Consider the following 72,089-nt stretch of genomic DNA (forward strand, 5'->3'; position numbering starts at 1 on the left):
AATTCCTTCAGTCATCTGCCCTGGCCTCGGGACGAATGCGCATGCAGGCTACTGCAAGGACGGAAGACAGCCGTTGATCCGTAATTAGGTAAGGACACGGTCCGGTCTCGGTCAGGTTTCACCGAAAAGCTAAACCAAGGTTTGAAGTTAGGTCCGGTGTCGGTCTCGGTTAGTGCTCAGTCCAGTCCGGTCTTCGGTGGTTCATGTTGACTAGACAATGTTAAGTTGACTTTGTCTCCTACCTGCATCTAAGTCACCCTTGGTGCTGAAGCAGTGCTGAATAATGAGAGAGTGAGAGGGAGATGGTGAAAGAGCGTGAGAATGAGAGAGGGAGAGAGTGACACTGAGATGGTGTAACGGCAGAGAGAATACCATAGGAAAGAGAGAGAGTGCAAAGGGAGGGAGGGAGCAGGTAAGAAGGAGAGTACAATAGGGAGAGAGGAAGAGACTGAGAGACAGCGAGAGGCAGAATGAGGGGGAGAGCCTGAGAGGGAAGTAAGGGGGAGAGAGGGAGACGGAGCAGGCGAGAGGCAGGGAGTTTAATAGAGAGAGATTGCAAGAGGGAGAACGTGTGTGAGAGAGAGAAAGAGAGAGGGAGAGAGCAGGAGAGAGGGAGAGAGGGAGAGAGCAGGTGAGAGGGTGACAGAGAGAGGGAGAGAGAGGGGGTGACAGTGAGCGTAAGAGAGACTGAGAGGGCTTGAGAGAGGGAGAGAGGAGGAGAGGGAGCGCAGGAGAGAGTTCTAGAGAGAAGGGGAAAGAGGGAGAGAAGGCGAGATAGAGGGCCTTGAGAGAGGAGGAGGGGGAGAGCAGGAGAGAGGGTGAGAGAGAGAAGGTGAGAGGAAGCGAGGGAGAGAGAGAGATGGGGTTGAGAGAGAGGGAGATCGGGGTGAGAGAGTGAAAGAGAGGAGGGAGAGGCCGGGAGAGAGCGTGAGAGAGAGAGGGGGAGAACGAGATAGAGAGAGGAGAGGGAGATCGGGTGAGCAGGTGCGAGAGTGGGGGAGAGAAACGAGATAGACACAGGGAAACAAAGTGAGTGGAAAAGAATGAGAACGAGAGCAAGGGAAAGAGGGACAGAGAAATGGAAAGCAAACTAGAGAGAGAGTAAGACGAGAAGAGAGATAAAGAGAGAGAGAGAGAGAGAGAGAGAGAGAAAGAGAGAAAGAGGAAGAGGAAGAGGGAGGGAGAGAGATGGAGAGGGAGAGAGAGAGAGAGAGAGAAAGAAAGAGAAAGAGGGAGAGAGAGAGTGGAAGAGAGAACGGACGGGAGAGAGCGAGAGAGAACGTGCGGGAGAGACGACGAGAGAACGAGAGAGAGAGATAGACGGAGAGAGGATGCGCAGGCGACGAGAGAACGAGCGCGAGACAGGAAGCAAGGAGAGGGAGGGAGAACAGAGGGAGAGAGGGGGAGAGGGAGAGGGAGTAGGGGAGAGGGAGAGGACGCAAGGAGGGGGAGTTCGGTCTGGTTCGATGTGCGAACCGGACCGGACCAGAAGGTTCGGTCAGCCCTAAAAGGGCTGACCGTTGGTCCGGTTCGGTCCGGTCTGACCCAACTTCGGTCATACCGTGTCCTTCCCTATCCGTGATTAACAACTTAAGATTGTCTAGAATGGATCGAACAGATCGCGATCCGAGCCGTCCGTTCTCCGTGGCACCGCGACAATAGCGTCAAACAGTTTCCGCGATTGTCTCTCGTCGTTGGATCCCGGATCAGTCGCTCCTCGTTTGCTGGCTCGCATGGTATCATTATAATCTCCCTCACTTTCGCTATCTTCACTCGTATTGTTTGATCCTCTTCTTTGAGTCTCTCCACTTCTTCCAGCACTCCCTTTCTCTGACGCTCGCCATGGAACGGCGCGGACGCAAACGCGGCGCAGCATCCAATCCTTCCACACACTTGGTAAGGATCTCGATCATTTTGTTTTGTCTTTTAGATTTTCCGCAACGCTTTGCCGTGCAACGGTAGAAGATTTTACCTCTTTCGCTCCATTTTCTTGTTCATTTTAATCTGCGCGAGTCTCATTCGATTTCTGCAATCCATGGCCGCATCTGCTTCTTCTCCTTCAATCCATGGCCTCATTTTTTAGTTCGTCTACGTCACATCTCGAGAATCATCCTGGCTTCTATCATTCACTCACTTATTCACCCTCTCTGTCTCTCACTCTCGAGATCTCTTTCTCTCTATCATGGCCTTTCTCTCTCTATATATATATATCTCTTTGTCATGGTGTGCGTGTGTGTGTTTCTCACTCTCTTCGGTTTTTCTCTGTTTCCTTCTTTCCGCCTGTGTTGCTCCATTCACTTCGCTTCTTCTTTGTTTCTTCTTTTTGGTCTCTGTTTCTTTCTCGGACTCTCCTCTCTGTTTCTTTCTCTCCGTCTATGTCACGGTGTCTCTCTCTCTCCCTCTCTCTCTCTCTCACTCTCTTTCTCACTCTCTCTCTCTCTCTGTCTCTCTCTCTCTCTCACTCTCTATCTCTCTCTCTCTCTCTCTCCACTCTCTCTCTCTCTTTCTCTCTCTCTCTCTCTCTCTCTCTCTCTCTCTCTCTCTCTCTCTCTCTCTCTCTCTCTCTCTCTCTCTCTCTCTCTCTCTCTCTCTCTCTCTCTCTCTCTCTCTCTCTCTCTCTCTCTCTCTCTCTTTCTCTCTCTCTCTCTCTCTCTCTCTCTTTCTCTCTCTCTCACTCTCTCTCTCTCCCTCTCTCTCTCTCTCTCTCTGTGTTCTTTCTCTGTTTCTTTGTTTCCGTCTGCGTAGCCCCATCTCGCTCGCTTTTTGGTCTTTCTCAGATTCTCTTTCTCTCTTTCTCCCTTTCTCTCCGTCAATCTTTCTCTTTTCTTACTCTCCCGGCCTCGCTCTCCCTCTCCTCCGGTCTCTCCTTTCTCTCTGGGTCTCTTTTTATCCCTCTCGCGGTCAATGTTTCTCTCTTTTTCTCTCTCGCGGTCTGTCTTTCACCCTCACTATCTGTTATTCTTTCTATCGGTCTATTTCTTTCCCTCTCGGTCTCCCTTTCTCCCCCTCTCCGTTAATCTCTCTCTTTCTCTCTCTCGCACTCTCTAACCCTCCGTATATCCTTTATGCTATCTGGGCCTCGCTTGCTCTCTCTCTCAGGATATCTCTCTTTCTCTCTTTTCGTTTTCTGTTTTTATCTCGGTTGACTTAGTCTTCTTCCTGTCTCTCCTTTATCTCTCGGCGTCTTTTTATCCCTGTCGCGGTCAATATTTCTCTCCTTTTCTCTCTCGCGGTCTGTCTTTCATCCTCACTCTCTTTCATTCTTTCTATCGGTCTATTTCTTTCTGTCTCTCGGTCTCCCTTCTCCCCTCTCCGTCAATCTCTCTCTTTCTCTTTCTCGCACTCTCTAACCCTCCGTATATCTTTTTTGCTATCTGGGTCTCGATTGCTCTCTCTCTCAGAATATCTCTCTCTCTCTCTCTTTTCGTTTTCCCTTTTTATCTCGGTTGACTTACTCTTCTTCCGGTCTCTCCTTTCTCTCTCGGTGTCTTTTATCCCTCTCGCGGTCAATGTTTCTCTCTTTTTCTCTCTCGCGGTCTGTCTTTCACCCTCACTCTCTGTTATTCTTTCTATCGGTCAATCTCTTTCTCTCTCTCGGTCTCCCTTTCTTACCTCTCCGTCAATCTCTCTCTTTCTCTTTCTCGCACTCTCTAACCCTCCGTAGATGTTTTTTGCTATCTGGGTCTCGCTTGCTCTCTCTCGCAGGATATCTCTCTTTCTGTCTTTTCGTTTTCTCTTTCTATCTCGGTTGACTTAATCTCGCGGTCGCCGTCTTTCTCTCTCTCTCTCTTTTTCCCCTCTTTCTCTCGGTTTCTTGTTTTCTTTATGTATCTCTCAATCTCGCCTTTCTAGATATCTCTATCTGATTCTGAGCGTGGGGTTTTAGTTTTAGAGTGGTGTAAAACTTTTGATTTTTCTAACGCAAGGTGAGGCGCAAGCTCGAGGTGCCTCTATATCGCGAGGATGGTTCCTTTGTCTCATGCAACGTGTTCCGGAACGACCCGGACACTTTAGAGGTCTATCGGCAGATATTGTCCCCTCAGATCATGGACTTTCTGATGCGGGACCCGGACACTGTGAGGTCTGCAGTGGCCCGGCCACCTTTGAGCTACTCTCCAGAACTAGTGGCCCCAACGCTCGCCTCGGGCGCGTGCCATGAACCAGGCCCGAGCAACGCCTTGAATGGCGACAGCGAGACTCCTTCTCAGATGCCCCCCAATAGAGAGATGGGCTCGATGGAGCTCCCTTCTGTCCAAATCCCTGCGCCGACCATTGAAACCACTCGACTCCATGAGACGGTTGACTTGACACCTGCGCCGCCCCTTGAGGAAGCGGCCTGCGGACCCTGCGCCCAGATAAATGGCCTCGAAAGCATCCCAACTGCACTAGTGACGGGTGCGCACATCACTCACTCGCTCTCTTAGCGTTGATTCTTTCCGTTTCATCGTCATTTGCATCGCAATGGGCATCGTTATACCCAATCGTCTTGTTTTCTATTTTGCCAGACATAGAGACGAAAGACGATTCTATTGATTGGAAGTCGCTCGAGGCGGCGCTAATGGAAGAAGGTGTTTTAATCACCCCCTTGCTCTTCTTCTTTTTCCTCCTCATCTTACACTCGTCTTCTCCTTTTTTGTGCAAGTGCAGACTTGGACGACATCATTCCTCAGAGTTGGGTCCATGACGTCTCGGTCCCTTCTTTGACCGGTGTGTATATGGCCCTCTTAATCTTCTTTCTCTTATCATCATTTTCATCGTCATGGGCACCACCATACTTCTCATCATCTTTTGTATTTTTTTTATATGCAGGACCAGAAGATAGCAATTCTCAGAGTGTGAATATTCACTCGGAAGGAGGGCTTACGGATCTCGATGAATTGTTGGCGTTCTTAGACGACACTCCTTGCCCCAAGCCATTCTCTCCTGGAAGCTCGTAAAACTGTTGGGGCCGAGGCCCTCGGGCCTCTCCAGTATAGTCCCATTTCGTTGTTATTTTTGTGTTGGGTGACACCATGCAGAGGGCATCCATTAGTCAATCTGGCCCTGAAGATGCATGTTTCTTTATTATTCTAGATTCTCCCTAAAACACACGCTCGACCATAGGTTTCGCCATTGATGAAAAGTCAAACTCGCCTTGGCTAGTACACCGCAATAGGTCAGTTCGGCCAAACGCGTTGTTGTGGCGATGGCATTGTCATCAATGCCACCGCCGGCAATCTTAAAAATATATTCATAAGACTACCTTTTATAGATATCTTTTTTTATAAAATGACATTTACAGGTGACGATCCGATATGCCAGAAAGGTGATCTTATGATGATCCGAGTAAATCCAGCCAAAATGCCAAAGTTATATTCTTACCTACATCGCCGAGGATATCGAACCTTAAAAAACTTTATAGAAGTCAGGGACGGGTGCGCATGTTATTGATCTACCTTAGGACTGAGGTACGAGTGCCCACACACAATGTCTCCGATCTAGTTCTGTATCAAGGACTGCCCAGTATTCCTAGTGAATTGGTAGAATCTTCCGTGTCTTAAAAATGAAACAAGACCATTCCACTGAATACCCATAGTTCAAGAGAAAGAGTAATTGATCATATAATCAAAGATTTATTCATCTCTGATTCAGAACGCGGCCAACCTATGTCACTTGGGAAATGGGCAAACATATCGATTTCAGATGCTCAAGAGGTCTCATTTTCGAAATTACTAGATATATATCTTATACTGACTGATATAAATCTTTAACTTTCTTACATCATACACACTATAAAAAATGTGGTGTTTATACTTGACAAGTTGTATCCAACTCTGACCACGGTAAAATAATTCTATCTCGTAACATATAAATTCACTCAATGGGCAAAATATAAACGGTGTCCATTTGACGGGGAATACCGGTAGACCATATCAAAGATAGACATCAAAAGTTACAACTCGGTTGATTTCATGTATAAGCAAGAAAGCCGTTATGATAAATAAAAATCAGGTAGTTTGATGAATGGGTATTGAGATTGACAAAATTTATGATATTACTTCATATGAAAAAACTTAGTTAGTTGGAACAAATCTAAACTTTAGTTTATTTTAATTAGATAAGGTGAGAACGTTGGATTGACTTTATAATTGTACTTATATAGGAATTCAGAATAAATATCAGAACTTTATCACTATATTGGAATGTAGAATTTTTAAAAAATACTGAAACATAGATAACTAAACATAAAAGCTAAAATAAATCTAAAAGTTAGTTTAATTAAATTAGATAGCATGAGAGCGTTGAATTGAGTTTATAATTGCACGTCTATAACAATTTAGAATGAATATGAGAGCTTTGTCATTATGTTGAGATGGAGACTATAAAAAAAGTATTAAAAAATAGATATGTTGCCCATCTAATTTAAATAGACAGGCTTTAAGAAATTAAGAGCGAACATACGAAGATATAATGTGAACCAAGAGAGGCAAATTCAGAAGTACAAGAAAATGAGTGAGTGATATTTCAATGAAACTGGGAAAATTTTGATAAGGTATGAGTTGTCATGTTAAGTCATGATCGACTTAGATATTGGGAAACACGGTTCTGTATGAAACTTAAAACACACATTCGAGTACGCTGCAACAGGTCAGTTCAGCCGAACAAGTTGTCGTGACAATGGTAATGTCACCAATGCCACCGCAGGCAATCTTAATGATATTTATAAAATTACCCTTTAAAAATATCGATTACAAAATGATATTTATCAAATCCTAATAAAGTGATCTTGTAATGATCCGATGTGCATCATCGCTTTAACCAATCGTAATAAAGTGATCTTGTAATGATCCGATTAAATCCAGCTAAAATGACAAAGTTATATTCTTACCTACATCGCCGAGGAGATCCATGTTTAAAAACTTTATAGAAATCAGGGACGGATGCGCATGTTATTGATCTGCCTTATGACTAGGGTACAAGCGCCCACATCCAATATCTCCGATCTAGTTCTCTATTAAGGACTGCACAATATTCCTAGTGAATTGGCCAAATCTTCTCCTTGTCTTAACAGTGAAACAAGGACATTCCACCGAATACTCATTGTTCAAGTGAAAGAGTAATTGATCATATATCAAAGATCAATTTATCTCCGCTTTGGAATGTGATCAACATATGTCTCATGGGAAATGGGAAAGTATACCAATTTGAGATGCTTAAGAGATGTCATTTTCCAAATTAGTTGATATTGCAACCCACTCGTGGGGAGATTTCCTTTTCAGCACCAGTGAGCCCTTTGTTAGGATTAAATTCTTCAAAGTCAAGAGGATGAAAATCAAGACATCATTGCTGATAGTGGAGATTTGCAACTGTTGCATGAGGAAGCTCAAGGTGGTGAGACAAGCCCTTCAGTAATAATACCAAGTCAGCCTAGAGGGAGAAGGATTACTCGGATGAAAGCCATGCACTCAATGCCAAAGTTTGTACTACCTTGTGCTCGAACCTCATTCCAACAAAATAACTTTCACGACGTCGAGGACAGTGGAATAATAACTGAACTTGAACATCAAGAAGAACAAGATACTAACTTTAAGGACTGAGAGAGAATGACAGAAAAGGAAGACATTAGAGAGGAGGACAACACGGATGATATTGAGGGCATATTTAATGAAGATTACATGAATGATCTTGAATATAGAATCAAGGAACTGGTTATATACCTAGGGAGACTGATAAGTTTGAAATGTACGTGTTTATATGTCGTTATTTAAGGGTTTTTTGAACTTAAGTGATAATATTTATTTTATCCCTTAGTGTTTAAGTAGTGGGTCGAACTCTAGGGATGCGATACACAAATTCAGTTTTCCTCAAATTAGGGATTAGCACTCTAGGTTTTAACAGATATGAATTTTTTAGATTTTAACAGATTTTATGATTAGTTAGTAATTATTGATAAGATTACTAACTAATCCCCTACTAGATTGTTTAAGTATCTAATGGATCTTAGATTTTTAGGATGTGAGTGTGACAAAAATCTAGATCAACAGTTCTCATTAAGTATGCTTTACTTATTTGTTTAACCCAAATACTTAATTCAGTTGAATAATTTTTTTTATTTCCTTTATAGTCAATCAGGAATGAATTAGATAAAAAATTTATCCCAATTGTTATTACCAATATTTTATAAGGATTTATCCAATTTCTTATAGACTAGAAAGCCTACGGTAACATTTTCTAGTGTTTTGTGTATTTATTTGATTTATTTCTCACAGGTTTAGAATGTTAGGAGTATTTTTATTATATTTTTATCCTAATTAAGTGGAAATTGTAAAAATGATCTTAAATAACAAACCGTGAATATGATTCACGATTTGCTAATTTTAAGAAGTACGAGATTGAATTTGATGATTTAAGGGACAAATATGATTCAAAATAGGAAATTGATAATCAATCAATTCTAATTGATTTGAAAATGAACCAAATTTTACGAATTAAGATGATAAAAAACAGAATTTGGGAAAAATGAGGAACGTGCATGGGATTCCAAATTGAGAAAAATTAAAAACCAATCCGACAGTAAAATACAGTAAAATTGATCCTAGAGGTACCAGAGATAATCAGAGAACTGATATGGACTGAATCCGTGCAACGAACGGCCAGAATTTCCAATAATTTTGGCTTGAATCAGCTCGAAATTGCGGCAACGGATCTGCAAAATTCTTCAAAAATTTGAGCTCCAAATTACTTCTGGTGTATTCCTGAAACTTCGAGGAGGCTGGGCTTCTTTCCTCGAGCTTTAAAATCAAGAACAGCCGCTTAATTTTTTGATTTACCCCTTTTATCGCCGCAGAATCAGAAGAACTTGTTCTTTTGATTCAGTTACTACTCTCGTCTATATCGCTTTGCACGTAGTGTGCACGACGCCATGAAATTTTGGCCACGTGGCACCACACACTCATTGCCCTTCGCATGCATGGCAGTGCGTGTACCCGCGCTTCGTATGAGCGTGGCTTGTGTGGACCATGGAAATATGCCCTCCTATTGGTCCACACAAGCTTTGTGCGACTTAACTCACTGCGTCGCACGCAGCGAGTTAAGTCGCATTTCATTGGTCGAGCTTAACTCGGTGTGGTGCGATCGTGCCTTCTGATTGGCTTGCTCCCTTCATCTGTGCTCTGTGCCACTCATCAATGCCATTAGCGCTTAAACTGGCCCAATAAGGACCAGTTTTATAAGAAAAATAATTATTTATTAAAAACAAATTGAAATAAATCCTAAACACCATTCATTAATCCGTAGAAAAAAATTTATTGATTCTAAAATAAGTTTTATTATTTAATTTATTTTTATTAACAGAAATAGGTCAATTAAAACGTTTAATTTTTGTTAACATTCATTTTAAAAATGTTTAATATGTATATATTGACCTAATTATTTATCAAACGTGGTTTAACTTGAAATTTAATGAAATTCTTATTTCAACCTAAAATCATGGTAACATGCCTTGAAAATTAATGTTTGTGAGCATTAAAAGCCCAAAAATATGATAAAATTAACACTTTATCAACGACCTCGATGACCAAGAGGAAGTGCATCGATCAGCATTACCGTGTGTCTTCATTTCATGACCAGTGTTCAACGTAGCATTTGAATAAATTATGAAGCGTCAGAGAGGGCTCGAGGATGTCACTAAAAATGTGGAATCTTCATCCAAACGTACACCCAGATGAGAGTAGTGATGACCAACAAATGACTACGAGAACAAGTTAGTAGAGTTCCACCGTCGACAAGAGAGATAGTGGCAATGATTTCGTCACAATCGACCAGCAGCCAGCGGTTTCCACTAGAGATCACCGTTCAATTCATTGTTCAATGGGCCTTCAAATTTTGGCGAGGGGAAAGGATGTCCACATCAGAATCGCAAATCGATACCCTCTCGAAACATATTAATTCAATCAATGGGAAAAACATAAACGGCATCAATTTGACGGGAAAATACCAGTACACCATATCAAAGTTAAGAACATAATATAATAAATCATAATATTCAACTTATGAATAAGTAAATATTTTTATTGAGGTTGCATTTAATTATGGTAGCAACCAAAATTGGAAATATGGATTTTTTAATCGATCAATATGTTTACACCAGCTTAGTATGGAAATATGGACATCAAAAGTTACACATTGGTTGGTTTAATGTATAAACAAGAAAGCTGTTATGATAGATAAAAATCAGGTAATTTGATGAATGGATATTGAAACTGATAAAGTGGAAGATATTACTTGATATTATTGAAACTGATAAACTGATAAAAATCAGGTAATTTGATCAATCAAAAAAAGGTTATGTTATTTTGAACATGACTTGCTCCCCGAGAGTGATCGAACGAGAATGAATAAGAGGCTCGTGGGATTGACGTGATAGGGTAGGGATGGCTGTATTTCTGGGAGTGAACTCCAGAATAATATGAAGTGCATGGATACAAGTTATGCCTTGGAATGAAAGGGAATTCTGTGGAGAAAACTTGGCTGGTTGGAATAAATCTAAAGGTTATTTTATATCAATGAAATAACATGAGAGCGTTAAAATGACTTAATAATTGTACTTATATAATTATTTTAGAATAAATATGAGAAATTTCACATTATATTGAGATGGAGAATTTAAAAAATGAACTCAAAAATAGATCATAGATAGAAAATTTGGAAAAAACCTAAAATATAGTATGATTTCAATAGATCACATGAGAGCATTGAATTCACTTTATAATTGTACTCAGATAATTATTTTAGAATAAATATGAGAAATTTCTCATTATATTGAGATGCAGACATTAAAAATGAACTGAAAAATAGATAAATAAACATAAAAGTTGGAATAAATTTAAAAGTTAGTTTATTTCAATTAGATAGCATGCGAGTGCTGAATTGACTTTATAATTGTACTTATATAATGATTTTAGAATAGATATAAGAACTTTACCATGATATTGAGATGGTGACTTAAAAAAAATCTACTGAAAAATAAATATTAAAGTTGGAATAAATCTAAAAGTTAGTTTATTTTAATTAGAAAGCATGAGAGCGGCGTTGGATTGACTTTATAATCGTACTTATATAATGATTTTAGAATAAATATCAGACCTTTATCATTATATTGAGATGGAGACTTTAAAACATGTACTGAAAAATAGAAAACCAAATATAAAAAGTTGGAATATGTAAAAGTTAGTTTATTAAAATTAGATAGCATGAGAGTGTTGAATGGACTTTATAATTGTACTTATATAAAAATTTAGAATTAATATGAAACTTTATCATTATATTGAGACGGAGACTATAAAAAAGTACTGAAAAATATTTATGTTACCGATCGAATTTAAATAGACAGGCTTTAAGAAGTTAAGAGTGAACATATTAAGATAGAATGTGACCCACGAGAGATCAATTCAGAACAATTTGATAAGGTATGAGTTATCATGTTGAGATATAATTGAGACAATTTTTTAATGTGTGGTTTAAAGTAGAATCGACTCAGATATTGAGAAGCCTGGTTCTAAATACAAAAACCCTATAAAATATCGGCATCCTTATTTTAATGGGACTTAGGCTGACCGAAATGAAGTACAATTACATACTGAAATTTGACAATTACATACTGAAATTTATTAGATTTGAGATATTAAGACTCTTTAATTCATATTCAAGCATCTTATATTTCAATTATAATTATCCTGCTGTCTGAGAATTCCAAAGCTTTCGTTTCTGGTTTCTACCATTATTTGCTGATATTCCTTTTTTTATTCTGTTCCTTATTATCTTTTATCCAAGTCTCGCCAGATTTTCTCTCGTATGCTCCCTCTTTCTCCCTCTATTTCTCACCCACTCTATTCTTTTCTCTCTCACTCTCCCTCATTTTCGTCATCAATCATCCTAGTGACGGATCATCCAAGTGACTAATGAAGGATAACTGAAAGTAATTCCTTCAGTCATACGTCCTTGGATGCGGATGAAGACAGATGTCGGCGTCTGTGAGGACAGAAGACGGCCGCTTATCCGTGTTACAACTCTAGATTGACCAGATTGGATCGATCAGATCACGATCCGAACCGTCTGTTCGAGTGCCCACTTCCAATATCTCTGATCTAGTTCTGTATTAAGGACTGTCCAATATTCCTAGTGAATTTGTCAAATCCTCTCCATGTTTTAAAAGTGAAACAAGACCATTTCGCTGAATACTCATAGTTCAAGAGAAAGAGTAATTGATGTTATAATCAAAGATTTTTTTATCTCTAATTCAGAACGTGGTCAACATATGTCTCTTGGGAAATGGGCAAAAATACCGATTTCAGATGCTTAAGAGATCTCATTTTCAAAATTACTTGATACATTTCTTATTTTCACTGATATTATTCTGTATCTTTCTTACATCATACACACTAAACAAAAATGTGGGGTAAAAATAATCGATTAATGAAAGAACGATATAAAGTGGTGCTCATACTTGACAAGTTGTATCCGACTCTGACCACGGTAAAATAATAACATATTCTAACTAATAACATATTAATTCAGTCAATGGGAAAAATATATCATCATGAATATGGTTGATTATCTTAGGTACACAATATCAAGCACTCAGATGAAGTCTAGGAAGATGTGAGGAGACAACCAAGTGCAACAAAGGTGAGTGAAGTATGAGAAAGGGAACCACTTTCAGTCAAATACCAAAAAATATGAAACTATTTCTAATTTTGATTAGAAAAAATCTCTAAATTTTGATTAAATTATTTTGTTCATACTGGCATTCACTTTTACATTGACCTTCAACCTGATCAGACTGAGACCGGGCTGAACTTTAGGTCTAGGTTTATGTTTTTCTAAAACTGGACTACGACCTGGACCATGTCTTTCCCTCAAGACAAGTATACATATATGTTACAGATTTCTCCCCCCTTTTTGGAAACACTGATAAGATAAATAATTCCAATAAATCAATTAGCTCCCTTAAAAGATGGGGATGCTTCCCCCATGTGATCATCAATATGCAAAATGTTTTCTAAATAAAGAAAGTTTGGAGTCAAAATTTGAGTTTTTGAATCTATTAACCAATTTTTCTGTGTGAAATCAACTCTTTATATCCGAGGGAAAACAAAGTGAACCAATCAGAGTTGATGTGTTACGAAGTACATATTACTCATTCAATCTATATGTAAGATTAACAATTATACATACCAGGTTAATACAATATATGCAGTTTCTACCAAGAATGAACTTGACATAAGATTAATAATTATGCATATTATGTCAATGATTTCTTTTACTGTATCACTTTTCTGAACAGTTACACTCGATGCTCCATAAGTTGTGGATAATGAATGATGTGATAAAATCTGCACCAAACATTCTATAAATTTTGAGAGAGGTTGAGGAGTAAGCATAAATGACATGGTGGTGCCGTTGAGGATGAGCAGAGAGAGATTTTTGCATTGTATCTACAGCTAGAATTTTTCCAACTTCAAAGCCTCATATATGATGATTCAAAAGGCCAAATTAAGCTGAAATTTTTAAGTTTAAGATTTTTATGTGTCTCCTCTACCCATCCATGTGGTTGGATCTATAAGACAAGCCTCAATATTTAAAAAATAAATATCTTTGAACTCGCTGATGTAACACGGTACGGCCGGGATCGACGGCTCGTGTTACGTCACAATTAAGAAGATGAATGCTCGTTTAAAATAACCCTTCAGGAAGTAGAAAGGACGGTCCGAAGGTGGGACGATAATCCAGTAACTCTTCGACAACGACTAAGTCCGGCTCTACTCCGGGTGACCCTCGAGATCTCACGATCGAGCTAGGCGTGAGAGGCGTTTGATCGCCCGCAGGAGTTCCCCCACAACGACGATGATGGGTCGTCAATCGTCAAGAAAGATCCTATCTCACTCAGTGAAAGTGGCGACCTATAGGAGACTTTGACGAGGCTAAGCGGCCAGGGAATGCGATAGGGAAGGACAGTACTGAAAGAGGTAACGATACTGTAATAAAATAGGGGAAGAGGAGCGAAGAGGAACCTGGGTAGGGACTCCACGTCCGGGTGATGCTCCGCTACTTTGGCGAGCTAACGTTCGGCACTTGTGGTAGATACGCGACGAGGCGAAGACGAATCCGGCGCGTGTACAAGAGGTGCGGCCACAAGAGTAACGTCTATCACAGGCAGCAGCTCCAGGCAGGATAGCACAGAGGAGAGGAGGGTGTAGAGGACCCAGGGTGCATTCGTAGTGCAGTCTGAAGAGCCGTTGACCGCACAGCGCGAACGTCCGACGGGCAAGAAAAGAGGAGAGGTCGCACGCCCGCTCGAGCGTTCACGGCGGTGGAAGAACGCGACGGGCTAATGTTCAGATGCCGGTCCGGAGATGTCTGGGCAGAGGGAAGCGGCGGGAGACAACCAGCTCGCCGATCAGGATGAGGAATCAGGAGCCGTAGGCGTCGGAACCTCGGACAGCAGAATCTTCCCGAGAGAAATCGGTGTTCACGGCGGGCAAAGAACGCGACGGCGCTAATTATCAGGTGCCGATCCGGAGAGGTCCGGGCAGAGGGAAGCGGCCGGAGACAACCCGTTCGCCGATCAGGACGAGGAAACAGGAGCCGTAGGCGTCGGAACCTCGGTCAGCAGAGTCTTCCCGAGAAAAATCGGCGACTACGGAAGCTCGGGAATTTCCGCGGGTCGGATGCGGTGGACTGCACGGTCTTCTGACGATGTGGGTGGATCAGGCTGACCACCGAGAGGTTCTTGAGGGACTGAGCGGCCTCCGAAGGAGCCTCCAGAATGACCGTTGGCAGCGCAAGCCTGGTGTGTGGCCCATAGTGTCGATTACCAGAGAAGAGCCGTTACGGGGCAATCTAGGGACCAAGGAAAGGACGACGAAACCAACAGGGAGCACCTTCTGGGAGGGGCTGAACGACCTTGGAGCAGGAACCCAGAGGAAGTTGAGCAGTCTCCCTGTTTGTGGACAGAGGTAGGGGACGACCCCCTTCTAAATTTGACGCAAAATGGCCGTGAGCGGAAATTTAACAAACAAACAAGAAATTTGGTTTTTTTTTCTCAAAGACAATCTCTATCGGCCCTTGGGGATGCCTTCTACTTCTATAGGGGAGAGGGGTGCCAAGAGGCCATAAAGGGGAGGAGGGATCCGTCTCATGACGTGGCCCTCCTCTTACACGTGACAAAAGGATGAAACACAAACGAGGGGGAGGGACGAGGCCTAATGCATGGCCGGGTCCAAATGTTTATCTCAATAACCAAAACAGTAAAATAATAAAAGACTTACGACGAATATTTAAAGTCGGGGTCGTGGGCGTGGGCGCGGGCGGCTCGGAGAGGTCGGACCCATCCCGTGGCGGTGTCGTCGCGATGGTCCCCCGTGACGTCGTCGATGGGCTGGATCAGGTCGGGTCGGTGTCGCCGTAGGTCATCCTCCGTGATCCACGTATCGTCCGATGTCGGGCGCCCCTGCCAGTGCACGAGGAATGTGCGCTCCACTCGATCCCCTACAGCGTTAATTACCTCCTGCAGTATTGTTTTTATCTTTTCCTGCCGTATACGGGTAGGTAGGGGGAGTGGGGTCTGTGTACTCTCGCTCACTTCACTATCAAGTCTCGAGTGGCTGTGAGGTTCTTCAATAGGTGGCAAGGGATGATATCGGACCAAATCACATACGTTGAAAGTAGAACTAATTCCCCAACTAGGAGGAATGCTCACGACATATGCATTGTCGTTGATCCGTTGGGCTACTCGGAAAGGCCCGGCACTACGAGCATGAAGCTTCGTAGCGACCCCTGGAGAGTGTCTCTCAGGCCTCAATCTAACCATCACTAGATCGCCCTCAGAGAAGATACTGGACCTACGTCCCTTGTCGGCGGCAGCCTTGTATTGCTCGTTGAGGGATGAGATGCGTGAATGGATGTGCTCATGCATGGTCCTAAGTTCGTTCGCAAAATCATATGCATCATTAGAGATTTTACTACATGAATCTAAGGGAAGGAGGTCAATGGGCTTCCTAGGAAGTTGATTGTATACTATCTCAAACGGGGCCTTCCTTGTTGTGCGGTTCACCGAGTGGTTGAAAGCGAATTCGGCGCGTGGTAGGATTTGATCCCACGTCCTAAGGTTTTCACCCACTAGTGATCTAAGGAGGTTACCCAAACTGCGGTTGGTAACCTCCGTCTGTCCATCCGTCTGAGGATGGTACGCCGTGGAAAACTTCAATTGGGTCCCCATAAGAACCCATAAAGTATTCCAGAAGTAGCTCGTAAACTTCACGTCTCGATCAGAGACGATGGTCTTCGGTACACCGTGTAACCTAACCACGTGATCGAAGAAGAGCCGAGCAACTCTAGATGCGTTGGATGCTTTCAAACATGGCACGAAGTGTGCCATCTTCGAGAAGTGGTCGACGACAACCATGATGGAATCATGGTTCCTAAGGGTCTTAGGCAGGCCTAAGACAAAATCTACGCTCACGTCTTCCCACGGTCTGTCGGGGACAGGTAGGGGCGTATAGAGGCCCGCGTTCTGCTTCGTCATTTTCGCTCTCGTGCATGTGGAACATTGGGAAATGATCTTCCCCACGTCTCGCTTCAGAGACGGCCAAAAGAACCGGTGCTCCATCTCCTGGATGGTCTTGTTGATGCCGAAGTGTCCGCTCAAGCCGCCAGCGTGCGTCTCCCATACTAGGAAATCTCGGAGTGAAGTCCGGGGTATACATAGCCTCTTGCCGGATCCGAACCTGGTGATCTCAAAAGCGTAGTGGAATATCGAATAAAAAACTAAGAACATAGAAAAACCAAAAAACATCACCTTTATACGGATCAACTCCATGATTTCTTGAGTAATCAAGTGAGTATCTTCAAGTCGTTCAAATGTTTGGCCTCTAGACGCATCCATGCGACCTTCAAAGCACTAGATCTCCTCTTCTTTCCATGAACTTATCTGGAAGACATTAAATTTCCTCTCCATCCAATCCCCACTAGAACCAACATTTGGGGAAGAGGAATACAAGAAAAAGGAGGCATTCAAACTAACTCACATGAGTATTAAATGAGGGTGCTCCCTTCTATTTATACTATCAGGGAAAATCTTCATAAAAGTCCTTGGGAAAATTTCACAAAATTCCTTGTCCTTTGACATAATTAAAAAAATCTCCAAACTTTGAGTATATCCTCCAACAACTGAAAACCTTCATCCTTTTGTATCAGTCAAGTTAATAACTTCAACGGCCTAATAACCTTTAATTGGCTGACTTTATCAATTAGCTATATCACACATATATAAATTATTCAATTGGTTAACTTAATCAATTGGTTAAGTTGTTGGCCTATGGGGTGCAAGATACACCTCATGCCCTAAAAGACACAAAAGATTATGTCAACATTCTCATAAAGCCTTTACCATCATCAACTCTCAAAAATGTATAATCCCTCATCCATATGTGACTCTCAAATGGCTTAGAATATGGTTAATTTTCAAACCCAATTGGTCATTCTAGTTAATTCTTATGCATGAAAGAAATTTCATAGATCATCTTCTCTAATATTTTCCTTTCTATTTAAGTTTATCATTTTCTTTAGTTAATTTTGTCTAAGACATCGGGTGGATGACCCCATCTTGACCACACAATCACCTTCATGGAATTGTTTCTGCATCCAACTTAGGAATGTTTGTGATAGAAATATATGTTTCTAGTAAATCAACCACAATTCCATATGTCGTACCATGTTCATTAATAGAACATATTCATTATTGTGCATGTGTGATGCTCATAATGTAGTTCGTGAATATATGGTAGGACTTAGTGAATTATGGTGAGATCTAAATATGGAGATTACTAGTCTTTAAGCATATGTTCTAGATATTCCTATTTGAAGGATACTCAATAATGACATCAAAATATGATGATAAAGTAACACTATAATGATGAGTGGCCAATATAGTAGCCCTGAGTGTGGAGAGACTAAGGATAGATATCGCGGTGCCCTTTTAGGGAAAAGAATTCATTAAAATGATATGTAAAAATCCCTGAATGGTATTACACCAAAAAATCATTCAGATCAACTCACATCATGATTGTGTAAATGGTCCTTATACCTAAGACACCAAAGACGTCTTATGGACGGACAGTTGCATTTTGACAATGACCTACGGCTCTCTAATCATGAGATTCTACAACTTAGTTTAGGTACATCAAGAAGTTTGCATAAATGATTAAATGATCAAGATGGGATCATCTGCCCGCGGTATAAGAGGATACAACTCAAAGATGACAATGCAATTAAATCATTGGCCAAGGCAAACAAATATCAGAGAAGAGTTCTCAAATGATTTTCGAATGCATCAGTACTAACTCTGCTGATTGGTTAGGGTATGATAGTTGACCATACCCAAAGTCATCTACGCGAGTCAAGTAGATTAGGGACAATACATATATGATAACCAATGATGATCATGATTCATGTGAGATTCGATATACATTCCTTTGTATCTTCTAAAATATAAGGTGTCGCTCGATTCACTAAGGGTTAGAGACTCAAACCTATTCAATGGATTAAATCGATCCAACATTAATTAATTTTTATGATGATATGATTAATTAATTTGGGAGGTCAATAAAGGTTATTGGGAAGCTAGAGTCATTAACTTGACCTATACATGGGTCTAGAAGATCGCACAAAAATGGACCTTCAAACATCAAAAGATTTACTTAAGTTTTAGGGGTTTTATGAAAAATACCCACTTAGTATAAATAGGGGAAGGCCAAAACAAATATCACTTGGACCAAATATTTTCTAGGGCTTTCCCTTCTTTTCTTTTCACCCCACACCTGATGAAGGATGACTAGAGGAGACAGGACAAGATGATGCAGGATGACTAGATGAGACGAGACGTGATGACGATAGGTGATGGATATTGGAACAACTAGGGAATGGGTAGGATAAAACCAGACCATGAATCACACGATCGATTTCGAAGAATTAAATTCGATGAAATAGTGATGGTGCAGCCCCTTTCCTCGTTGAGGGCGGGAGTACTATCTTCGATCACCGCGGTGATGCCAAGCACCAAAACAATAAATTCAAAAGATTGTCCGCTTGAAGATTCAAAAACCTATTCAACTAGTTGCTTGAAAATTCAAAATCCAAATCAAACCTGACGGTGGTGGATAAACTCTTGAGGAACACTAGATGAATAACACGAGACACCAAAGAGTGGAAGAGTACCTCAGCACTAGATAGTGCGTGACGAGGTTGCGGGGAATTCTCGAAGTGTCATTATCGATCCCGAAGAAAGGATGATCCGTCGATGGAGCAAGAGCAAATTCGACGAGATGAGACAAATGCAGTAGGATGCGGGCGGTTGTGCATGCGAGTGGTAGAGGGCACGGGCACGGATGACAATGGGTAGTGAGGCAAACGCGAGGGTGAGGATGGCGGAGCGGGCAGATGTGAGCGGCGGCCGGCACAAGCGGGCAGCTGGTGCGCGGGCGAGAAGCATACGTGGGTGGCGACCTGTCGGGTAGGCGACCGTCGTGCGGCAGTGACTTGCGCTTGTGCGGTCGTGGATCGTGCAGGCAGTGACTTGCGTGGGCGGCCGCCTGCGCGCGCGTAGGCGGCCCACGTCAATTGCTTGTACGGACAGCTTGCTTGCGTGGGCAGTGGTCCACACGGGCGGCTTGCCTGCGCAGACTGGCGGTCGGCGCGGGAGGCTTGCCTGTGCGGTCGGTGGTTTGCACGAGCGGCTTGCATGTGTGGTTGGTGGTCTTCGCGAGCAGCTTGCCTGTGCGAACTGACAACCTGCGTGAACGGCTTGCCTGCGTAGGCGGATTGCCTACAGGGGCGATGGTCTGTGTGGGAGTCTTGCCTGTGTGGACCGACAGCCTGCGCGGGCGGCTTGCCTGCGAGGGTGGTGGTCTGCGTAGGCGGCTTGCCTGTGCAGACCGGTGGCTTGTGCGGGTGGCTTGCGTGCGAGGGCGGTGGTTTGTGCAGGCGGCTTGACTGTGCGGACTGGCGGCCTTCGCAGACGGCTTGCCTGCGCGGGCGGCTTGTCTACGCAAGCGGTGGTCTGCGCGGGCAGCTTGCATGTGTGGACTGGTGGCCTGGCGCAGGCGGCTTGCACGGTGACGGTCTGCATGAGGAAGGGCGGTGGTGGCAATGAAGAAATAAACTTCAAGAAGAAATAAACTTCAATTCTTGAAAATAGATTCACTAGATGTTCTTTTGCAACATAGGCGCATATAGGTCTTGGAGGAAAGAGAAAATACGAAATAAAATAACCGACAAAGACGAGGTGACGTGTCGACTCGTCACATCATGGGTGGTTATGCAGTTGTCATTGGCGATGTGTCATGACGCAGAATATTTCATGTGTTAGTGGAGGAGCATCTGTCATCGGTGCGTTGATATGGTCACCATCATGGCTGTTCTCCAGTTGACGTTGATGACGAGTCAAGATGTGGGAGGTCTCAAATGACGGTGGTGGCACGTCCAAAGATGGTGCGCTGATGTCGTCGCCGTCGCCTCCACTCCTCTCTCGATGCCATCAAGATAATGTAGTGATGACGACATAGGGTGAACAGAGCTTGTGGATTAGTTTACATGTTTGCAAAAGAACAAACCCAATTCTCCCATTCCTAGAGATTGCCTAGAACATTCATTTATTTTCCTTAAATCTGTTGCGGTCCGGACATTACGCCCTACCCCTTGAGGGCCACCTTTATGATGGATATTATGTGACCGTCAAGCCAATCACACCACTATATCTATTTAACTTTACTGAAAAAAATATTATGTCCATTATTATTCTAGTGTGATGTTTATAATCAAGTCTATGAATACATGCAATGACCTAGTGAATTATGATGAGATCATAATATAGTGATCATTAGTCTTTAACATGTATCTTAATATTTATATTTGACAGATAGTCGAGATGGACATCAAATTATCTGGATAAAATTACACTAATTGATCCTGCTTCTGCGATAAGTATAATTGATCTTGTGGGTACTAATGTGGAGACACTAACGACAGATAGTGGGTGCTCTTTAGGAAAAGGGTTCACTATATTGATCTTTATGAATCCTTGAATAGTATTATACCTAAACGTTAATCATGTTGATTCATGTCACGTTAATCATGTTAGTATTATACACTGACTTGAGACACTAACAATATCTCATGAGTGGACTACTATATTTGACTATGACTTAGGAGCCTCTAATCATGGGATTCAAATAAGTTATTGATCGGATGTAGTAAGAAGCTTACATAAATGATTAAGTGGTTAAGATGGGATCATCCAACCTCGATATAAGAGGAGATCGTCTCAAGGAAGACGATGCAGAAAAATCCCAGGCTAGGGTAATGAGGATATTGGAGAAGGTGCTCCCCAATGGTCTCTGTTACACATCAGTACTAATCAAATGACGGATTAGGGCTTGATGACAAAGCATAGCCTAAGTCGTTTGAGAGTCTCGCCTGGATAATAGATTATACATATTCGATAACCAATGATGGTAAAGGTTTCATGAAAAAGTTCAAACACTACTCAGTGTCTTCTATAGCAGGAGGTGTTGCTTGGCACCTCATAGACTAGAAACTTAACCTATTGATTGGGTTAAATTGATCATTAGTTAATTAATCTATATGCTGATATAGTTAATTAATAAGTTTGATCAATAAATGTTATTGGCCCATTAAAGTTATTAACTAGAACGATACATGGGCCAAGAGGGTCGCACGCATAAGGTCATAAGGGCCTTGGTGGATATATTTTACTTTATAGGTCTTTGAGAAAAAACTTAAACAAAATATAAATTGGGAAGGGGCACTCATTTCAAGCACCAAGCCAGCCAAATTTGAGAGCCCCCCCTTTCTCCACTCAACCAAGGAGAGTGTCTTCATGGTGAGAAGAGTTTAAGAAGATAGGTGGAGATCGAAGTGCCAAGCGATCACGTGGATACTTCTAGAGGTGGACATGTGGACAACTTCAGAACAATCTTAGATCAGCAAAGTCAAGGACGGAACCTGTTTCCAACATGATACATTTGATGTATATTTTAAAGACTGATTACGGATCAAGCAACACACTTTCACATCCATGGAATCATGTTTTCCATGGATCAACCAATGCATAAAACCCAACACTTTAATCATGTATGCATTATTTTTCATTCATTGTGTACATGATATCCAATATCTTCAAATGTTATACGATATTGTTCATCCAAACATATCCATAAAACAGCCCGCCACTTACCCCCTACTATCCATTCCAAGTTTAGGGTCAAAATATCCCAAAGCATACAGTCTACTAGATGTAGTTCAACTAGCAAAGAGTCTTGGAACAACTGGAGTCAAAAGCACACACACTGGGACAGTCCACAGAGTAGACATAGTTGTTCTATTCTGTTCGTTTGAAATGAACAAAAAAATCGCATAAAAGAATCGCACAGGGCCTTATTCTTTGTTCTGTTTTTTTAAAACGAACACAATTCGCACAAAACTAAAACAAAATTCGCACAAAGCGAACAAAAGAATCAGACACAGGTGTGTGCGATGTTCTATTCAAATTCGTTTTTGTACTGATCGAAAAACCGAACAGAACGAACAAATCGGACAAATTCACACAAAAATAACAGAATGACCACGTATATCACATACAGAGACGTCGGCGGGTGTGGATATGGGTCCAGATGTCAGACAATATGGTTTCCACAAATGTAATATGGTATCAAACATAGGATACATCATATATCCGATATCAGCATCGGGACGGGCCAATCGTAACGTCACTCGAGCTGCGGATATTGCCCGGTTCGGATGTCGGTATCGGTCCTGATGCCCATGTCAGATATTACTTTCCACAAATGTTATCTGACATCAGATATTAGATAAAGAATATCTCGTCACCGTGCTTACCGATATCCGACACTGATATCCGATTTTGGAATCGGGACGGGCCAACCCTACCATCTCTCAAATTGAGCTCGTTGACCAGCTTGGATGACGTTGACCAAATTGGATGACGTTGACGTCTCTGTAATGTCTCATCATTTTTTTGTTGATAAATAATGCTCTTTTAGGGCTTGTTCTTCGACTCTTCTCTTCTTGCGGTCGCCATGGCGGAGGGCGCGAAGAGCAATCGCCATGCCGGCAGGAAGAGGAAGCCAGAGAAGATCAACGGGCAAGCCATCGAATCCAAGGAGAAATCGAAGAACAATCGGAAGAAGCCGCGAAAGAACGACAATAGAAGGAAAACCGGGCCCCGACTTCCCTCTTCCCTGCGCAAGGATCCCTCTTTTGCAATCCCAGATAGGCGTGGCAGCGACGAAGATTCTGATGTTGAGGAGAATGGAGACGTGTACGAGTACGAGGAGGGCGTCCCCGAGGAGGAGAAAGGCAGAAACCGGCGCTTCGACCCCGTGGACGATGTGGAGTACGAGCTCCCTGAAGACTTTGAGGTTTTAATTGATTATAATTTTGTGGGTATTGAAAGATTCGGCATGTTGTAGCTTTGGAAATTAAAATTCGGTTTGCAGGATGAAGAATTGCCTTCTGACAATGACGAAGAGGATGAAGGCGCCCATCTGAGGATGCTTGAAGGGATCACTGGCATGCCTGCCGATGCCTTCGAAGGTTGTTCTCTTCCTCCTAAATTCAGTATCGTCTCTTGGTATCCGGTATCAAAAGTATTTTTTTTTCAATAACTGATTCCTGAAAATCAGTGAATGATACTGATAACGCCATTAAAGATTGATGTCGGTCATCAATATCCTCATGGATGGTGGGGGTCGATGAAAATGATCAATGGATATTGCTATCGACAATGATCAATGAAAATGAGAGAAAAGCTAACCTGAATTGTAAACAACTGTAGATATAATTGTATCGTTGTCAGATTTTGATACTGATATCCAATTAATTGTATCTATCATAGTTATCTACATCCATTTTCATTGTGGATACCGATATTATGTGCAGATTTCTTATTTAATTAAATCCCTTATCAGTATCAGATAGCGTTATATCCAGACATCGTTAGTACCGAAAACTGTATTCAATACTGTAATCAAGATGGCCTAACCTTATCCTCTGGTGATTCAATTGTTCATTTACTGGGTGAGACAATTCACTTTTCAGGAAATCAAAAGGTGGAACCTGTTTTCGCTGACTCTCACAGCGCGTTTGGCGGTGAAAGGCCGATCAGCATTCAGGATTTGCTTGATCCTCTCCATGGAAAGCCTGGATTCAGTAAGCTGAGAAAGAGGTTGCAGGATCTGGAGAAGAAACCGATGACAGTGCAAGCTCCACTCCCAAAAGTCCAGAGAGAGAAGTTAGAGAGAGAGGTGGCATATGAACACTCGAAGAAGGAGATGACCAAGTGGGAGCCTCTGGTGAAGAAGAACAGGGAGGCCCCTACCATTTATTTCGATGAAGATGTTGACATTGGGTACTCTACTGTGGGGGCCATTGCTTCTGAGTTTAAACCTAGGTCAGAGTTTGAGATGAAAATGGCGGAATTGGTTCAGAACCCAGAGATAGCTGAAGCTCATAGGAAGGATGGTGATAAAATTTTAACTTTAAACAAGGTGAACTAAAGTGTCATTCGTTCATGGGATTATGTGTCTTTTGCATTTGAAAGTTTTCGCTTTTTTTCCCGGAAATGCCCATTATGGTGGTTACTTTGGACAGATATCGATCGAGGATATGAAAAGTGTCCACAATTACAGAGCGAAAATGAAGAGTCTTCTTTTCCGGCATGAGTTGAAGGCTAAGCGAATCAAGAAAATAAAGTCCAAGACTTATCATCGCATGTTGAAGAAGGATAAACTCAAAGGAGGAGCAGCCGAAGGTCTGATGAATCCGGATGTTGCCAAAGAAGAAGCTATGAAGCGAGAATTCAAAAGGGCTGAGGTAATTAAACAGTATTGTTATTAATGTAATTTTACAGTTATATATGATCTCTTGTATCCTTGTTATCAATTGCAGGAACGAATGACCCTCAAGCACAAGAACAGCTCTAAATGGGCCAAGCGCATTCTGAAACGGGGATTGAATGCTCAAGATGACGGCACTAAAGCAGCATTAACTGAACAGCTTCATCAACATTCTCTCTTGACACGCAAAATAGAATCTATGAAGGATGGAAGTAGCAGCGACGACAGCAGTGACGAAGACGACGATGAACTCTCTGACACCTCCTTAACTGGTGGGACCTCCAAGCTTCTTGACAAAGCAAAAGAGAAGACTCTCAAAGTTATGGAGGAAGAGGATGAGATTCCTAAATCAGGGCTTCTTTCTTTGCCATTCATGGTAAATATTTTTAGTTTCTTTTCTTCGTTGAACTTTTTCTCTCATATTCAACTATGCCCTAAGTACGACGACCAGGACACAGATGACTTGGAATATAGAGTTGGCCCCTGAATAGTTTGTATTTTCTCATCCTGGCCATCCGTTCATTTCCTCTTGTGTTTTTTTTTCACTAGACCTTCCTGGCCAGGGTTTTAATCATTTAATTGCAGAGATGTTTTAATTAAAATAATGGCTTTCTAGGGGGCACTTCGTTTCTTATTCTTGATGCCTTAGACTCTGGTGTTAGTACTTGAATGATACTTTTCTGTAAATTGAAATATTTTTGTCATGGACGTCCATTTAGTCACCTCCTAATTTAATACCTGGACCTTCGTAACTGAGGTTTTCAAAGTTTAATTAAAGCGATATTTTAATTGCAATAATAACATCTTAGGTAGTACTTCTGCTTTTTGTTCTTCATGGCACAAGGTTTCAATATGTACCTTTGATTCTGAGTAGCCTTTGAAAATACAATTCTGCAAAATGTGCATTTCCTTGTCCTGTGTATTCACCTATCGATAATTTTCTTTCCACACCTTCCTGTTCAAGGGTTTTTAACGATGTAATCATGAAATATTTAAATTGCGATCAAGAGGTATTTGTAAACTTGTATTTCTCTCTAGTATCCATTTATTCACATTGAGAACTTCCTCATTGAATTAAAAACTATAAAAACTTCCTGACCTGGGACTTTAACTGTTTAATGAAAGAGATGTTTTATAATAACATTTAAGGGGAAAATTTTCGCTCTCAAGCTTTATGGCATGAGGTTTCAACTGATGCCTTAGACTTGGGAGTTAGTCCTTCGATGATTCAGAATTCAAAATTCATTCGTCTTGAAATAATTTTTAATTGGACTTTCCTTTCCTCGATTCTAACCATTTAATCAAAGACTTGTTTTAATTGCAATAATAACAATGGAGAGGCAAACGAATAACGAGCTTCCTTGAATTAAACTTACGCAGGTCAGAGGGCTGAAAAAGAAAAATGAGGCACTCCTGGAGGAAGGACGGGCTGCTTTGGAAGAATATAATTCATCATTAAAGGCTCTTAATGACGACAAAGACACAGAATCTCCAAAAGATTCAGCCCCAAGTGGCAGAAGAGTCTTTGGATCATCAAAAACCCAGTCCCAGAACGAAGACAATGAGATTGACTCCGAGGCTGACTATGAAGCTAAAACAGTCGATAAGCCTCTTGAAGAAAAGCCCAGAGCCATACAACAAGGAGGTGCATTTAAGGTAAGTAGATTAAGAGGAAATATTTCATTTCTTTTTAATCCCATCCTAGAAAAAAATATAAATTCCATTTTATTTGGATGGTTGAATCCCAGCACATCGAAGATATAGCCAAATACGATGCATCAATTTTCGACATCAATTTCTTTGGGAAGGTAATTTTAGTTGCCAACATCATCGATGAATCATGCTTCATTAATTTTTATCCTTTGTCGATGAAAAATGATAATATTTGCCTTTTGGTGAAGGACCAAAACCCAGTTGATGTCACCATAAACCCTTCATCTTCCCAGAAGGATACCAAGGTAAATTATTGATTATTCTCATCTCGCCTAGAACATTGACCCAAATAGATTGACTCTTGGCGTTGACTTAATGCTCTCCCCTCGAAATAGGTTGACTTTCATGACAGTGATGTTGACTCAGAGGAGGAGATGGTCGACGGGTTTCTCTCTGCTGGAGCCAAAACAAGAGGCACTCGATCTACTGTGGACTGTGCCTTTGATTCAAAAGATGTGGAAGGAGAATTCGAGAAAGAGAAATTAGAATTGTTAACCGAGGAGGTTCCTGAACCAGAAAAGCCGGTTCAACTGCCCGGTTGGGGTGACTGGACCGGATTTCAGAAGAAAAAAGGGTTGCCCAAGTGGATGCTGAAGGAACATGATGAGGCGAAGAGAAAGCGAGAAGAAGTCCTCAAGAAGAGGAAAGACGCCCATCTCAAGCATGTCATTATATCAGAGAAAATCGATAAGAAGGTTACTTTTCTCTTCAATCAATTTTACTGGAACTTAATTCTAGATTAATTTTAAAATTTTTATTTGGCAGGCGGAGAGGCTCCACACAAAGGCACTGCCCTTCCCTTTTACATCCAAGGAGGTCTTTGAGAAGAGTATAAGAATGCCCATTGGTCCAGAATTCAACCCGGCCGTCTCTCATAGTGCCCTTAATCGCCCTGCCGTGAGAAATTTATTTTTTATCCTTCAATGAAAAAAAGTTTAAAGAAAAAAACCTGAATGTTTGTTTTCTTCGTTTGGCAGGTGATTAAGAAACCGGGCGTAATCATAAAGCCTATTCAGTACGAGGAAGTGAACGTTGGTGAAAATTCATCACAGCCAAGCGAGCCTTCAAAAACAAAACAGAAGAGAGGCAAGTCGCAGGGGAAGTCCCTACGCAAGGGTAAGAATTCTTAGTTGCATAGTTGAAATTAGTTAAGTTTCTTGGCCTATGTTCTTGGGCACTGCAGTTTTGTATGTATAGGAATTTAGTCACCACTATGTTATCCATTTTTGACTGATAAATTAAAAGCCTGTTCGTCATCATCAATTAAAACGGTTTTTGTAGGGAATGCCAAGTCACTTAGTTCTTAATTTTCCTACAAATCACTTAGTTTGAACAACCATCAACTTGACTTGGCATTTTAATTTTTTAATATTTTTGGGAGGACTTTGAAAAGGAACAATAAACATAAGAATTCATGCAAAAAATAGTCCACTAAAAAGATTATGGGATTGGAAATTTGCAATATATTGGGGTCGTTTGAAAAGAAACAAAAACACGAGAATTCATGCAGAAAAATGGTCCATGAAAGATATTATTTATTGATAGCTGTTCAATAACGTTTGGGACTCGGGAGGAAAAAAATATAGATAAAATTTCTTGCAGAAAATAATCTGTTAAACCTTATAAAAATGATCAGTAATTTATTGGGCACTTTGTAGAAGATTAATAAACCTGAGTATTCAGGCAGAAAATAGTCTATTAAAAATATTAAATCATGCAAGCTTTTCAATAATTTCTGGAGCCTTCAGAGGAGAAAAGTAGGCATTATGGCATGAAACATATGGCATGAAAAATATGCCACATATTTTTTGGGGGTCTTTTTGATGACCAAAAACACAATATTTCATGAAGAAAATGATTTGTTCAAAAACATCTTGGCATGGTAAATACTGAATAAAATTTAGATACCTTTGGGTTATCGTTGAGACAATAGTTTCATGTAAGAAAAAAACTTCATTTAAAAAAATGGCAAAAGAAATATTCTATAAATTCTGGGGACTTCGGAGAACCATAAAGATACCAGTTTATACAGAAAAAACCCATTTAAAAACACTATTACATGAGATATATTCAATCATATCATTTTGTAGTTCTTAGACATAGAAAACGAGGACGTCTGACATTTTTAGAAAATTTTGGATCTTCACAATATATTGAAAAAAGTAAGTTGTTTCCAAGAAGAACTGAAGGGCATGCATCAACTGCTGATGTTAATACCTATTGTACGAGCTGTTGTAAATAGAAGCATCTAGAAGGAGGTCCATATATGTTGAACCATTTGGAAGGATAAAGTTATAGATGTTATGATTCATTATATTAAAGATGACTAGTTAAAGAGGGTCTGTGAGCAGCAGAACCGAAGTTTTTTCTGTTGCAGTCCTCTTGTAACTCTCCCTTGTGCTCACTCCACACAGGTGAAGTTGTTATATATTATATGGCTAAAGTATGACCTGGGGGGGGATAGTAAGGTTGTTTAAATTTTAATCACTTTAATCTAGTTAAAGATGTGATATATTGGGTCTACCAATCTAGGGAATGAGATATATGATAGGGTAGACTCAGTTTTTTACAACCTAGGCTAGTCTTTAATGCTTTTTGGGGGTATCCAGCCAGAGGTGACAATGATCCCTAGCCAATTTTATGTGAATTACCCACGAGAAAAATACTTGGAAATAAGGCATAACTAGAATATCGAGAGAAAAAAAATGTTGGTGAAGCTATGTCATCCTCGTCACCCAAAGTCTTCCACAGAATGACGATGCTTGAGTTTCTTCAACTTGGTCCCAAAACCCTCTTGTTCAGCACCCAAAGCCTTCACCTAGTTGACCCCCAAAGTCTACTAAAGATACACGTAAAGTTTATATATTTATTTATTCAAATGTTCAAAGACATGCATATAATTTCAACCGAATATATTTTAAAAAATATTCAATAAGAAATAATCACTATATTCTGTCCCCAAACCTCTCAAGAAGGTATAATTTCTTGTATCTTCATCAATTTCAGCACCAGAAGATTCCAATAATTCCGAAGATATTTCAATGGCAAATACTTTGAATATTCCATCAATTAGAATAAGATGGTTCAACGGATCTTGGTTTGAACTATTTATTGAATCTCTTCATCTCCTCTTCTATGTTGATGTAAATTTAAGCTTTCTCAGGATTAAATTCACCACTAGTTGAAGATGTGTGAAAGTCAAGATTCTTTTTTTGAAAACTCGTGGTAGTCCTTTTGGATGTTTCCTTAGCTTGCTTGTAACTTCCCCAATACATAATTGTAATAGACTAAAGAATAAAGAGTTAATCAATGCTGAAATTATCTTGATTCTTTGAGTGAATCTCCCATAAATTATCTTGCAATTCGGTTATTGAGTTTACAATGCTATACTTTGTACCACTGTAACTTAATCAATGCTGCATCAAATGGCATAATTTTTGGGCAATACATCTTTTTTATAAATTTTAAAAATAACTAATATTTTCAATATATTAAAAAATATAAGCAGAAATCTAAAAATCATGATCTTCAAAATATGGTCAATAATGATGTAACTCTTGGTCACGATATTGTTCTCCTCATAATTTTTTCAATATTCTATCAATTTTTACAGTTATAGATCCTATGTATTCATATGGTTGTTAAAAATAAACATTATGTACAATAAAAATTCAAAAACAATTTGTAAAAGTATCTACATGATGATATTCAAATCAAGTTTCTAATGGTGCAAATTCTAGGGCACAATCATTTTCTCCTTGTAACGTCATTAAAGCTACATCAAATCATTTGGACCTAGGATGATGTTTGGAAAAAAGAACTTGGATTCAAAAGACATCAAAAACAGGTGTTTGATTTCTGCAGAGGACCAAATCTGATGCTTTCTCTACGTTGTGAAAATTTTCAGAGAGAGAGAGAGAGAGGATATTTTAGAAATTAGGGCTTGGTCTGTCTATATGGATTTCAAAAATAAAAGGGGCATGTACTTTCCACAAACCTAAAAGTTAAATGAAATATAAGAGATAAAAATAAGAAACAATAACAGATTCAATTTTTGAATAGAGAGAATTGTAATTTTGCCATTTACTCCATAAGCCAGAAAAGTGAAAGCCAATAATTTCATTTCCTCCACAAATTTAACATAAAAAAATTCCAAAAAATTAGGTATCAGAAATCTTCTTCTTCAAAATATTCAAAATTTTTATTTTTTATTTACATTTAAGCTTTTATAAAATAATCAATGAAGTCAAATATAAGTATGTAAGGTAGGTAGAGAAGTCCATGTTGGCTATCATATCTTACTATTCAAATGGTGTCTGATTGTGAGAATCTGCTCTAGGCTTAAACATTGATTCGTTTCCTCAACATATTTCTATCAATGTCTTCTTAAACTTTGACAATAAACTTTGGTATATGAATTTTGTGCCTCATTTGAGTGCCTCATGGCATAATTACACCATATTGCAGATGAAGTCATAGCTTCCATTTATCACAATGCATTTAAGCCGGATCCCAATGGTTAAATTACCCATATATTATCAACATTGTAATAGAGGAAGAATATTTTCTCCAACCATTAATATCACCCTGTCTGGGCACTTGAACCAAATATTTATAAGGAGGGTCTCCTGTTTCATCACCTTACAGACAGCTCACAAGTTTCCAGTTTCAGAAATCTCCTTCGAGGGGAAACTATTAAAACTTAAACACCTGTAGAGGCATATTTGGACATGAATGAAAACATAAGATTATGAGGTTGATCAATGAAAACACATAATGAAGTGTCATTATCATAAAATATGCCTCAACTTAGACAATATTGAAGTTTGTCGTGATAAAGACTTATGGCTCAAGTGAAATGAAAAGTTTGGATTGGGCTATTGTTGCATAAATGAGTCCAACATGATAATTCCGAGGAAGGATGTTAAATTTCGAGGTTAGGAGGATAAAGCTAGAACTCAGGCTAACAATAAAATGGAGTTCATGTCAGTGTTCTTACTTTTGGATTATCACATAATTGTAATCAAGAGGGGTGGCAAGAGGAGTTGAAATATCAAGGGGAATACATACACCTTTATAAAGTTACTTTAAAACCCAAGTTTTATGGATGCTTCTTGTTGATGAAAGTTAGTAAATGAAAGAGAAGTACACGGGCTCACATGCTGTCATAAATCAGATTTTCATGAAAAAATATAAAGGTGTAGATCAAGTTTCCTTACACTTCGTCGTTATCTGATAAACTAAAACATTAGGGTTTTGACGATGGTATTTTTTAGTTGAATCCATAAAATATAAACCTTTACTCACTCCATTAAATTTAGCTAATGATGAGCAAGGATTGTCTCCACAGGGAACGGTAATTAAAGATTTATTATTCTTAAAATATTTGTTACTAAGACGAGATGAGATACATATAAAATATGTGATCGAACCACAAGAAAATCTTATACAAGATGGTGATAATTATTAATAATATTAAGATGATTATGGTAAATAATAGATAGTGATAATCATAATTTTAGAAGAACGAGTGAGAATGTGTGTGGAGTGATGGTTACGAGAAACTATATAGGACTTATGTGATGAAAGAGCTAGTCATGTAAAGAGGATGAGGAATGAGATGACGATGTTACAGCAACGAGAAAGTGGTAAGGTGTGATCAGAGCATATTCAGGTGGCGAAATGACTTTAACCTAAGATGATGCCAAGAAGAACCCATGTAAGGTGACTATACTTATCATAGATCCTTATGTTTTGCCAAGATCACATCGATTTGTGAGTGCATGTAAGCTCCCCTCTTATCAATTACCTCTTCTCATACACCCAAGACACCAAGAACAAGCTTGATGGATCTCAAAAACTCACTAGCTTCAATAACCCCACAAGTGTATGAAGCAAGTTTAAGGATGAATTTGGCAATGATCCACGCCTCTATTTATAGATCAGAGGTATTAAATGTTATCCAAAGGCATGACTTTGTGAGAAAAAGTATTTTAGGAGCAAGAGTTTTAAAAGCACTTGTCTCTTCTTCATGGATGGAAAGAGGGGGTGAAGATGAAAGGGCTGTCAAAATTTTAGGTCAATAACCTTTCTAGATCGTTAGATATCAAGCTTGAAGTTGGAGCAATCTTGGCCATCTATTTTCCTCTCTCCTCCCCATAGTCTATGTCTCTTCCTGATTTTAGATTGATATTTAGAATCTTAAACAATCATAATTGGCTCAATCACCTCATCTTGAATGATTGGTTGCTCCACGAGTAAAACGTGTCCCTACACAGAGGAAGAAGATAAAACAATGCTTTTATCATTTAATTAATCATTGTGACATGGCAAATCATTGCCGCATGTCACATCACCACTTTTTTCTTTTCGTATTTTTATATTGAATGACATGCTGGCACATGTCATTCATGTAAAAAAAGGCAAAAGACTGTCAACAATTGCATGACCTAGTGACGCATTTCCGCACAACAATTTAAAACAGTTAGGTTGTACACGTGCACATCATGCATACTGCTGAGCCTTTTAGGTTTTGTTTAATTATTATTTTTCTCAATTTTCAAATCGTATTTATTATGAGTTGATTCCCATCTTTTTTCCATTGGTCCATGTCACCCCTACAAATAAAAAAAAAGAAAAGTGTTAACAATGATTGGGCATTATGGCCTGATGATTTATGATGACATTTTTGTACCTTTTTCCAATGATGATCACCACTAATCATTGTTGAACCTGTTGGTTGGTCACCATTCGATTTAATCGAATGGCGACATGTCGCAGGCCAGAACTTTAAGAAACAAATATGGTAATAAATCCTTAAAATATAAAACCTATGTCAAAAAATATAATAAATATGTATTCAGAGTTGGGAAATGAATATCTAAATGAATATAATGTCATAGTTTTCTAAAGATATATTCCAAAGAAAAATAAATTTCTTTAATAATATGATGTCAAAAAATCCATAAAATAGCATTGAATCTACAAAAACCATAATTTTACTCTTAAAATATATTTAATCGTTTACATCTTTTTACCACAAAGAATAAATTATTTTTAAAGCATAAAAATAAGTAAATTTCTGTGAAATAAGTGAATAATTCACATGTTATCATCATCATCTCAATATCCATCCATCAGTTCATCCGTATTCATCTCTACAAGTCCATCATCTCTATGCGCTTATCCATATCTCACCATTCATCATCATCATGCACTTATCCCCCTCATTTCATGGATTATTATATCCCCTTTCTTATCATTCTCCTCATTTCATCAGATTCTTAATTTGTTAATCTGTTCTTATCACCTAATCACTATATAAAATGCATTTTAACCCTTTTTTTTATAGAAACAAACTTTTATAATTACTAACTAGTCAAATTATTTTGTGATTCAAGGTTTATGAATGATTACTGATTTGCCCAAATAATAATGACAATCAAATATCTTAGATTTGAGGTCATCTATGGGGAGAAAGAGCAGGTACACTTCCAGCTAAACTTTTTCTCAACCTCGGTGCTTGACACTGGAGTTTCACACCCATTAATCAGTCCGAGAGCATGGGTGGCTAATGGCCCCCGAGCAAATTGCAAGTTTGGAGAATGTAGAGGCCCAATGTACCAGAAATAACATGACCATAACCTATCCAAAATATCATCCTTGGGAATGTTTGATCTGGGATAATAAATGGGATATAAGGGCCAAATAATAGATCCAAGCTGGTGCACCAACAAAAGTGAAAAAAACAACTATCATATAGGTTAATGGGCCTATAGAGGGCAAGAGAGATTGTGAAAGTGGGCCCATGCGCTGAAGAATCTGCTAGACCTCAGGCCTAGGGGCTCTTATTGAAATTAAGGAGAAAAAATATTTTATTTAAAAGATAAACACATATCAATAAAGTAGACTTATTTCTTGGTCATCACTCTTTGAATTTTCCCCTTGTTAGTGGCCACAACAGGAAAGAGGATCTCAAAAGGTGGTATTGTGGTTCAAAACTATTGTTGGTTGCAAGATGCTTATCCTATGAAAATATACCTGATATTAAATGAATGAGTAAGGCAGGAGGGTCATTAAAATATATTTTGGTCACATTAAAAATATGTAAATATTAGTTCAATATATTCAGTTAAGTTCTGACCATTTCAATCTTCATACCATCATATTTACATACCTTCTCCTTTGATACTTATTATTTTTATCTTTTAAAGAAGATCAATATCTTCTTGAGCATCTCCACTGCCTTTTTCAATTTTCTCACCAATATCGCTTTATTCTTCTACCTCAATGCTTCCCACTTATCACTTTAAAATTCAGTTTGACACATCCCCCTTGTCTTTGGTTCATCCCCTTACTAAATACTTAGTACTAAGTCTTTAATGTAAAACTATATAAATATATTTTTTCTTTAAAAACTGACATATTTTACCCCAAAAATGGACCCATATATTGATTGAGGACACTCGTGATCCAAAGAATACAGCTACACAACCAAGTTAAGGGCTAGCGGACTGAATTTCAGAGGAAAATATGATTTTCAAAATGGATACTTATGGAGCTTGACTAAGTCATTAAAAATGAAGATACATTCCTAAAAGTAGGATGGATCCCCCCATATCAAGAATTAGGCTTTTTGGAGAAGAGTAAAAAAGATTAGTTACTGCTTAGAGATTTTTTACCTCTTATCGATGCATCTTGAAAATACTCCATAGTGTGCATGGATTGCGGTGAATTGTAAAGTACATCAATTTTTTTATCTGAATGGAAATTTATTCTTGGTAAATTTGATTTGATTATACATAATTAAATCATTCTTGTAAATCAAATTTAATGTAATTTGAAAAGTATTCAATTTTATTTAGCTATTTATCAATGTCACTTGAAACTTTTATTCTCATCACCAATTTTTGTAAGGTTGATTTCAGACAAAAAATAAGTCTCCTAGGTCAAAATAAATAAACAGTATGTCTGATAAATTTTGTTTTTTTTTCATTACATATCTTTGATACTTTATAACATGTGAGACTGATCATTTAAAGTAGTCACTTTCATCTTATTTTGGTTTTATATTAATAAAATTGGATATTTGTCTTGCATGTTATTATGACTTTATGGAAAAATGAGGATTTTCTTTGACAAAAAGGTTAATTGAGTTTTTGAAAAATATTAGGCCAGTTCAGTGAGCTTAAATGAATTAACAAGAGAATTATCAAATAAATAAAAATATAATAAGAATTGATAAAATAGATCAGAATCGTTTATAGAATTTCTTTCATTTATAGCATTGTTTATAGATAAAATAATAATTGGTAAAATAAGTTTTGATAGTTAGTTGCATCTATTTTATTAAATAAGGGGTTTTTAGTTATTTTCATTTTATCTAGCCCTTACTGGCCTTCAATGTACTAATGTGTTTTTGAGTATGTGCAGGCAACACACACAACCTGTGCTGGAAAAATTTCAGGTTTGCTGATTGATGAGTGCAAAGCATTATGTAAATGCTTATATGCTCCATCACTTACCTGTAGCGTGCAAGGCAGATGCACACGGAAGATACGCCAGCCAATCAGAGTGGGTGACTATCTCATCAACTAATCACACCACCTTGGATACACAAGTGTGCAATGTTTCATGCAGGTGCAACAACGTGAACTCGCTTACTTGTTGCTTGCGTAGCAGAAACACACATAGTGATGCCTGGCCAATCAGAGTGTGTGATGCACTCTGTTGACCAAGCAGATCATCATGCACACACACACACATGCGGAACACGTCATACCAAGACCTGTAACAAACTCGCCGTAAAATACCTTGAATTTTCCAACATATTATGGAAAAAAAAGGGAAGAATGGAGGGGGGGTTTGTACTGGATTTTTCCTCGGTGATTCACCGACCTGGCTGACACAATGTGATCTCAAGCCCTGGAGTGGATTCACAACAAGAATTAAAGCAATTTCTGCAGCTAGATCTTTATATTTCTCCCACAAAATCTGATACATTTTGAGTGGAATTTGATCTGATGTATTTCTCCCAAATTTTTATTTAATTGAATTTTCATTTCAAATTTTTGTTTAATTCGGTTGATTAGCTGTATTTTCTTTCCATAACCACTCTTTAACATTTTAGTTTACTTATAGTACAAATATAATATGTAATTGCTCAAATTTAATTGCAATGGGATGAATTATCCCAACATCCATCTATCACATGCCATTCCTTGGTGGGGCTGGATCATCTGGTAGAATGTTCAGGGGGCTGGACGGCTACCATGCTTAGTTCCCAAAGAACTTGCAGCACCCCTTCTTGCTTATTTCTGTCCCATCCTATCCAAGGGGTCCAGGCAATCGAAAGTACCAATGAAAATAGCGACCAAATGGGTGCCATATGAGATATGTAAGGGAATAGGAAGCTTGTGATGGAAAAAAAAAACTTTTGGATGGATGAATAACTTACGATCTGTCCCATCCAGTCTCATCCTTCTCTTTCCAGTTCTTGTGATCCTTTTTCAAACCCAAATCAAAACATTCCTAAATCATTTAGAATGGTAATACTATATCAGATGACTATTCTTGTACATATAAAGTAAATTAATTTAACTGAGACAGCTTATATCACATCATATAATTTATAATAGGGATGGATTTAATCTAATGACTTGATGATGATAGGTTAACAATAAACGTTCGATCCAACTCTTTATAGTCATGAGTCAAGAGCTACACTTTTTAATGATTCATGAGAAAAAGTGAAACAAACACATTCCAAGAGACTTGAAAAATGATATAAGAGTCATATCCCTCTAAGTCAAGGCAATCTGAGTACATTTTGTAAAGCAATATGTAATGAATATTAACTCTTTAGGGCTTTCAATGGTCAAATTTAGATGGCAAATCCTATTTCATATGTTTATTCACTCTCAACTCTTAACAGATATATGCTTATTAACTCTTAGTTTGATGCCCTCTGGGGAACCATTATTGTCGTAATTTCCCTTTGTCTACTTTCTAATTGAAATATTTTATTTATAGCTAACTTATGTTTATCAGGATTGCCTAATGGATCTCTCTCTTTAACCTTATCTGTCTTCCTTTAAGAAAATTTTAGTGTGACAAACATTTGATGGATAGGGGGATCAGAAACCTTTTTTAAGTTGTGCCTGAAGTGAATTTATCACTTATCTACTAATCTATCACGTCATCCCACATTCATTATGTTCCTTTAGTTACACCTGCGTTCATTTATATACATGCTCATGTCTTCCAGATCCTATTCTGGCTCATTGGACATTTCATTCAAGGATAATGAGTTAAGTTTAGGGTTTATTTTATTTGCGAACTGTTAATTTCATGCCAAAAATTCATATTTCCTTAGTATATGAACTCTAAAATCCTAAGGGATATTAGGTGATGAAATCAGTAAAATTCGGAAACAGAATGAGAAGACACATTCTGGGATAGTATATGATTTATAGAATATAATTTAGTTAGACGAAAAGAGGTTTGACCTAGGCATCAGCCATCCACATTAGACAGTCCCATATGTCCAAACGAAAAAAAATAAAATAATATATGTAATGTCATTTGGGAGAAATGTGAGGCTAAGGTAGGTAAAAAACATATCTCCAAATTTGTTTCAAATGTTTCATAGCTTTAAATTTTGAACTAGAATTCTTTATGTACTGCTCATCAATACCAATGTTGTGGCCTCCAACTCATCAAGTGTTAATGCCCCCTCCCACCTGCTTATGCGGAAGCTGCCACCTCTTCCTCCTGTTGATGCTTACACCCACCACCTCCCATTTTTGTAAAAGATTAAGGGAAATATTTTAGGCCCATTTCAGGTCCATTTTCCCTTCTGTCACTCCCTATCGCTTCCTCCCTTTCTATCTCTTTCCTTTGACTTTTTTCATCTTTCTTCCTTATCTTTCTCTCTTTGTTTTTCTCTCTCCTCACATAGTCACCTTCTTGACTTTTCTCTTGCACTTATTCAGTGTTCTCCATCCTCTCTTTCATTCTCCTCACACACCATCTTTGACTATTCTACCATTCTTTTCCTTGCACAACCATCATATTTTACTTCTCTCTCTCTCCATTTGCTCCATGTGCTCAACTATTTAGTGTTCTCACTTTTCTATTAAAATCCTTCCCTTACCCATATGCTCCATGTGCTCATGGAGCACATGCCTATCTTTGCCACTCTCTTAACCCTCCAAGTTTCGTTGTATTTGTTTCCTGTAACTGCATTTTTCCCGTGAAAAAGGCCATCAGCTTGTGTGTAAGAGGATATTCGCTTGAAGATTTTTTTCCGTGGAAGAACAATGATATTCCAGCAATAACGGCAATGAAAGGGGCCATAGCAGGATCATAAATCATTACTTGTCTTCTAGAGGGATCAGACCCTCTTAGTTCCCTCTCGCTTTCTTCAATATCCCATTCATCCTCTATCTTCTTCCCTCATCCTCTTCAATATTTAAATTTTACCATCCTCATCCTCTCTTCCACGTTTCATCCTTCTCTCATCCATCCCACCTCTCATTAGTTCCCATATTTTCAATTCACTTTCATCCTTTTTCTTCCATCTTTTCTCCGCTACATGTGATCCTCTTATCTCATTATTCCAGTTCGTTCACTAGCATCAACCTCCAAACCAAACCCACCAATCACTGCCATTTTATTTTGTATATTACCCCATCTCTTCTAAACTTCTCCATCACTAGTCTATTCTTGTCCCATCATTTCCAACTCCTACACCTCTTTTCCTTTTGTAACATTTAGTGGGATCTGAACGTTAGATGACTACCCTTAGATACAATAAGGATACTATATTTCCAACTATATGTGAAAGGGAATAGGCACTGGTCTTTGTGATTTATTTTGTTCCCTTTCATATTTCTCCTTTGTCTCGTCATAACAGGGATTATCTATAGCAAAAGACAAATTCTAAAGATCCAGAATTTTTAATAGTGTATTGGATAAGATACTTGTGAAGTTTTATCAAGGATTTATGCAGTCCCAACAACTAAGGATCAGGGTTTAACTCAGACATCATATGAGAAGCACTCCATTACTCATACCAATATCATAGTAGATTGTCCACTGTATTGTATTCCAGTCTATTGACTCCAGAAACATACATATCCATACATTTCTATGAGAACATTTTTTGAATCTGATCCAAATGAACAAGGGGCATAGGATTTCGAAAAGTAGAATTATTCATGGGTTCCTACTTTATGAGGTTAAATGGTGCAAGAATACCCAATGAAAGTTAAACTCATAGAAACTTGACTTTTAGAGTCCAATAGTGGACTCTAGTTCAAAGGGGGCCAAAGTCCAAGGCAGTCATTCATTGACTTGAATGGACGTTGGACTTACTCTTGGACAAATCTGTAATTAACATCTTTTAGGATTCATTCAAACTTTTGAATATGGTTATATTTAAATTGACCACCTGTTTTTATCATATTACTTCATCAAAAGTTCATTCAGATCCACTAATTGTGTGACCTCATATTTAAGCCATTATAATTAACCTCTTCCATGTATTGATGAATGGGGCCATTCCTTTTTTCCTATTGTGCAAACACATCCATTTCACAATCAAATTAAGACTCATGAAGCATATTCTTGGGGATGGCCTATCATTGGGTGATCCACTTATTTTTTTATTGGTTTAATGCTTAGGGTATCCTCCATCATGAGGTTCTTGAAAATAAAACCCTCAATGGGCGAAAATTTTCTCCCACAGATCCGGCCAAAGTTTTTTGTGAACCAATTGAGAAATCATTAATAAAAATATATGCATCATTGAAGGATAAGATGGCTTCATCTAGAAGAGAGATAATGAGATAGTGAAGACAGTCGATTTTAGAGACTCTGAGGTTTTCTCATTCAGCAGAAAGGACAAAATAGAAAATGTCTATTTCCCATGGGCAACAAGCCCTAACTTTATACAGAACGATTGGGCCCATCAATCGTGTATGAGGCCCGTTAGAGTGTACAATGGTCAAAAAAGAAAAATGACATATAGATAATTATACTAACTTATAGGGTAAAATAATAAAAGACAAAAACAAAAGGTAGCTTTGTCACAATCATCTATGGTCTAGTGTCCATATCAATAAATATTAGACATGGTAATTCATTATTCATGGAGTATAGAAACAAAACGATCCCTTTATGGACTGAACTTGACCATTCATGCTACCCACTACCACTTTATGGATTATGGACATGTTTTAAAGCTCTGCATGTTTAAGTTCAGTATGTGACTTAATCTAGAGTATTAATATCTCAAAACACAACTCATTCTTATGTAGAAGGGTTTAAATTTTGAGGCACTCTATGTTGTTTTTTTAGAGGGGACATAAATGCACCTCATTAATTCAAATTTTGAATTAGTGGTGGCACTTGGGCAGTCTGGAGATCTGCGCTATTCACTTTTGATGGATTTCAATCAAATTGAATTTTCTTTCCAAATCCCTTGATTCATAATTTGAAAATTTTTCGTTTTCATTATCACAAGCATATGTGGTGATATGGACAATTATGAGTCTGTAACACCCTTTTGTCAATGTGGATGAAAAAAAATTAGTTAAACATGTGATCTTTGTCTTTTAAGGCTGTAACTCATGGGCTAGGAGTCAAAACTGATCCCTCGACATTTTGAAATCATCACAAAAACATGGATGCTCCTAAGGAGACATGTTATAATCAATGACAAAAAGCTACATATGAGAGTGACCTAGAAGATATTTCTTCGATCATGGCTAGTTCTGTAATGGCACCAAAAAAATCCGTTGTGGCACCACACCCTATGTTGTTGCTTTAGATTCTTCTTACATTTACTCATTCTGAAGCTCTATCCTCTAATGGCCCCATTTATGCTCTGACATGGATGAACAGCTTTAGCGTCTTCTTTAATATATAAAGATGTGGTATACTTCGTATGCCTACAAAGGTATAACACTTATCATCGTTTTGTCATGTCTATTTTGTGTCTATCATAATCAATGAGACATATGGCCCTTTCTATTTCCTTTTGTATATACTTCTCCAAGTATCCATAGGGTTGCACACACTTAAGTGTCCATGATGATGTGTCCGGTGATGATCTTATCCAACTACCCATCCTTACATCTCTTAACAATGTCATTAAAATTCCTTATCTTAAACTTAAATTTGTATTTGTTGAATTCATGGTTAAGAATTTGGGTTATGATCTTATTCTTAAGTATGATGCATGTTTTAATTACAATAAGATCCCAGGTCAGACTGATACCCTCGTTAAGGAGCATGTTTTTATTACAATAAGATCCCAGGTCAGACTCTAAACCACTTGATTCACATGGCCCTTCCCTCTTAAACATAAGTTGGATATTTTTTCAAGTTATAACTAACTTTCATGTATTCATTAATAGTCAGTTATATAAAAATTATTTATGTATTCATTAATGCTTGTGCACATGTGAAATCCACATCCGCTACCTTATTACACACACATGTCATTATCCATGAGACGTGTGTCACTTATACACAACAATATAGTGGGTCTGAGGGGTGAAAATTTTATCATGTCTTTGATACATTCCAGAGTCTTCTCCTTCACATAAACATATATAAGTATTTTTTAAGGGAAGCCACTCTTATTACCATTCACCTAATCAATTCCTATCCCTTTAATTCCTAACATCCTGTCTCCTTGAATCATTTCTATCCATATGCCAACCTAAAGACTAACCTCATCCCTGCTCTACTTTAATGTGTTTGCTATACATCCATACATTATCATCATCAAGATAAACTCAATTATAAGGCATTTTAATGTGTCCACATATCGCTATGATCATGCCCTCATCTCATTGGCTAATATAATGAATGCTACAATCCTCATACACATAAGTTATGTGTCAGTAAGGATGTTATTTTTTAAAGAATGACATCGCTTTATCTGCCTCCTCCCCCATCATTCTCCCTGTTGCCTCTTCCTCAGACTACTTTGTGAACTTCAAGTTCCCCTTCTCTATCTCCCATCAATCATTCTTATCCTTCTTTTAATCTCCCTTCTACACACCTGAATTCTCGATTTTCTTAGTTGGAGTTCACATTCCCACAATCTTATGTCTCATGAATGTTTCATTGGTCCATCCTATTAAACATTTTGACTCTGCTTCCATCATCCCTAATCCCACAGTTCCTTGTGATCTTGACCTGCTATGGCACTCGTGGATGCTCTTGACATTCATCTTCCCATTTCCTTACATTAAGAACTTCATAAATGTGTCTTTAAGTGTAATAAATGCGTCTTCAGAAATGAAATTCACTGACCAACTGTGTCTCCATTGAGCCTTGCTTTTACCATTGAGCCTTCTTTAAAAGTTTTGATTTCATTTCTCTCCCAAGACGACAGGTGCAACTTATGCTTACCTGGAGAGGCTTCAAACTAAAAAAAAAACCTTCATAATTGGGATTCTGATCCTTAGCCTGTGCTAAAAAATCTGATGGGATACAATACTTTGATGTATTATGTGATAAATTATGTCTTTATGTGTTTAATTGTTTTTAAGTTGTTACAATTTTTTGTCACTGAAAATAAAATGATAATATTTACGATGATTTCCTATTTACGAGAATATATATCACATTGGTAAATAACATATTTTTCTCACATTTGAATAAATAATATATATATATATGAATTTTACTGTGGGATATTCTAAGATCCAGAAGAGGTGTAGCTATTATGATCGAAAGGAGGATGAATCTGTGATCCTTGATGTTTCGTATTAGAAAAGTATCCAGAAGAGGTTTGCCTTTTACAGCTCAAAAGATACCCTCTATCAAGGATGGACAATATTCCCTCTAGATCACTTGATTACCTTAGATGGTTGTATTTGTGAGCAACAAAGGTAATCTATTTTTTATGATACAAATGTCATAAAATATCCAATCAAGAGGCACATGCACTCTTCATCAAATTAGTGGATGAAATGGACAGTGTCACTTGTCCATCCAAAAGTACCTATCACCCAAGTGCTTCATCTCATTAAACATTTATTTCAAAAGTAGGACTTGAGGATGTTTCTACTGAATTGTTTGAGGATCTTCAGAGTCAGAATTAGGAGGATATGAAATAATTATAATGAGCTCTCATTGGTTTCACTACCCAAACAAGAAATCATGGTTAGTCATAGGTCGATCCTTACGCTCAAGCAAAAGCTAAGTACAGAGATAGATAGAGATAGATATAAATATACTAGTGAATCTCTTCATGTTTGAAAACAAAATTTATATATCATGTGAGTAAAATAAAATATTGGATGGTATCGAGCACATATCTAGTTTATAATTTTGACGAGCTAACCAAAACTATGGGAACCATAGAAATACGATGAGAGAAATAGATATCCAAAAATAATATCAAAAGATACGTACCTGTTGACAACGTGATCTTGGCATGGATAATAAAAGAAAATTTTGAAAAATTGAGAGCCCAGTTAGGTAAACAATTTGAGAAAAAAATGCAGGTAAATTTAAGGATTTTCTCGAATACTTAAACCAGATCTAAAGGAGGAGCCACGGAGTCTCAATTTAAATGCACTTTAAATGTACTAAGGGGGACAGGGATTTTAGGGGCATAATCTCATCCTTAGATGCAGATTTGAATCAGAAGACATGATTATGGAGGGGTAACTCAGTCAATAAAGAAACATATCAAAGGATAGTTGGCTTACTAATCTACATTATCTCACACTAGGTCAGGTACATGATACCTTCTAGGATTAGTTTGTCTATTTATGAGACCCCAGGATCAACCATTAAAAAGCAGTTCAACCCATGCTAAGAATACTTGAATGGGACCATAGGATATGGGATTAGATATCAATATAACACTCATACTGATCTTTAAAAATTTTCAACAGACGTTGGCTATGCAAGGAATATTGTAGTTCCATGTTCCCCAACAGACTACTGCTCATTTGTACGGAGAAAAATCTAATCTCCACGAGTAAAATGTAACATCTCATCTGAAGATATCAAAAGACATAAGCAAAGTTCATAGCTATGGCACATGGGATCTGTGAAGCACAATGGATCAAGTCTATTTTCAATTATCTGCATCAAGACATGAATCAATTTGACGCGCAAAAATGAACCAGTCAAAGAATTTGCCAACAATCCAGTTCATTGCAACATGACATAATGTGTAAGGTGCATAGACACTTGATTCAAGAAAATTTGGAGAGTGACTTGATATATGACATATGCGAAATTAGCAGATTAATGTGCAGTTTTTATATCAAAAGGATTGCATGGCCCTCTGTGTCAAAGACCGCCCTGAAACCTGTAATGAAGAATGTGTTTCCTAGTTGGAGAAGATTGCGTTCTCCCATCAGTTCCTATAATCTGAGCCTGAGTTGTATTATTTACTTCTTGTCACTAAGCGTATCTATAGTTGTAAATAGTGCGCCTAGATCCAACCAGTGTAAAGGTGGATCCCAGAACTACATTTAGAAATTAATTCTCTTACATAATGAATGATTCTCCATTTTCCCTTTGGCTCTTGCATTCACTGTGTATGGCTTAGCCATGACTATGTAAACTTCTACTTCAAGAAATATCTCAACTAATTCTTACTTATGTTAAAGAAATTCAACCGAACTGTCTTTTTGAAAGAATATAACCCAATTTATACGTCTCGAAGAGCACATAGAATGTGAACAATAGTCCCAAAAACAACGAGATGAGAACAGCAACTTATACCAGGGTTGGCATAACTTGGCAGAGAAGGACCTAGCTGCCAAATCTGATTGGGTTTAGATGCCCTGATTCATGATCGTTCATCAGCTATTCAACGCTGCTGTTCAGTATTTAAGTAGCATCAGCAAGCCAACCCAGCTCATTCCCTAGCTCAATGTGGAAAAAAAAATTAAAAAGGGCTGAGGATGAGCATACTTCTTTAGTCTAGTATCGCCTGAGATCTTTGGGTGGCTTGAAGTTGATCGGATGGGTCTCTGGTGTAGCCGTTGGATCTTCCTTCCACATCTTGATAGTCTTGTCCGCTTCACATGTGATCAGCCTAGTCCCAGTCATATCGTATGTGACAGCGTATATCCCAGCCTCACTATCCAAAGACCCTGATACACAAGAAAAGAGATAATCACACTCTCAATGTCTCTCTCTTGTACTCTCTGCATTATCAACGAGTAATATGGAGAGGAATTAAGGCTCATGAACGGATGACAAGCGGAACGGGATGGAATCCAGTCTGTCATCAGTCATCCATCCTGATCTCAGAACTGAAACAGAACAAAACTCCCGTTCTGTTCCATTGAATTAGTGTACTATTTAATTCCATCATCTGTTCTATCCAAACCCTTGGATGGAACACAAGGAAACAACAGGCCGTGTCATGGATGACTGAACAGAAGCCCATTTAGCCTAAAAAAAAAATATACCTGGTTGGACTATGGTCTGTGCCTGCTGGAAATTATGGCCGCTCTTCCAGTCCCAGAACCACATACTCCCGTTGTCGCCTAATAATGAGAAGAGGACAACCGTTGTCATTCATTTTGTATATGGTTTTATATATTTAAATTCGCTCTGTTTTATTTAAACAAGGACAAGTATCAAGACCTGCGGTCACTAGAACTCCATCCTCGTTGACTGCCATGGCGTTGACTATAGTCTTCTGCTGAGACCTGAATACATCAAGATTAGTCGATAGATGAAATAAATTGTGAGAAGCAGGGTTTTAAAAAAGGGAAATCGCTTTCTAAACAGGACATGGGAAATAAAGAATGATCAGCACAAAGTTCACAGGGCATACAGCATATTGTGAAGAAATTCGCCTTTGGGAAGCCTAAACTTCTTAACATTGTCCGCAGACGAAGACGCAAAGGCTTGCCTGGAGAAGAACAATACAGGTAAGAATTTTTATACAGATAATAGTCCCAATCAAAGACTTTGTGGAGAGAGAAATATGCAACGATTTTCAGGGACCTTTGAAGAAGAACAATAGCATGCAGAAAATAGTTCATTAAAACACATTGTGTCAGGAGAAATATTAAAAAAGATTTCTGATGTCTTTTGGGCTTAGTTTTTATTTACTCGTGTGGATGCTGCGCCATTGCACGCACAGATTTTTTGTGGTGGGTAAGGGTGGTCATCGTTTTCCCTGTAATTAAGAGTTAAAGAAATTGTATTTTAGACCAAGGACGAAAAAATTGAAAATTACTAAATTCAGTCGAAGAATCACCAGCAGTAAGATCCCAAAACTTAATTGTCGAGTCATGTGATCCTGTTACCACTTGCGGGTCCTAAAAAAGGCCAAAAAATGACACAATTAATGAACTGAAAATGGACACAATACTTAATTTAATCTCAATAAAAAAAGAAATTATATTTTGAGCCCGAAAGAACCAGAAATTCATTGTGATTTAAATAAGGCCTCCCAAGGAAAACTATCGCTAAAAAGCCTTCAAAAGTGTACAAATAGTTGAGAAATCGCAGAAGGGTTTTGAATGTTGTGGCTTTGGCACAGTGCATACCAAAGGACGTGTAAAAACTGAACAAACGGTGTTGTCGTGGCCTGTTAATGCAAAAATCATCGCCTTTGTACGAATATCCCAGACCTGGAAAACAAATTAACCACATATTAAAGGATCAAATTTGCAGTTCTTCGTTATTTTAAAAAATTCATAATCTTTTAATTTAGATTAAGATGCAATTGAAAAGGCAAAAATCATACCCGGCACACTGAATCTCGCCCACCAGTAAAAAGAAGATCAAGAGTAGGGTGAAGTGCTAAGCAATATACCCCACTAAGATGTCCATGATAAGATCGAATGGCCTGTTTAACGAAATAACATAATTAATACATTTTTTTTTGAAGAAAACTAGCAAATGATTCGGTTACATAACCTTATTTTGCTCCAGATCCCAACATTTAACAAGTTTGTCATCACCGGCAGAGAACAGATAAGTATGCCTTGTGCTCACAGCAAGGCCTTCCAGAATGGAATTAAAACTTTATAAGATCATTCATTGGCGTGAAGTAATAAGGTAAAGAAGTCCGAAATGAGAAGCTTACGTAAAACATAGCAAGAAGAGAGTCTGCAAAGTATAAAAGAAACGAACCGCGTATTTGCTCAATGTGTCCAGTCAGCGTGAGCTTCAATTGAGCAGTCGCTAGATCCCAAATCTTCATGAAACAGAAACAATTTTCTCAGTTATAAACTTACATTCAGTTTATTGATGCATAACCCTTAAAAAGGAGTAAGAATGGTGAAAAACTCCTAAAAAGTTATGACCCATAAAAGTTAAGAAAAGAATAACAGAGTAACTAAAATAGACAAGAGAAAAGGCAGCCAACGGCTCAACAAATTGAACATGCACTAATATTGCAGTTATAGAAATTAGGTGTGAACTGCAAAGCAGTATCAAATAATTGAGACTGGCTGCGTATGGAATTTTTCCCAGTATCAAACAACAATTTTTTCCAAATATCAAATAACACTCAATAACTGGAGAGCGTATCACAAAAATATGGTCACCACTTCATTTATATTACAGTAAACCAAACATAGACTGAGACAAAAACCTTTATAGTGCGATCAGCAGACCCGGTGCAAAACCACGTATTGCTCGGATCAACAGCCACGGACCGCACCCATCCTAAATGCCCACTGATAACCTGAAAAACTAGAAACATCATCAGCATAATTAACAAAATATCATAATCATCCTATCAACACGATCAAGATATGGCATTCCTGGGATATCTCAGGTACGTGAAAGAAAAGAAATAGAGCGAGAAAGAGAGTGAATAATAAATCATGGGCTGAATCATGAAAGAGGTAAAATAAATTATAACGATAATGATAACCTCATTTGAGTACATCAATGCACTAAAATGAAAGGCCATGCTGACTCATATGGAAACAAAAGATCCCTAAAAGTGTGGTTGTTTAGTTGGTTGCTCAGACAGACCGGTGATGCGAGTCCACAGGAAGAGATGGCTACAAGAAGTCTTGACAGAGTGTGCAATGTGCACAGGGGCTGAAGAAGACTGATCCCATCGCTTCTTTGACTGCTCCCCTGCCCAGACAGTATGGGCTTGCGAGCCAACCACAGGGTGGAAGTCTCATCAGCAACGACCTTCTAGGACTCCTGTGGTGGTGGTTGGGAGGGGTGAGGGGGGGGGGATGTCGCATCAGCAACGACCTTCTGGGACTCCTGTGATGGCTTTTGTGGTGTTAATAGGAATGTGCTGCATCGTTATGAGGTTGTTTTCAAGGGACAGGAGACGTCAATGAACAACATTGTACTCCGTGAGTCTAGCCTCTGTTCTGTTTAGAGGTACATGAACGGAGGGTTTGGGACATTCAGATCATGTGTGTATGTATAGATTTTATATATTCATCATATCAGAAGGATAACTGATGTCGGCTGATCTTACTCGTAAAATAAATAAAAAAACAATGCACATGTGCGACAGATGTTTTTCCAAGTTCCCAACAGGAGAGCAAGGCTTTGACATATAATTATCATGCATTAACAGGAAAAACACTCGCTTAAATAAAAGTTACATCATTTATCCCCATTATGCGCACTTGAAAAGTGGGTCCATTGAAGAAGTTAAAGTAAACCATAAAATTCCAGGGAGATTGTAATGGGTCTGGTCTGTTCACTTATCATCCAAACCAGTTATGTTTTCAAAAAAAAAATCATCCAAACCAGTTACAACTGAGTTATGGACCCCTGTGTTCAACACCATCCAATGAAAAGGATGCGTTAAAAAGAGAGCATACTCACACGGTAACGAAAATAATAAAGATTTGTTAGAGTCCTGATGAGATAACCATTCTTGAAATTTTATGGTTATAAATACCCCCTTGTAAGGTCATTAGAGGGACTTTTCATGAATGATTACCCAGTGGTTTCTCGGCACGAGTAGCTGTATCCAGTTTTCGTGAGGGCAAGAACTCCCAATTCGGAGGTTCTTGAGAGTTTGTTCTCCTATCGCTCTCTCTTCTTCTCTCTTACCTCTTCCATCTCTCTTATTCTCCTCTCTATCCCTTGTCCCGTTTCTTGATTTTGTTAGATCTCCATGGGGATCGTAACAGTGGTATCAGAGCTGAAGTTCTTGCGATCTGTGGCGACAGAGTTGGATTCATATGCCAGCATCCAGCGAAGTCTGCAAACTGTACAGCAATTGCTGTTGGAATTGATGCAAATCAATGGCCAGCCTCAACCGATCAAGGAGGAAAATAAGATTACAGCAATCACTGTCGTTTCTGCCATGTCAGCAGTTCCAGCCACCACTGACCCAAGATTCGCCATCGGAAACACGTCATCTGCAGAAGCTGCATCAGGCGACGCTCCAAGATTTGCTGCCACCAACACGTCATCAGCAGAAGACACATCAGGCGAAGCTCCAACAGCCACTCCAAGATCTCCTGCCACAGGCACATCCTCTACAGAAGCTGCATTAGGCGACATTCCAACAGCCGCTCCAAGATTCACCGCCGCCAACGCATCATCTGCAGGAGTCCCATCAGGCAACACCAAAACAGCAGTCGTCAACGCATCATCTGCAGGAGTCGCGTCAGGCATCACCAAAACAGCCATCGCCGCTCCAAGATTTGCCGCCGCCAACTCATCATCTGCAGGAGTCATATCCGGCAACATCAAAACAGCCGTCGCCGCTCCAAGATTCACCGCCGTCAACGCATCATCTGCAGGAGCCGCATCAGGCAACACCAAAACAGCCGTCGTCGCTCCAAGATTTGCCGCCGCCAACGCATCATCTGCAGGAGTCATATCAGGCAACACCAAAACAGCCGTCGCCACTCCAAGAACTGGTGGTACCAACGTTTTCTTTGCCGCTGCCACAACTTCCATAGATGCAGACGCTGCATCAGAGGTCAATCCCAGATCTACCACTGCAGAAGCTACATCCGTGGCTGCTTCAACCACCTTAGCAGTTGTGCCCACCAATGTCACCATGCCTGCTACAAAGGCAATTGTAATTGCCTTGGCAAAAAGCTCCAGCAACTCAGCAAAAATACACAATGGCTGGACCTGCAACCCTAATCCAAAGTCCACCGTGGGCGCCATCGCTAACACCTCCTAAAATGCCACTGGAGACTTCTCCTTCTCCGCCTTCAATGAGATGCAACCACGGCTGCTAACTCTGCTCAACCTTGTACTGCAGAGGCCAAGGCCCAGCCCATTCCCCCATCCACTCTCATTGATGCCATCACAGAGCCGTTGCCCTCACCTGCCCTCCGTGGAAATCAAGTTGCCAAGGCGCCACCACCATCATAACAACCGGCTGCTATTACCGTCATTGCCACCAACACACTTCTAACAATGACTATCTGTCACAAATTAGGCTTCAGGAAACCCATCTGACGGAATAGGCCGCAAAACTGGCCCATGTGCTAAACTTCAGGCCAAAGCAAAGAAAGACCCTCACTTGCCACTCAAAGCTGGGGCCACCTCTTAAGGTTCAACAGTGGAATACCATCCATGACCCAGGGCCACAACCAACCCAACATTTTTCTATCATGATCCAGATGAGATGCTACTGCAGTCAGCTGCCTCTGCACCGCACATCACTCCATCTACAGCTGAAGTCACCATCGCACAGCCCTCTTCTTCCACTATTGCCACCAGTGCTACCTGATGTCATCTACCTTGGCCAATGCCAAATTCATGTCCGACTTGGTCTGCCAAGTCTTTCATCTTTGTTGTGGCCGCCACCATGATACACGATGGCACTACCACTGCACTACCAGGAGGCACTGTCCCTGTGGGAGTCATATCTCTCTATTGCTAGTTGCCACCCAATTGCCATGGTTGCCATCTTCATGCCGCCAGCCAAAGCCAGCAAAGCTTTCTACATCAATACAATGGCTGCAGCTGTCTCCATTGAATGCACCTCCACCAAAAACAACACCATTACCACCTCTGTTTTCAAGGCAGCCATCAACGCAATCTAGGATCCAGCTTGACCCATTCCTACGTTAACTGGCAATCACATAATATATCCAGGGGATCCTTTTAAACAGCTTGAGGACAAGCTGTCGTCGATGCGGGAAGTATTGTTAGAGTCCTGATGAGATAACCGATTCTTGAAATTGTAGGGTTATAAATACCCCCTTGTAAGGTCGTTAGAGGGACTTTTCATGAATGATTAACCTGTGGTTTCTTCGCACGAGTAGTTGTATCCAGCTTTCGTGAGGGCAAGAACTCCCAATTCGGAGGTTCTTGAGAGTTTGTTCTCCTATCGCTCTCTCTTCTTCTCTCTTACCTCTTCCATCTCTCTTATTCTCCTCTCTATCCCTCGTCCTGTTTCTTGATTTTGTTAGATCTCCATGGGGATCGTAACAGGATTTCATTCACGCACTCAGGTAAAAAATATGGATGGAATAATCAGGAAAAAATCAGATTCTATTTAGGCATGACGGATAGAAGCTGTGTCCTCATCTGTTAGTTGTTACCCGTCGCAATTTATAGCGATTGATCACTGGACAAACTTAGTAATACATATATGACTAAGTAAAGACACCAGTGCGGGACAAATGCACCTGTCAGGAGTCGTTGTTCCTCTCCATCACTCAAGTGGGAGATTCTTTTACATGTAACCAGAGCTACGGCATATGATATGATATAAAAGCACGGTTATGGAATCATTCCAATATTTTTTGCATTTTAATCCCAACAATTTCTTTTTATAAATTACAACTCACTAAAAATTGATCGCTGATGAACCAAAAAATAAAGAGAGCTGCTGAGAGGGAAACATCTCAACAGTTCATCCAAGTCTCAGGAAGTTAGTCGAAATTTTAAGGGTTCTGAAGCAAGTAATTAAGTACCCGTCACCAAGAAGCATGAGGCGAGGAACTTGTTAGAAAACACATCCCCAAGTGCACAAAAGCCAGAATGGGTTCCGCTAAACTGTAATGCCTTATTTTTAGTTATATTACAGGTACATGTACTTGTACTGCGTATGTGTCACTCAAAAAGTTTATCCATGGCTTGCAGGCAAACTTCTTGAGCTTGATTTGTGAGATTGTCAAAATCCAAGAAATAATTTAAGAAATGGTGTCCGTAGCATTTAAAATAATGTTAGGGGTTTTCTCCCGATATATAATATAATAATCACCAGATAAATAAGGAGAAACATTCGCTCAGACTAATACCTCTCCAGGTATTTGATGTTAGAAAACAAAATATGTCAAAACACTCCCTGGGAATTTTAAGAAATATTAATAATTTTTCTCCTTTTTTCTCCATTATAAGAGTGATATGGCCAAGAATAAAAACTCTGGACGGAAGAAAATCTCAGCCTAGTCGTATTGGCATAATACCCATAATAGCCTAGTCCATGGAAAATAAATGCTGCTCCTATGATGTTTATTATAACTTATGTCCATAACATGATATGTAATAATTGCAAACATACTCGGTGTAGTGACATGGACAAAGTTTTTTCACAGAAAAATGCATTTTTTTTGTGAGAAAAAACTCAGATAGGAAAAGACGCAATAGGCATACCCTGTAATTCTTCCACGGTGCATGCCATTCTGGCCTAGGCCATCTGCTTGGGACTCTTTCCACCAATGCAGAGGTAGACTGTGGTCTGAAATGTTTTGTTCAAGAGTTAGATGCGATTAAGAATCATGAGATTCAAATTAAAATGATAGCTAAGTTGTCGAGGTGAATAAGAATTGGATTTTAGAGGACCTTTCCCCAGATCCTGGAATGACAGAAGTACCAGTGGATCTCACCATAATCCCCGTATCCCTGTAAAACGGTAGATTGTAATCACCAGTCCGTAATGCATAAACTGTCAGTAAACTAAATTGGAAATGATTTAGCAACCACAGAATTGAGATAAAAGTATCATGCATACATTCCTTTCGGCAGTACAGGAGCGAGAATCAAAGAGTTTTGAGCTCCTCCTTTCTGATTTTCCGCAGAAGTTTGACTCCCTACGAAAATAAATTTATCAACATATGTTTCCTATAAATGAAAATAACTAAATGTATCCCCCTTTCTTAATGATGGAATCATTAAGAAAATAAACGTATCAGCACATGCTTCCCATAATGAAAATAATTGAATGTGATAAAGAAAATGGGTCCGATAAGCCTGTGTTTTCACAGAATTTTATACTGATATGGTCTTTTAAAGTATGTACCAAAGGTGAATTAAGAAGAGAACGCAAGAACCATTCACAAGTGCAGAAAAAGGGGCACACGACACCAAAATGTTATAAATAGAGAGGGAGCAGGAGAAAAAAGCAGAGAAGACTTTTCAAGTAAGTCATTACCCCACTTGGCCGCTGCAGCTGAGGGCTGGACAGCATGCGACACATGAGACCAGAAGGGAAAAGAATACCTGATTCTTCTCACTTCTTATCACTATGTCACTTTGCTACTTTATTCCAGTTCTTGTTCAAAGTCCTTTCAGATCAGATTGCCGCAGAAAGATTACACATGCCACATTTTGTGAACAGCTCCAAGAATGAATTGTGATATAGCACCGCGCTGAATAAGTAACTTACAGTAAGAGAGGAAATGGGGGCCCCATACCATGTATCCATTCCTTAGAAATCAAATCATGCTTGTTTGATGCTCTGAATAACTCTTTTGCATTACTTTGAATCTCATTTCTTGGATATTGCTCAAGATTAACATAGAAAAAATTTCCACTTGATACCAGATTTTTTTTTGAATGAAACCCCTTGACACCAGTTGGTATCATATACTTCATAAATTGCCGAAGTGGAGAAACTCATTATCTGACACATGAATGGGTCTCACTACTCTAAGAATGTCTGATTTTTTGCAGACTAGTCAGATGAAAAAAATGCAATTTAGCATGAAACAAATATATTTACTATCCCTTAAATATGGACCACCCATTTGATCCATGTTTTTAAGTTTAAGCACTAAATATGCGTCTGAATTACTATGCATAGAAACAATGGACAATATTCTTTTACTTCATAAGATTTAATTCGAGAAAAGAGCAATAGATAGAACACGTCCCACACGTGGAACACACTTGTCTGCCAAGTACATCGGGATGCATCTGGAAAAAGTGTTCAATTGGTAATGGATATTAAAGAATATTGGGAGAGAAAGTTACTCCAGGTAGAATATATTCACGAACCCATTCGTAGTTATTTTGGGACCAGCAAGCCGAGCTAATGGCATTCGTGAGATTAAGATGTAATCTAGCGAAAGATGAAAATAACTTCAAATCAAAGAGAACGTCTGCAAGAACAAGACAGTGAAGAACTCAACATGAGATCCTTAATTGTACCAGATTGAAGAATCAACAGCAGAAACAGGACTACCTGTGACATGACAAACATGAAAATATGCCAACAAAAAGCATATGTACAAAAACAAATCAAGATAACCAAGCAAGGACTGCAAAGATGCTCCATTTGGTGCAGAAAAACGAAGAAAGAATAACCAGATAGACTGAAGAATCCCCAATTACCAGCAGGAACCAACGCGGACGAGGTAGAAGGATGATTTCCCTGACCAGGAGTCGCATTACTTCCTCGATCCTGTCTCTGATCTCCAGTCAAATTCTTCACGGCCCCATATTCGGCGTTCAACTTCAACGAAAACTCCTCTAACGATCAGTTTGCAAAAGAAACAGAACAACAAGCAAGAAAACGTGACTATAATCAAAATCAAACAGCGTCTAACCTTGTAGCTGATTCGAACGCGTTGACTTCAAAAGGAAACATTATAAAAGGGGTTAGATTCCGGGAAAAAAAAAGGGGAAAAATAAAAGGATAGAATGGAGAAAGATTAGGGTTTGTTCGTCGGGGGGCGTACCTCTCGGGGTCGGGAAGGGGGTGTTGGCCATGGGTGGGGGAGAAGAGGTCGAGGGCGCGCTTCAGGGACTTGAAGCTCAGCTTCTTCAGCGACTGCGGCTCGACGGGCTCCATTGCAGAGGCTGGCCCTGGCATTCCCGCTCGTCTCTCTCTTGTACCTCCCGCAAACTCGAAGCCACTCTACCAAGTACTCTTCCCTTCTTCTTTCTTCTTCTTTCTGGCGGTAAGCAGGGAGTTCACGGGACGGGACGGGACGGGACGGGACGGGACGGGACGGGCAGCTCAGACTGCGAACAGCTATAGTTCCGGATGGTCCCGGACGTGGATGATGGACGGGACGGGACGATTTTCGTCCCATCTGATGTCCGGATTCAGTGCAGTGACGGAGGACGGGACGAATTTTTCGTTCGACGGTACGAAAACCGTCCCGTCCCTATTTTTTAAAAAAATCCGCTTTCTATTTTTAATATATTATCCGTTTTCTTATAGATTTTTCTTAGTTTTTTAGGGAAAGGGACATATGTACAATTATTTCTGAGCGGCGTTAATTTGCACAATTATTTAGGGAGAGAGAATGCAAAGGGACATATGTACAATTATTTCTGAGCTCTCCCCAAGTTTTTTAGGGAGAGAGAACGCAAAGGGAAAGATGTACAATTATTTCTGAGCGATGTCAGTTTGCACGCGTGTAAAAGTACAAGGACTTTGATGAAAATTGTCGTAGCGAGGCCACATGGCTACATCTCAACTGTTTGATGCGAATCCAGCGGTATTTCGTTCAGATTCGTTTGTCCATCATCCGAGACCTCCAATCTGAAGGTTTTTTCATCCTACGGTGCGAAAATCGTCCCGTCCGGTTGTCCTCGGGACAATTTTTTGTCCCAAATTTCGTCCAAACCCTTGACAGACACATCCCTGCACTGTAGGAATAGCATGTCTTAGATGGGTGGTGATGGGACGGATGACGGTTGATGACGGACAGAACATGAAAGCATAGTTCTTTACGCCACAAGGTTTTGAGAAAGTCTATCACAGTTGCATCTAGGGTTTGACGGTCACGGTCCGGTTTGGGTGTTTAGAAAAGACCTAAACCTTACCTAAACTCGGTCTAGTTCTAGTCCATTCTTATTCCTGCTCCGTTCTTATTCAGTCCCAGTCTGGTCAGGTTGACTAGTCAATGTCAAACTCAAAGTAGAAAATTTATGTTCATAGTAATGTTGAATATACTCTACATCAAGTTGGTGCCTACAGATGGTCAAATATATGGCGTCTGCGCTGAACTGAATAGAAGCCTCTCCATTCAGTTGGATTTGAGATTTTTAGAATTTATAAATAATATACTTCTGGTTGCGGTCTGGTTTGACCCTTAGACCTAAACCTGTTTGACAAACCAGTCCACCCTCAATGGAGGACCTACGGTCCCGGTTGGTCCGCTCAAACCGGTCGTCGGTCCTAAATTTCCAACCCTAGTTGCATCACATCTAACAGGCCCTCACTTCTTCTCTTCATCCTGACACATGGAACACAATGTTGCTGCCTAATCTCTCTCACTCTCTCATCTCTTTCTCTCTCTCATCATTCAAAAATCTGTCACCAATGTTATGCACAATGGCTGTCTCATCATATCATCCATATAAATTCATCACCATCACGTCATATGTCACCAGTGTTTCATCAGATCATCTATCATGCATCCATCATGCATCTATGATAAATGACGTAACGGATGATGTTCGCTCTTCCCTACTGTTAGAACGCATTGCTTTGGATAGTGAAAGTACGCTCATAAGTTATAACCATTAATAAGAGAAGCTTCATGTCTGGGACTTAAGGTTGTTGAATGTGGAAAATATATTCCTCCCCTTCTAGTGACACTCAAATTTCCAACAACTGCTTGATGCGATGTGCACATTTCAAAGAACCCAAGACTGTTGACTCCTCTAGTGTATATTGGATAAGGAGTTTACTATAAGTTGAGAACCCAATCAATAGTAGGTGATGTAATGGTCTTCAACTTTAAAAGAACATTGCAACATCACAAAATATTGATGCTCATTTGTAAAAAAGATTCAAAAGATCCCAATTGTTAGCAATAGTAGAAAATTTTAATCTTTTTTTTTTGTATTGATATAGCAACTCGTCACCTTGGATGATTCCTTCATGAAAAATGTGCCTATAGATCCATGCATTTTCTAAAATCTAAACATACAAATATAAAAATTATCATGTGAATAACTAGATTATTTGAATATTTCTGAATTCCATATAAATATCAACTTCTGCTTATCTTCGGCATTTTTAACTAACCTTGCTTGAGTTATATGGCTATCAGTTTTATTAATGATAACTATTTTCAAGTCATATTTGTGCAAAATTTTACAGGAGGATGGAACATTATTTGTGATTCTTAGAGCTATTTCTTTCAGTTATTAAGCCAAAGTGCGGCAATTTTTTTTTTGAACTTCAAAGGAGCAATTAGAGGGGTTGGGTTGATGCCGGATGTCGTCTAGGTCGTCGTCCGGTCGTTACCGAGTCGGTGCTCGAATACCTAGATAATGGGGTCGGACGTCGTCAACGACGTTGTCTGATGGATAAACCCTATCAGGTATGTAACTACGATGAAATGATGTGCCTACGTGGTCATGCCTGCAGGCCTCGACTCGATGGAGAGTGACGAACTCCGTGCTCCCAAGGGGTCGTCGGGTGACGGCTACGGTGGCCTCTCAAACCTCCTTGGAGGGATGACGGCTTCTATGACGCCGAACAGAATCAATCTGTAGGGGCTCGCACGCAACGAATGGGCTCAACCCATACCGGTAAGACGCTCACTTAACGTAGTTTTCTCTGAATTTCTCTCTCACCTATCTAGCCCGAGCGCGGTGTAGACAATCTACTATATACTACAAAAGGTAATATAATGAGGGGGCAGGAGGACGACGTACCTCGTCGGCGATCAGCTCGTGGTGCAGAATCCTCGTCAATGGCAACAACTGGTGCGGGATACGGGTGGAGAGGAGCCGGAGAGGGTTGGCGATTCGACTGGCGATAGGGCACAGGAGCGGGTAGGAGGAGTAGACCAGAGGTGAGGAGAAGAGAGGCCTATGGCAAGGTAGCTCAAGCAACTAGCCAAACCTGGAGAGTGCAATCCTGGAAGGCTGGCGTGGATAGGACTCCAGATGTGCGTGCAAGCTGTAGTGGAAGGGCGACGTTGCGCTTCGATGCGTTGGGTTCGGCACGCGGCCAAAGAGGTGGCGAGCGACTGGGAGTCCATGAGCACGACGAGGCACGGCTGCAAACACACAGCGACAAATGGCGGGAGGGCTACGTGGGGACGAAGACACAATCCCGCGGCAACAGGCCGACGAGCTCGATACCCCGATAGTGAGCACGAAGAAGTCTCCCCTGACACTAACGGCGTCGATGGTCTGCGTCAACCGGTTGGGAGGGGGGGGGATGGATCTCCCAGTGGTCACATGGGTATTTTCCCACGTTGGACACGGACGCACGGTGGAATCTGCCGCCGAGCGTGGTTGTGGGGGAAGCGACTTGGAAGGCTCTGGCAGCGCAAATCAACCCTTGAAGCCTCAGGTAGTTTCCCTTGGCGTCCCTCTTACCACTTCTTCTCCCTCCCCTCTTCTCTCCTTTCGTCCTCTTACGGTGAGACCTGGTTCTAGAAGAAACAAACAACTGCCACAAAGAACAACCAGATCTGAGAACGTGTGGTGCCCATCATTGCCTTATATAGGGCCATGATGGGCCCTTACAAGATGGACCGTTGAACCACTAAGAAGGGTCCAACTTGGAGAGTCCTTTAACACAAGGACTCTCTTTAGAACAACATTAAGGAAAGAACGATTCAAAGGACACATAGAAAGCGATGATAAAGAAGAAAATGATGAAGGTGATGGCAGAGATGAAACGATAAGACGATGACGAAGATGAAAACATCGAAAGAAAGATGAAATCAAAACAGGGGAAAGATATGGACGAGTTTTTCACCCGGGGTTGCTGGAACCCGGGTGCCTTCGTTTGCGCCTTGGTGTGCTAGTCAGAGGGACGCGAGCCGTCTGGAGTTGATGATGACGATGATGAAGGCTTCGAAGACACAGTGGCGATCTCGGGCGGGCGACCTCCATCGTGGGTCCACGTCTTAGATCACTCCATAATTCCTTATTAAAGAGGAGCATGAAGTTTGAAGGATGGAAAAGTTCATATTCAACAAGTGAAAAAAGAGGAAGGACTGACAATGCCCTAAGGAATTTTTTATGTCTCGATAAAAGGTAAAACCTTAGAATGGCTTTTTGGATAATGACCTATTTATAAATATTCTCTTTTACTCTTCCTTTACCTCATTCTGAACGTATTCTAGAAAGGGATAGTCAATGGGACATTGTTTTCTTATATATACAAATGTTTGATCTTTAAAGCATACACTAAGACAAGTGAAGGAAGATGCATTAGGGTTTTAGGAGATGAGAATCAAAACCTCACAAACTTAGACCTAAATTTTATCCTTCATCTTATCCATTTCCTCCACTTTTACTTCATCTTACACAACTTTGTCTCTCTATCTTCTCATTTTTTACCAATTTCTCTCTCAATAATTCACACATTAACTTCCTACACCTCACATTCTATCTCTAGTTTTTACAACTATATTTTCATTAAAAAATTGATCATCAGCCTCTCCCAAAGTCTGAATTTTCTGTCACTCCACAAATGGGGACTAGGGAACGACACGTCCGGGACGTGACGCCCCGGACGTGACGGGACGGTGACGAACCGTGATGGATGGTGACGTGACGAAATGGTCGTCACGTCACACGTCCGAGGATTTCCAAAAAATCCGTCACCGAACCGTCACCGTCACGTGGACCCTCGTCACAGTCTCGTCACCGTCACGGTGACGGGGTATTTATTCATTTTTTGTAATGTATTTTTCATCTCACGAGTCCGCCGAATCGCCGATCTCCCCTTACGATCGCTGCCTTTCTCTCTCAACTCTTCCTCTTCTCTGAACTCTCAACTCTTCCTCTTCTCTCAACTCTTCCTCTTCTCTGAACTCTGAAGTCCCTGCAAGCATTCCCAAGCGCAAGCTGCCGAGAAGGGGCATACATTGCTGCCCTCGACTGCTGCCTCTCCGATTTGCAGTCTTTACCAATGTAAGCAAATTTCCGGCCTCTCAAATGGGATATTATGTTTTAAATTATTGCGTAGTCTGATCATTTTTCCTCTTCATTAAAAAAAACTAGTTCGTTGTTGGCAATGTCTTGAAAATTTTACTTCAAGTTGATGGAAAGGTTTGATTTTTACTGTGGACTCGACTCTTTGCTCCGTACGTTAATCTGATTATTTTAGTGGGTGAATTCGATCCGTATTTCTTTGGAAAGTCCTTAACTGAAGTTCCGTATTTCTCAAATAGGATCCCATGTTTTAAAGTATGGCATATTCTAATCATTTTTCCTCTTCATTCTCTCCGACTAGTTCGTTGTTCGCAATGTCTTGAAACTTTTACTTCAAGTTGATCAAAATGTTTGACTTTTACTGTGGACTCGATTCATTGCTCCATACATCTATCTGATTATATTGTTGGACAAACTCGATCCGTATTCGTCTGGAAAATCCTAATGACTAGATGTTTTTCTTAGCGATTAATTTTTTTTAATATCATTTTTATTTACTAATTTACTATAAAATAAATGAATCAGTGCCCTGATTTAAATGCGACTTTAATGTAATAAAAAATAAAAAATACCTTTACTGACATACATCTAAGAAAAACTTCTTACCGTAATCTTTCTCAAGTATCCGTAGTTTTCAATGGGTCCTGTTTTTCTGAATAAATTGTTGAATGGGTATTATGTTCAAGTAAAGCTAATTTCTCATCCTGTTTTCTCATCTTCCTCTCCAACTTGTTCATTGTTGATAATGTTCTCAAAATTTTACTTCATGTTGATTTTAAAGTTTGATTTTTACCATCGGCTCGATTCTTTGCACAACGCATTATTATGAATATACTTTTTTCTAGATAAATCAAATCGTATTGTTGGATGAAATCCATCCGTTTCCTCTGAAAAATTCTTTTCTGAGGTATCTTGCCATAATCTTTCTCAAGTATCCGTATCGTTGATCTAGGGTCCCATTATTATGTAAACCTTATTTCTCATCGCGTTTCCTCTTCCTCTTCGTCCCTCACCCTCTCATGACCCCCTCTTGGTTTCTCGACCCCTCTCTCACTCTGACCTCTCTCCCACTCTCTTCTCCCCTTCCCTCTATTCTCTCTTGCTCCCTCACCCTCTCATGACCCCCTCTTGGTTTCTCTACCCCTCTCTCACTCTGACCTCTCTCCCACTCTCTTCTCTCCTTCCCTCTATTCTCTCTTGCTCCCTCACCCTCTCATGACCATGCCAAGCATGAAGCATCATAATATCTCTATTGATTTGGTCGGCACCTTTCCTACAATAAACACTATCTGATGAGACTATAATTCTGATTTCTGATAATAATCTGATAAGATACATTTACTGTTTAATATAAGGTTTTGATGAGTGGTCCATCTGATTAGGATTTAACCCTGACCATATTTGGATCTCTCGTCGGTTTTTTAAACCCATCACATTCCAACTCTGATATGATTTAGAATCTCATCCATTTTATTCCTTAGGCTGCACTGGGATCTGATCCTAATCAATCCGGTCATTGTGTGACTCTGGTCAAATTTGCAACCCAGACGAGAATCTAACACGGATCACACATCCAAAGCTTATCAGGTTCTGATTTTGATCTGTTTGTATAATAATCATTATCTGATAAAAGAGCTGATTTTGATTTGAATTGTCTCTCAAATGAGGTTCGAATTTGTATGGCATATTGGCGCAATCACTTGAATGTTGCATCATCACTGTTGACATGTGAGATGTCCATCAGACATAAATCATGTAATGATGGATTCATGTTTTTAGAAGCAATGACCTTCAAGGCATTGTATCGCTGCTCGTAATGCTAGTCTGCCAAAGGAATCAATCATGAGATCCTGTTTGATGATGCCACCGTTTATTGCATTGTGTCTCTTAGAATCAACAGCTTTGAAATGTTGCTTTGTCCTTGTCATTTTATCAAAATTTTATTCTTGAGTGGGTTCTTCTCAGAATGCATTTTTGGATGAAATAGACTACAATTTTCCTTGTCATGAAGTTGTTAATTGAAATAAACATTTTTTAAAAAAGTGGATATTTTCTTGCAGTTAGTTTCCATCCTCAAACAAGAATTGCTTGCAACATTTTTCGCCCATTTCCCTAGGACATAGTCGGCAATGGGCACTCAAATTGGCGATGCGTGCGTTGACGTAGCCATAGAGCCCTCGGAGGAGGACGTACAGGAGACAACCCTACCGGTGGTAGGGCCATCACGTCCTAAACGTAAAGGGAAGGCCGAAATCTTGTGTTACTTCACCGAGATCGGCGCAGGCGTGTGGGCGTGCCTACTATGCCGCGACCAAAGAGTAGATCCATTGCGCAATCGGCTCAAGCGGCGAAAAGATGGTTCTATGAACATCTTTTGGAGGCATATGGAGTGCACCCATAGCAAATTGTACAACGAGATGAAGGGCATCAATCCAGACCAGCGTACAATAACCGAGGCATATGGACAAGGAGGTACCGTCAGGAAGATGCTGGAGAAAACCAAGGAGATCATAGCGCAGTTTTTCTGTCTCACGGACTCCCCGTGGGCTATAGTGGACAACGTGGGGTTCAAGATTATGTGGAAGTACGCCGCTGAGACGACAGTTGACCTGCCAGGGTCAAAGGCAATCAAAGATGTGACGCATAAGCTATATGTGAACGTGAAGGCAAAGCTCGTGTCTGCATTAGCAAATGTCCCTAGTGTGTCCCTAACGGTTGACGCATGGACCGCCGAGAATTCCTATGGTCTTCTCGGCATCACAGTTCATTGGGTGAACGATCGGTGGGAACTATGCGAGCGTGTACTTGCTATCCGTGAGCTAGTCGGCAAACACAGCGGCGAGAATATGAGCGCAATAGTCCTCCAAGCATTGGACGACTTCGGCTTGAAGACGAAGGTCGAGAGCTTATAAACTGGCTTCAGTTTTGGCTCGTACAACCATATTGGAAACTAACAATTTTGCCATGCAGGTTAGTGCAATCACTACCGACAATGCATCAAGCAACGAGAGGATGGTAAGGATGCTCGCAAAGGAACTGAAGCCGATAAACAACCGGTTCACTGAGGACTGACATGTCCTGTGTGCTGTCCATGTGTTGAACATCATCGTCCAGGCCGCACTGCAGTCATTACGTGTATCGGTGACCATAAATCCTCCGAAGACTGCCGACATCAGCACATGGGATGCAACGTATGAACCAGATTATGACGCCGATACAGACGACTTGGACGCCATGCGGGAGGCAGCCGCAAGTCATGCGGAAATGGTCAGCCATGATGGTGGCCTCGTCCTAGGGGATGCGATTGCCCGTGTTCGGCAAGTGGTGACGAGTATCCGAGCATCGACACAACGACGGCAACAGTATGTGAAGACCTGCAACGATATGGGGAAGAATCCCAACCAACTACCGTTAGATTGCCTTACGCGGTGGAATAGTACACATGACATGTTGCATGCTGCATTGGAGAAGAGAGAAGTTGTTTATTTGATGGCGTTACAGATCATGTCAGTGACTGACAAGGACATTAGAATCTCAAGGGAGGAGTGGGACATGTTAGCAGACTTTCGTGACATTTTAGGGCCCTCTTATCGAACGACAAAGTATGTGAGTGGCTCAAAGACAGTTAGAGTCGTGGAAGTGATCCGCATCATGAAGGTGTTGTTGCGCCATGTCGACATGATCCTGTCCAAGTTTGATATGGCCACGATTTTTTCATCGGGAAGGAGGATGACCGCTGGGCAGATTGCATCCATACGCAGAGCTTGTGAGAGCATGAAGTTGAAGATGCTAAAGTATGAGATGATGATTTCCACGAACCGTGCGACGACGACAGCTGCGATTCTGGACCCTTTCAACAAGGGAGCGTTGCTTGAATCCAGCGACCTTCAGGAATCACTTGCATTTGTCCGCCAACTTATGCCTCAACACAGTCAGCACGAACCTATGTACAACGACCTCGAGGATGAAGATTGGCTCACCGAACTTATTGATGGCACACCACCAGCGAGAGGGAAGGAACGACGAGTGCCTGCGCTAGCCGAGGAATTGGAGGCGTATCTGCAATCAACGGAGAGAAAGGACAACGAGACAGCTTTGGGGTGGTGGGCCTGTATTGGTGCACGATCCTACCCACGACTTGCTACGCTAGCGCAAGAGTTCCTCTCAGTCTGCGCGACCAGTGCGCCAGCGGAACGTTTATTCTCCGCCGAACGTGCAGTTGTCACGTTCAAGCGAGCATGTCTCGTAGTTACAGTGAAGTGCTGAAAGCATCGAGCTCCTAGTTACAGTGAAGTGCTGGTTACGTGCCGAGAACAGTCTGCTGTGCAATGGAGATGGAGGGGAAGATTCCCCTGACGATGACGCCTAGTGTGAGTCTTTGGACTTATTTTCTTCCGGCAATGGTCAATTTTTTCCAACGTAACCATGGCCAGTTTTTCTGCAGGATTGGCGGTCTTGGTGGTCATTTTTTGCAGCAGTGGCAATTCTCCAACAACGATCATTTCAAAATTTACCACGTAAGTTACTTCTAGCCGATTACTTATGGACGATCTTAGAGACCTTTATGTAGTCCAAAGAATAAAGATCTAAGAAACCTTTTTTTAGATGAAGTTTTTTTTGAAACGATAGTGACCAAGGCAAAATACGTTGTTTCATGAAATAAATCGATTATGATATTTTAAACCAAGGCAGAATACTGGATCATTTTTAAGCCTGAAGACGTGAAACCTTTTTATTAGATGATCTTAGAAATAAACTGCTTCGCTAGATAAATTGATTATAATCTTAGAATTTTCTTTATTAGATGAAGATTTTATTTTTCAATCGATTCTGACCACGGCAGAATACACTGCTTCATGAAATAATTTGATTAAGATATTACAGTGAAGTATCTATCTCATTCATTATTTCTTGAATTAATTTTCCTCTTTAACCAAAGCAGAATACCAGATCAATTTTTAAGCTTGAAGACGTGATTTTCATTGATATGATTTATTTTTTTCTTAATATCTTATATTTGATGTGAACAGGCCTCTGGTTAGCGTAATCGAGTGCCTCTCCAGGACGGGTGCGCATGTTTGGCTCGTTTCTGTACGAAATGGCATTATGTCTCTTGCCCTTGTACTGGTCAAGAGAAGGATAGGAGGAGAAAGAGGGTAAAGAAATGGAAAAATTTGTGTGAATTATCAGACGACAATGGTCATAGTTTTTCTATCTCTGTCAAAATATTTTTGTGCATAACTTTTGATGTCACAAAATTTTATGTTGAAACATCAAACGTTTGTTGCTTCATACTTGAATCTGAATCTTTCTACCTTTTGTAACCGATACCAACTACAAGCCAATATGCCGATAGTTCACTAGGATTGAAAGTATCTCTTAGTTCATTCCTCTACTTATTTTTAACCCATATAGATGTAGAACAAATAAATACCCGATGTATACATATTGCACAAGGGAATAACGCAGTCTGACCAAATTTTTGGAGGGGAGGATAAATCCGAGATGGTTAGTCAACTTTATAAGGCAGAACAATATTTAGTTAAGTTTTTTTCTGATCCTCGATCAAAATGTACCAGATGGTTGCTCTAGTTTTGTTTATAACTCTTCTTTCTGTCTTCTCCACGTAGTTACTAAAAATCAAGGAAAAATATATTTCCCTCTCTTAAACGTGTTCCCCATTTTGGTCCCCTCGATGCTTTCTAATTCAAATATTTTCAATGAATTATAGAGATTTATTTAAATTCATTTAGTTTATTTATATAGTGATGAAACCATTCTTCCACAAAAAAATCATTCAAAAGTTTAGATTTTCGAAATCTTTCGAAAATTGACATTTAGTGTATTTCTTAATTCTTACTTAATATCAAAACTATTTCTATTCCTAAATATTTAACTTTGAACTGAATTTATCAAATTTAATATTCTACCAATCCCATAGTTATTTATCAAATTCATTCTCTCAAACCAGATTTAGAATATTAATTATTTCTGTCTCAATTTGTGCTATTTTACTTATTCCTTTCAAATTTCCATTCTGAAAAAGTTTTATTTTCAAAGTCCCATTGCATTCAAACACATATTCAAATAAAATAAGTGTATCCTCTATTTTATTATTAAATTGTACAATAAAATCCATCACAGATGTCACCGTGACGGAATCATCGTCACATCACCGTCCTGGGTACCCGTCACCATCACCGTCACCGTCACCGTCACCGTCACCGTCACGAGCCCTGAGATCCGTCACCGTCACCATCACGTCACCGTCACGGGTCGTCACGGTGACAAGTGACGTGACGGATGACGACTGACGATCCCTAATTGGGGACTGCACAATTGCTTGGTCTCCATGACTTGGCCAAAAAATCAGATTTTTTTCAAAATCTGGGATAACCTCGGGTGATCCACGAATAGCAAAGACCCCGACTACTACTGACTGAGCAGCCGTAGATTCATCCGCTAACTATCAATGCCACCAACTACTACCGCTGCACACATAATGGGTAATTTCTGCATTTTTCAAACATTTATAAATTAAATGAAAATTAGAAATATTCCTTAAAATAATATTAACTATTATTTTCATTTTACCTTGAAATAAATTCCAAAAAATTTTCTTATTTTCTAGTCATTTTCACATTTAAATAAATCATATAAACATTCCAAAGATGTATTTATTCATCTTTAAATTGAAAATAAATTCTAGAAATATCCCTAAACTCATATGTATACATATGTTTATTCTTGCCATTGTTCTCTTAAAATAATTCCTAAATATCAAGAAAATATTTCAAGTTGACAAAATAAGCAAAAACAGGAAATTTTATGTAATTTTTAAAAACCATTTTCTTCTCTGTCTTCTCAAATTTTGATAAAATAATATCAGATTATAAAAATGCTCAAAAATGTTTAAAACTGTGTCTTTAAGATATAAACTCATTTCTTTCAATTCCAAGCTTAGGAAAATTTTGACATTAATTGTCTTGTTTGTGGAAAAAACCCATAATCAACTATTTTTATATAAATATATTTTCTTTACTATAAATGAAAACAAAAACATTAAACACAAAAATTTGGACTGATGCCCCAGTCACGAGAATGGATGGAATTAGACTAAATTCATGAATATTTTGAAATGAAAATTGAATTTTATTTTACTAAAGATTTTAGATTTTTATATTCAATTTAGCATAAAATATATATAAAATATATTGGCACTTCTGTTTGGCGGCATGTGGTGGTGATAAGTCCATTGGAGGGACAAAATATATCATTTTATGATTCACTGGACTTTAAAACATCACGGTAATTACTAAATATCAGGTATAATATATTGGGAAAAATTCTAGATCTGAAATTTCTAGATTAAAGGAGGGAAGAATATATGCAGAAATTGAGAATGAACTATGTGAGATGAATAGAATTGAGGTATTGACATGATCAACAAAATCCTGATGTTATTTTATAATGTGATCAAAACTATCTTAGTGATATTCCTACTTGAATTATTTTTTAAGAGCCTGTATATTTGATGACATAAAATATGTAGCAATAAATATGTGCTTTTAAAGTTTACTAGTGGGGCCCGCTCGCAATGCTCGCTTTAGATAATTTTTCATGCCTTTGTGAGGGATGCATGTGAATTTCATGCCTTTGTGCGGGGCGCGGGAGGCTGGGGGAGGAGGGCGGGGCGGCGTCAGGGAGGGGGATCTCTCACTCGTCTCTCTCAATCTCTCTCTTCTCCCCCTCTCTCTTGTTAGCCAATCAGAGTGAGAGAGAGGGTACACCAAATTCACACATCGCATCGCACAGAATATTCACACACCGCACACCGCACACAGGTTTGTGTTGTGTGGTTATGTGCGACTGTGTGATTTTTTTTCAAAGTGCCCCACCCTGCAGCCCTTCGCCCCCTCTCTCCAGCCCTCCTCCTCCCGCAGCCCCACTCCCTCCACCCCCTACCCTCCTCCCCTGGCCGCCCGCGCTCCCCTCCCCTAGGCCGCCCATCCCTGCATCCCCCCCCATCCCCCGCTGCCCACGCCTCCTTTCCCTGGCCGCTCGCGGCTCCCTCGCCACTGCCTGTGCCCCTCTTCCCCGGCCACAGGCAGTGGCGAGATCCCCCTCCCTCCCTGCCGTCCCGCCCCCCTCCCCCAGCCGATCAAGGCCCCCTTCCCCCTCTCCATTTGCACCCCCTCCCCCGACCGCCCGCTTCCTCCCCGCCGCCACCCCCTTCCCGCCGCCCGCACCCCACCCCCCTCGCCCCTCCCCACCGCCGCTCGAGCCGCCCCAGGGAAACAGGGAGGGGAGGTGGTGGCAGCAGGGAGGGAGCACAGGCAGCTAGAGGAGGAGGGCGGGGTAGCGTCGGGAAGGGGACGCGGGTGGCGGGGGGAGGGGGGGGGGTGTGTGCAGCGGCCGGGGAGGAGGGAGAGGCGATGGCAGGGAGGGGGCGCGGTTGGGCGAGGGGTGGCGGCCGCGGGGAGGGGGCACGGCGCTCCCATAGCCCCACCGCACCCCGCCCACCGCCCTCTCTCGCTGACGACCCAACCCCCCCCCCCCCACCATTTCCATGGGGTGGCTCTACCGGCTTGAGCGGCTCGACCTCCACCCGGATCGAGCGGCAGCGGGGCGGGGCGGAGGCAGGGAGGGGGCGTGGGAGGCTGGGGGAGGAGGGCGGGGCAGTGGCAAGGAGGCGGCGCGGGAGGCTGGGAGAGGAGGGTGGGGCAATGGCGAGGAGAGGGCTCTCTCACTCCATTGTCAGCCAATCAAAGGCAAGAAGCGCACATGTATTCCTATTATAGTAGTATAGATACACTATTTATATCAAGAATATGCACAAAAATTATCACTCATTAATGTTTAAAATGAAATTAACACTCAGTTTTGTAATTGGTCCTAAGTAATGGGGTTGAACGATTTATGAACTAACCCCACTTGATTCCCTTGAATCAAGTGGTTTATTTTAGAGCTTCATTTGAAATAGGAATTAGGTAGTTGGAATATTAATGGTGGAGAAGAGAGGGACATAAATCGCAATGAAGCCCACTATAGGACAAGCTATCTGAATCCCAAATGGAGCTTAAGCTTAGTCAAAAGAGAGGCCTATTTTAAAGGAGAATTCAAGTGGGCGGTTGTTGTTTCTTTCATATAAAGGAGGGCACTAAATTGCCAAATCCTGGCCACACATTCTTGGTTTCTCACATTGAGAATCTAGGATCCTTATTTATGCCCCTTTTCTCCCATCTTGTAACTATCCTGGAATTTCTATCCCAAACTCTGTTTTGGCAGCCTTGAGTGCAGCAGTATTTCTTGGATCCAATCTTTTTGAACATCAAGTTGACTAAAGAAGAGAATTTGATCGTCAAGTTTGGAGGAAAATGAAGAAGAATGCATCATTGGCCCGAAAGGGAATGACACCAGAGGTTCGTGCATTTTCAGAGGTTCCTGCCATCCACAATATTTTTTTCTAGATTGGTTATTAAGGGCGTGCCAGCCAAGACACAGGGCTTTCAAATGCTGTAGATGGTGCTAAAAAATCTATCCTACTGCTCAAGTTATTACATTTTTACAGAACATAAAAAACAAAGATCCACCACATTTTTTTGGCGCCAACAAGTCAAGTCTGGGTTGCTCTTGTGGCAAACTCTGGCTCCCTCTGCCAAAACAAATAGGGTAAGCTATTTCTTCATATTAAAAGATTGCAATAAAGTTTATCTTTGAACTTATTCTAAACATTATATAGGTTATCCTTCATTGCATTTGCTAAAAAAACTACGAAAGCTATTGCTTCTCTTAGAGTTAGTTTTTGTTTTTATCTAAAAACTATAAATAAATAATCACATGGAAAAATATTATAATTAATTTCTGGTTCTCAATGGTTTCACCCTTACTCAACTCTATACCTAGTGAGGAAACATTATAAATTTGTTGTTTAATTGAAGAATTAATGATGCCATATACTCCCTTTCTGGGTTATCAATATTTCACCAAGGCTAGTCATCTTACAAGACTTGAATAAGAACTTAAAAATAAATAAAATCACTATAAATAAATTTCTACATACAAATAATGTCCCCTATAAATATACAACCTCAGATCTGTTGGGTTCTATGTCGTGGTTCGGCCATGGAAAACATGTTCCATGGATGTGGAAGCGTGTTGTTCAATTCACAATCGATCTTTAAAATAAAATATTGAGTGTACCTTTTTGGGGAACTTATTCCACCCTTGAGATACTCACTTTGAGATCATTCCAAAGTCGTTCACGCGTTCGGCCTCTAGAAGTATCCACGAGATCACTCGGCGCTTGGATCTCCACCTCTTCCTCTTCAACTCTTCTTGGAGACTCTCTCCTTGGTTGATGTAGAGAATGAAGAAAGGGAGGGGCTCTCAAATCAGGCTTTCATGGGTGCTTAAAATGAGACCCCTTTCCCTCTTTATATTTTACTTAAGGTTTTTATCATAAACCCTATGAAGTAAAATATATCGACCAATGCCCTTATGACCTTGTGTGTGTGACCCTCTAGGCCCATGTATCGTTCTATTTAATAAGTTTAATGGCCCAATAACATTTATTGACCATCCTTATTAATTAACGATATCAATATATAGATTAATTAAATAAGGATCAAGTTAACCCAATTGATAGATTGAGTTTCCAGCCCGTGGGGTGCCAAGCTACACATCGTGCTCTAGAAGATATCGAGTAGTCTCGAACTCTCCATGGAACCTTTACCATCATCGGTTACTATATATGTATAATCCATCATCCGAGCAAGACTCTCATATGACTTAGGGTATGGTTTATCGTCAAACCCTAATCCTTCATTCAATTAGTATTGATGCATAAAAGGGTTCATTGGAGAATGCCTTCTCTAATATCCTCGCTTCCCTAGCCATGGATTTTTTTGCATCGTCTTCCTTGAGTCAACGTCCACTTATACTGAGGGCAGATGATCCTGTCTTGACCACTCAATCATCTCCGTAAGTTTCTTACTACATCTGATCTATAACTTATTTGAATCCCATGATTAGAGGCTCGTAAGTCATAGTCAAAAGGTAGTCATCCACTCACGAGATGTCCTTGGTGTCTCATGTCAGTGGATCACTTATACAACTGTGACATGAATCAACCTGATTGACGTTTAGGTATAATACCATTCAGGGATTCATACGGATCAATTAAGTGAACTCTTTCTCCAAAGATCACCCATTACATGTCCTTAGTGTAGACACACTAATAGCCACAAGGTCAGCTAGTGATGTTCTATCCGGATAATTTGATGTCCGTCTCGACTATCCATCGAATAGTAATATTTAAAAATACATGTTTAAAGACTAGTGATCATT

At 40.0% G+C, this 72,089-nt stretch overlaps 4 protein-coding genes and 1 long non-coding RNA gene across 7 annotated transcripts; 3 read left to right on the forward strand and 2 right to left on the reverse strand.

The window, feature by feature from the left end:
* Nucleotides 1-1,158: 1,158 nt before the first annotated feature.
* On the forward strand, nt 1,159-6,005 carry LOC144707203 (uncharacterized). 2 transcript variants are annotated; one of them, XM_078580335.1, is made up of 5 exons: nt 1,159-1,896; nt 3,927-4,395; nt 4,506-4,568; nt 4,648-4,707; nt 4,810-6,005. In XM_078580335.1, exons 1-5 carry the CDS (start codon nt 1,843-1,845, stop codon nt 4,935-4,937), a joined length of 774 nt encoding a protein of 257 aa, XP_078436461.1. In that variant the 5' UTR covers nt 1,159-1,842; the 3' UTR covers nt 4,938-6,005. The 2 variants fall into 2 exon arrangements, with proteins under 2 accessions (XP_078436461.1, XP_078436460.1); XM_078580334.1 differs by having other exon boundaries at nt 4,648-6,005.
* Nucleotides 6,006-13,611: 7,606 nt separating this feature from the next.
* LOC144706683 (uncharacterized) lies at nt 13,612-15,006 on the reverse strand. Its single transcript, XR_013582298.1, has 2 exons — nt 14,052-15,006; nt 13,612-13,940 (listed from the first exon to the last, which is right to left on the reverse strand). It is a non-coding gene; the product is annotated as an uncharacterized LOC144706683 (long non-coding RNA).
* An 8,112-nt stretch (nt 15,007-23,118) lies between these two features.
* On the forward strand, nt 23,119-27,953 carry LOC144706536 (U3 ribonucleoprotein (Utp) family protein). The gene is made up of 11 exons (XM_078579536.1): nt 23,119-23,495; nt 23,574-23,670; nt 24,175-24,623; nt 24,727-24,948; nt 25,024-25,347; nt 26,352-26,627; nt 26,720-26,779; nt 26,873-26,929; nt 27,020-27,379; nt 27,450-27,581; nt 27,662-27,953. The coding sequence occupies exons 1-11, from the start codon at nt 23,154-23,156 to the stop codon at nt 27,812-27,814; spliced, it is 2,472 nt and encodes an 823-aa protein (XP_078435662.1). The 5' UTR covers nt 23,119-23,153; the 3' UTR covers nt 27,815-27,953.
* Nucleotides 27,954-45,337: 17,384 nt separating this feature from the next.
* On the reverse strand, nt 45,338-55,756 carry PRL1 (pleiotropic regulatory locus 1). Of its 2 annotated transcripts, none has more exons than XM_078579669.1 (18): nt 55,559-55,756; nt 55,427-55,451; nt 55,212-55,332; nt 53,611-53,689; nt 53,442-53,501; nt 53,253-53,337; nt 48,289-48,381; nt 47,826-47,889; nt 47,610-47,695; nt 47,437-47,538; nt 47,237-47,320; nt 46,945-47,005; nt 46,797-46,863; nt 46,516-46,593; nt 46,323-46,387; nt 46,145-46,222; nt 45,642-45,823; nt 45,338-45,543 (listed from the first exon to the last, which is right to left on the reverse strand). In XM_078579669.1, the coding sequence occupies exons 1-17, from the start codon at nt 55,690-55,692 to the stop codon at nt 45,651-45,653; spliced, it is 1,455 nt and encodes a 484-aa protein (XP_078435795.1). In that variant the 5' UTR covers nt 55,693-55,756; the 3' UTR covers nt 45,338-45,543; nt 45,642-45,650. The 2 variants fall into 2 exon arrangements, with proteins under 2 accessions (XP_078435795.1, XP_078435794.1); XM_078579668.1 differs by having other exon boundaries at nt 45,338-45,546; nt 55,559-55,755.
* An 8,248-nt stretch (nt 55,757-64,004) lies between these two features.
* LOC144707106 (putative transcriptional regulator tpeD) lies at nt 64,005-65,006 on the forward strand. Its single transcript, XM_078580227.1, has one exon. The coding sequence runs from the start codon at nt 64,005-64,007 to the stop codon at nt 65,004-65,006; it is 1,002 nt and encodes a 333-aa protein (XP_078436353.1).
* The last annotated feature ends 7,083 nt before the right edge of the window (nt 65,007-72,089 follow it).

Source organism: Wolffia australiana, chromosome 8 (genome assembly GCF_029677425.1).
Source record: "Wolffia australiana isolate 7733 chromosome 8, ASM2967742v1".
Taxonomy (NCBI): Eukaryota; Viridiplantae; Streptophyta; class Magnoliopsida; order Alismatales; family Araceae; genus Wolffia; species Wolffia australiana.

Excerpts from the sequence above, each read along its gene's own strand:
- LOC144707203 (XM_078580334.1), top strand. The coding sequence starts at position 1,843 with ATGGAACGGCGCGGACGCAAACGCGGCGCAGCATCCAATCCTTCCACA. Across the intron at positions 1,897-3,926 it reads CCAATCCTTCCACACACTTG|GTGAGGCGCAAGCTCGAGGT; the intron begins GTAAGGATCTCG and ends TTCTAACGCAAG. Across the intron at positions 4,396-4,505 it reads CCCAACTGCACTAGTGACGG|ACATAGAGACGAAAGACGAT; the intron begins GTGCGCACATCA and ends CTATTTTGCCAG.
- LOC144706536 (XM_078579536.1), top strand. The coding sequence starts at position 23,154 with ATGGCGGAGGGCGCGAAGAGCAATCGCCATGCCGGCAGGAAGAGGAAG. Across the intron at positions 24,949-25,023 it reads GAGAATTCAAAAGGGCTGAG|GAACGAATGACCCTCAAGCA; the intron begins GTAATTAAACAG and ends TATCAATTGCAG. Across the intron at positions 26,780-26,872 it reads ACATCAATTTCTTTGGGAAG|GACCAAAACCCAGTTGATGT; the intron begins GTAATTTTAGTT and ends CTTTTGGTGAAG.
- PRL1 (XM_078579669.1), bottom strand. The coding sequence starts at position 55,692 with ATGCCAGGGCCAGCCTCTGCAATGGAGCCCGTCGAGCCGCAGTCGCTG. Across the intron at positions 53,338-53,441 it reads ATTCCAGGATCTGGGGAAAG|ACCACAGTCTACCTCTGCAT; the intron begins GTCCTCTAAAAT and ends AAAACATTTCAG. Across the intron at positions 47,006-47,236 it reads CAGTTTTTACACGTCCTTTG|GACCCGCAAGTGGTAACAGG; the intron begins GTATGCACTGTG and ends GGCCTTTTTTAG.
- LOC144707106 (XM_078580227.1), top strand. The coding sequence starts at position 64,005 with ATGGTCAGCCATGATGGTGGCCTCGTCCTAGGGGATGCGATTGCCCGT.